We start from the raw sequence: 71,907 nt of genomic DNA, 5'->3' as shown, positions 1-71,907 counted from the left end.
TGGGACTGAGAAAGCCCAGTGATCACTCACAGTGTGTTGGGGTCACTCCACCAGGGACTCAGCCCATGGCTGTGTGACAGAGACAGTGACTGGGGAGCTGCAGAGACCAGCTGGGCTCTCAGGTCTCTGGGCCATGGGGAGGTGTGTGCCTGTGACCAGCAGGGGGCGATGGGGGACTGCCCCGTGGTCCCTACACAGCGGCTCAGTGAGGACCAGTCACTTCAAGGAGCCTGGGCCTCTGGGCAGGGCCCTGTGCTCACTGATGGGGACTCAGCAGCTGTGTCCTCTCTGGCCTGGCACAGTCCCCTGAGCAGGGCCCTTTGTGTGGTCTCAGCAGCTGCTTCCTCCCAGGGCTCCCCCAAGGGGCAAAGCAAAGCTGCCTCCTCCTCAGTGTGCAAGGAGAGCTGAGCTCCAGCCCAGGGCTCAGGGAGGGGCTGGGCAGTCCCTGGATGGAAACACATTTGCATGAGCAGCCCCTCCTCTGCAGAGGGTGGGCACAAAAGGAGGCCTGGGGCAGCCCAGCCCCACTCTGGGGACCAGGGGCTGTGTCCACCATGGCCTGGGCTCCTCTCCTCCTCGTGCTCCTCTCTCACTGCACAGGTAGGGACAGGCCTTATGTGGTATGAACAGCCCCTACCCTGACTCTGGATCATCTGCCAAAGATCCCTGAGAAATTTTATCCTGGATACTGCCTTAGTAAGCACTTGTATCTGTGTTTCTAGGTTCCCTGTCCCAGCCTGTGCTGACTCAGCCGCCCTCCCTCTCTGCATCTCCTGGAGCATCAGCCAGACTCACCTGCACCCTGAGCAGTGACATCAGTGTTGGTGGTAAAAGTTTGTACTGGTACCAGCAAAAGCCAGGGAGCCCTCCCCGGTACCTCCTGAGCTACTACTCAGACTCAGATAAGCACCAGGGCTCCGGGGTCCCCAGCCGCTTCTCTGGCTCCAAAGATGCCTCGGCCAATGCAGGGATTCTGCACATCTCTGGGCTGCAGCCTGAGGACGAGGCTGACTATTTCTGTGCCATATGGCACAACGATGCTTCTCACAGTGACACAGGCAGATGGGGAAGTGGGACAAAAACTGTCTGTTACTCTTACTTAGTTTATGTTAAATTCTATCCATGCTACTATTATTTAAACAAATTAGAATTTTTATTCTAGGTTTTTTGCCAAATAGTTACGCAGACTCCAACCAATCAAAGAACAGCCAAGACAATTGTTAAAGCTGCACAATTACATCACAGACATAACTCAAGATGAATTAGTTCTGCTCCTTTACACCTGTGTCTGAAATTCAGCCACATCCAGAGGGCAGCAGACAGTGAGGGACTGTGTCCAGTTAGGGAGAGAGCAGCCCTGACTTCTCCCCCCAGCGCTGCCCTCCCAGCTCTGAGGATCCGCTTTGGCCCCAGTGAGACCCCTCCCCTCCTTCCAGCACCCAGTGACAGCCCCAGGGCTGGCCTTGTTCATTGCACTCTGGGAAATGCAATACTAGGGACAAGAGTCCAGTTGGTTGGGGATGAGCGACCAACTGAAAACAAACTATAACTGTGAGGGATGAAATTTAAAGATTTTGTCACCCACCGTGTTTACAAAGTCAGACAGAGGGGACACGAGGAGATCATCCCCCACTTCTGATGCCCACTCCACATGGGAGTGTTAACCCCCCGCTGTGCTTGGATGACACAAAGACAAGCACCCCTCTGAATCCAAATTCCACGCTCCCGCCTGTTATCAGAAGCTGATGAACTATCTTATATGTTGAACACTTAGATTAAGTATATCAAGTAAAAGAGATAAATACACTTTGTTTACAAAGTAACATCAATTATGCATTAATGACTGTGGAAATGTTTTGCAGGTCACTGACCATTATTGACCCTTGTGTTTAGTTAAGAGATAGACGACCTTGAAAGAGCAGGTTGTTGTTCACACCAAGTTCATCTCTCACTTTGTTGTTGAACAAGTAACGGGCATGGGGATCCTTTTGCACACAGATTGTGATTTTACAAAATCTGTATTTATCTGTAGCACTTGCATAACCAGTGGTTGATATGATTGAAGTTGAATTTTAGGTTATTGTTATTTCAATCTAAAATCTTAGAAGAAATGAAACTTTTATGTTTGTAATTTATTTTATTTTTTTCAAATAAATGACACAAATGGTGCCACCCTTGGTGTCGGCATCTAATTAAACAAGACATATTTCAAGTAAACATTTATTTGGTCAATCACCTGTCAGAATGGACGGTCACTGTGAGACGTGACTGTCTTTCCTCCACTCCTGGAAACATCCTTTCTTCAGTGCAAGGAAGGTTGCGGGGCTGTCCTCTATTGACATGGTTTGTAAATAGACCATGTGCTGCTTAAACATAGAGCACATTTATCCCCAAACTGGAAGGGTCATCCCGTGTCAGTAAAGACACACCAGTTATCACATGCACTCTCTGCTTCTATGGCGTGTCCACTTTCTCAGTCACAGGTATAGGATGTGTTGGAGTTTGATTGGATCCTGCCTCTCAAATATATCACAGACATGTTTGGCCCCAAAGCTGGAGAGTAAAATCCTCTGCAGCCGTCAGATCTGTCCTCTCACTCTCTGCAGCTGTCCTGTTGCATCAGACCTGTGCTGTCCCTCCTCGTGTGACGTCTGACCTACGCCCGACCTGTAGCCTGTGAAAGCTATCTGAACAGAAGCCTGGTAGTTCTACGATCTCTCTCTTTCTATTTACTTATCATAAAATATGTCGCTAGCTAGCTAGCTAGATCCAGATATGAATGTCCCCAAATCTGGGGAGGAGAAAGTGCCTGGTCCTCACATGGTGACCAAGCCCCATCCTCTGTCCTGGACCGTCCAGCCCCAGACACTGCCCTACACACAGCAGTATCTCCTCCTGCATGTGTCACTCAATACACATGTATTTGTCACCTACGTGATCCAGTTTGTAGTAACTTGTCACAGTGGCAACAAAAAATGAATGGAGAGGAATGTACGAGGAGCACTGCTGTAAAGAAATATCAAAAAAAAAATATGGAATCAGCTCGGGAATTAAATAAGAAGTAGAGGTTGGGAGAATTTTGAGAAACCTGGTAGAAAAGCCTGGATTGCTTGAACTGCTGTTAGTAGGAATGTGGGTGCTAAAGGCTCTCTGGGGCTCAGCAGGGAGTGAGGAGCGCGCAGAGGACAGCTGTGCTGTCTCAGGGAGCACCCAGTGCCGCATCAACAGACGGATGGTGGAAATACGGCTGCTAAACGTGCTGCTGGTCTACTGGAGAGAGCTCATGGGGAACTAAGGAGCACAGTTTTGGAGACTGGCAGAGAGGGGACCATTGTCACACAGTGGGAAGGAGGCAAGCTTCATTGTGTGGTCCAGTCGTGTGGGAAGCAGAACTGGCAAGCCATGAATTTGGATATTTAGCTAAGATTTCCAAGAAAACTACTGAATGTGAAACCTGATTTATTCTTGTTACCTGTAGCAAAATTTTGTGAAGAAACATATGAATTGAGGAAGGAAGTATTAAACAGAATAAAACCAGGACATAATAATTTGGAAATTAGCAGCATGTGCTTCCAGTTACTTGCTTGCTCTCCTTTTCCCGGACACCCAAAGGAAACCATCATGCACAGCCTTCCATCCAGGTCCTTCGTTGTCTAGAATATGGACCAGGACTCCCACATGAAGTGTGGACACGTCAGAAGGTCCTGTCCTTTGCAGGGATGCAGGTGTCCACCCCACCACACTGATGTCTCTAGATGCCAACTCGTGACCCTCACTCACCTGAAGCATACACAGGAGGGACACACCTAACACCCCTTAGCTCTGTGATTTCACCCCCAAACTTATTTCACTCCCCGTTCTGCAAACATTGCCCATGCCCTGCCCACTGGTGATGAAGTTCAAATGACGATCTGATGTGACACCTTTGCGAGGAGTTGCAGAGCTCACGGTGCTCACCAAGAGCGAATTCTCCCAGCAGACAAGGCTCACAGCTAACCCCTGTGCTGTTGTGGCTGCCAGTCCAGGCACCCCCGTGCTTTTCGATGCGGCATCACCTCTGCACCCTTCGCTCACCCACTGTGGGGCCCAGGAAGCAGGACGTTAACTCCCCACCACCTGGCTCCAATGTCACTGTAGTCTGTGGGTCACACGTGCAGACGCCTGCCTGGATGTCCTTCCCAAACCAGCTTCACACCCTGCACTGCGTGTCCCTTCCGTCCCGCCAGTCATAGGATTCAACTATTGGCCAAACACACTTTGCAAGGGGGGGCAGGGATAAAGGTAGTCCATGTAGAAAAAGACTCTAGAAATATTCCTCCTGTATCCTGTGAGCCATGGTGTTTTTTGAATCAATTCTAATGTGTAAACAAAAATTACAACCTGGGAATGCTGATAATACAAGGAGAAAAAGGGAGATTTGGACACGAGGACTGAGAAGGATCCCAAGTTTTTGCCCATCAGAAAACAACAATGTGGGGGACAGGTGGGATGTCTAATGCTCCTGCTGCCCATGGGGTTTGCTCCACTCTGTGTCAACATCAGGCCTTGGGGACCTCAGATCCCTGTTTTCTGAGAATTTACCATGAAAGGCATCTGGTCTTTAAGATGCTCTTAATCCTCTCTGACTTCAGTACTCAAGCTTTTTTGTCATTGTTTGTTTGTTTGTTTGTTTTTACATACTGAGAAGGGATCTCTCCTGTGATTAACAGGATATTGAGGATCTGATTTCTCATGCCAGGCTGTAGTAGCCTCTCTGCTTTGCAGCCGCTCTCTCAGATCCCTTGCTCCGGGGAAAGCCATTGTCCTGTGATGAGGACACTCATGTAGCATGACGAAGAGGCTCCTGTGTGAAGGATGAGGACTCCTGCCACTTGCCTTGCAACCAGCGAATGTAAAAGTTGATTCTCCAACCCCTGTGAGCTTTCTTCTGTGTGTAGCCCCCACTGAAATCCCGCTCTCACCTCATGAGCAAATGTGAGCCTGCTAAGCTGCTCCCCAACTCCTGACACAGAAACTGTGGGGTCAGACCTGTGTGCAGTTTTAAGCTGCCGCATTCTGGAGTGCTGGATGTGCAGCAGGAGACACTGACTGTAGCCAGAGAGGTGGGTGGGATGTGTGGGGGAGGGGCTGCCTTGCGTCTGCCCTCAGGGAAATGTGAGGAACCACAGGGGAAGCCCAGCCCGCTTGTGATTCCAGGGGACTTCGGTTGCACCTGACCCTTCCCTTTAACCCAGGACTCACACGCCAACATCCCACAGGAATTCTGCACATTTCTTACGTTTTGTCAAGGTGCCGTGGGTAAATGTTTGAATACAAAGTAATCAAGGGGTGACATGCGTCATGTCTTCCAAATCCTGGTTTTTCAAAATTGAATTCCCCAGACTGAGGGGCCTGATCCTGTCTGCTGTCTTTGTTGTCACCTGCCGGTTTCCATCCAGGGTAGAATCACACGAGCAGTCGTTCAGCTGTTCCTTTCAGCAGTGACGCCCCCACGACCCTTTGCCTGAATGACCAAACTGGTGATGCATGAAGAGTGTTGTCCGTTGGAAATGACCTGGGTGAAAAAGGTCTAAATGCTGTAGAGCTGATGGCTGGAGAGAACTCTGCCCACCCCCAGTCAGAAGAGAAGCTCGTCTCTCGTTTCGCCCCGCGAGGTGGGTCGGGTGGGGACGGTTAACACGAGGAGGAAAAGGCAGCGCTTTCACACTCCTCAGTGAACGCGGCACTGGAAACCCTCTCAGAGCTGGCAAAGCAAAGAGAGAGGCAGAAAGAGAGAGCCCAGGCTGTTAGCAAGTCCCACCCCAAACACACCGTGAGTCCCCACATGAGGTCCAGGGAACTAAGGGGAAGTAATGACGTTAATTTCATATCCCCCATGACAAACCTGGTGTCCACGATGGGGCATCTGCCTTCCTCCCCCGCCCCTTATCCTTTCTCTCTTCCCCTGGGGCACCCGCAGTTGCCTTCCGTGTTTCCACCCCTCTTGTCCACACGCCTGGAACTCTGTTGACTTGTGTGACACATTTCATAAACATTTGTCCAAAGTACCGTCAGATTAGATATCACACATATTTCAGGGTCCTGTGCCCCAGCTGTGCTGACCCATCTGTGCACAGTGCTGGGGTGGCAGGAGCAAGGTCATCTGCATGAGGGACAACAGAAGAATAAGACACACGGTGTCTTCTTGCCACAAAATCGTCCAAGAAATGGGAGGCCCATGAAGGTGAGACGCTCTGCCCTTGCCCAGCACCCGCACTATGTGGTGTCTAAACATCTGTTCATACTACTGTGTCTTCTAGAAGGTGACCTGCTGTAGAGACAGTGGTTGCTACATTTGACCCTCAGCAGAGCTCCACTCTCCATTCAGTGCCAGGGCACTGTCCCCTCCTTCCCTGGTCCCCATGGAAGGAGCTCTTCAGGCCTTTGCTCCCAGGTCCCTCTGCATCCTCCCCTCACTGCAGCCTCCTCACGCTGAACGGCATCATGCTCCCCACACGGCCTCTGCTAGTAACCCAGGCGTCCTCCCTGGAAAGGCTGTTTGTTGTCATCAGTTCCTCTGGCCAGAGCAGGGTGTGGCCCATGAACGCTGGGGACTGACAGTGGCCAGGCTCTCAGGTGACCCCACTCACATGATTCCCACTGAGAGACTGCAGCCTGCACAGTGAGCAGCAGGTGGCGCCGTGGGTCTTTCCAGGGTCCCCACAGGGGACACACACACACACACACACACACGCACCTGCCAGACCCCAAACTCCCCAGGGCTGGGGTAGCAGGGCCTGACACAGACTCAGCAGCTGTGTCCACTCTGGGTGAGGTCCCAGCACCTGCCTCCTCCCAGGTCCTGCCTGCCTGACTCCTTCTCTACCAGCCACCAGGTCCTGGGCAAGTGCATGGGGCTGGGAGGGGGTAGGCAGTTGGGGGACATTTGCATCCATGGCCCCTCCCCTGTGAGGCCACTAGAGGGATAAAAGAGACCTGGGGCAGCCATTCCAGCTCTGGACCTCACAGGGCTGTGTCCACCATGGCCTGGGCCTCTCTCCTCCTCCTGGTCCTCTGCCACTTCTCAGGTAGGGACAGGCCCACCATGTCCTGGGGAAGCTCCCTGGCCTGAGTGAGGCCCCTCTGTCTCAGCTCTCCCAGCAGCTCGACTTTTGCCCGTGATTCCTCACTCCCGGATGTCTGTGTTTGCAGGTTCCCTGTCCCAGCCTGTGCTGACCCAGCCGCCCTCCCTCTCTGCGTCTCCCGGAGCATCGACCAGACTCACCTGCACCCTGAGCAGTGGCACTGTCGTTGGTGGCTATCACATATCCTGGTATCAGCAGAAGCCAGGGAGCCCTCCCCGCTATCTCCTGAGGTACAAGTCTGACTCAGATAAGCACCAGGGCTCCGGGGTCCCCAGCCGCTTCTCTGGCTCCAAAGATGCCTCAGCCAATGCAGGGATCCTGCACATCTCTGGGCTGCAGCCTGAGGACGAGGCTGACTATTACTGTAGTACGCTGCATACCAACAGTGGCACTTACACAGTGCTCCAGAGCCAGGGGGAAGTGACACTAAAACCTCCCCTGTGCTCTCCCTGGTGCAGTCACTGCTGCCCTGCCTGAGGCCACATCAAGCTAAGGGTTGACTTCTTTGTTGCTTTTCAACCAGCGCCTAATTTTCCTAGTAATTATGTATGTAAAAATGTGGGGTTTTTATGTTCCTGTCATGAGTTAAAGTGTCAATTTGATCTATTGCTAATATCTTCTCAAATTTATCGCGTCTATAGTTGAGTAAGTCAGTTCTTACCCTCCAGGGAGATTACGGGTGAGGAAGCAGATGGCTGAGCGCACACGCGCTGTCTCGCTGTACTTTCCTCTCTTATAACAGAATACCCCAAAGTGGGTCATTTATAAAGAATAGAAGTTTATTTGGCTCAGAGTTCTGCAGTCTGGAAGTGCAAGTGCACGGTGCTGAGGGCCTTCCTGTTACTTTATCCCGTGGTGAATGGACAACGCAGAGTGTGACGAGGAGAGAGTAAGTCAGGCTGAGCTCACCCCTTCTCAGGATCCTACTCCTGCCATCGCCATCCCGCTGCAACAATGAGGCGCTCATCCATTCATGAACGCAGAGCCCTCACGGCCTAGTCACCGTTAAAGGCCCCACCCCTTGATACTGTTACATTGACCATTCAATTTCACCATGGCTTTTGGAGGGGACATTCAAACCACAGCACGTGCCCAGCCTTGGATATAGGCATGACTTAGAGATGTGTGGGGGCTGAGAGCCTCTGGTTGGCCACTGGGTCCAGCACCCCAAGACCAGCTCCGCTCACCAGCTCCAGTGAGGCCACCTCCCCCTGCTACTGCTCATGCCAGCCTGTCTCTGGGGCTGCCCCTCCCTCCTGAGGCTCGGAGGAAGCAGGTCTCTGGGGCTCCTGGGGTGCTGGGCAAACTGTCTTCTCCACAGTGAGAGGCGACTGTGTCTGTGACCTCCCGGTGTGCACAGGACACCCGGCATCAGTTCTCCTTTACCACTGAGTCAGGGCCTGTCACAACCACCCCCTCGGCATCCCAAAGTCACCTACAGCTCATGCTGTCTTTAGTGCTGTGGGGGACACCCAGGGATTAAAGATATTAAAATAAAAAAGATGCCCTCCCCAGAGAGCACTGAAGAATGAGCATGTTACATAGGACAGCTGTGTCCCTCCTGTGGTGTTTCAGTAAGTGACTCTGGGGACACCTGCCCGGGCCTGGCCTCCCCGCCTCACCCCCCTCTATGCACATGGACAGACTGAAGGGGTGCTGGCAACGGCTGAGCAGGAGTGATTCCACTGTCCCTCTGTCACCCCCAGTGCAGGCTGGGGCCTCTGTGCTGGCTTCAAATAATAATGATTGTCACCAAGAGTCTGGGGCTGACTCCAAAGTCCCTCTCAGGATGGCCTGAGCTGGGCTAGCCTGGACCGTCCACTGCTCCTCCCACAGTGACCCCAACTCCCCCCAAGTCCCCAGGTTTCCTGAGCACCGATTCTGGGCTTGGCTTCTCGTCTCCCCTGAGCAGCTGCAGATTCTTCCTCCCGTCACCCCTCTGTGCACAGCCCCTCAGCCACTGAGTTCATTAAACACGGGGAACCTGAGGACCCTTCTCCCAGGGCACACCCTGGCCCCACCCGCTGCCCTGGCCCAGCCCCCTCTGCTCATACTGGGCTCACAAGAGCTAAAGGAGCTGTGACCCTCACTGAGCCCATTCTTGGAAATGTCCCCAGTGAAGCTGGGTTGGCACCAACAGCACAGCACCCGCAGTGTTTGCGTTTCCAGGTGGTGCTCGATGAGGACAATTGTCCCTCCTCAATGTGGACTTTTTGGGGTATGGCCCAGCTGGGATGATCTGAGGAGGGGATACCCCTTTATGCTGTGGACACCTTGCTTGGCTGAGACTGTCACTGACCACGTGTTGATGAGCTCTGCTGAGCATCCCAGAAGCCCTGGATCCTCAGGTGTGCTGGGGACCTTTGGTTAGACATCAGATATGAACTCTTTGGTCCTCAAAGCTGTCCATTTTATTCAGAAAATACGGCCTTACAGAAGTTCAGATTGTCTCTTGCTGGATGAAACATGCATGAAACTGACAGAGCCAGCACTGACCCAGGCACAGGTCACCTGTCATGCACGAGGGAGCCCTGCCCTGCAAGAGCTCCAGCCTGGGTGTTTTCTTACCATCTTTGTGGAAAATTCTCTGAGAGGAAGAAGGACCAGAGGTGACTGTGGTTCTGCTTCAGACCTGTAAGGTCACATTTGGCTCTAACATTTGGCCTTTGCTGTCAGGAAGCTGAGTGGCCACTTTTTAGAAGAACCAGCAGCCAGGGGTGATGGATGCTGCCTGGTTCTCTGAGGCTCTCTGTCCCTCCTCTGTGAGTACCTGGTGCCCAGGCTGAATTCCCACGTGGGGACAAGATGCCTCTGTGTGCCCAACAACAGAGCCACACGCTAAACCCCCATAATGACAGAGATCTGCCCTCCTGTCCCATGACCAGGAACCCCCGGCATTCAGGACGACTGGACCAGATCACTCCACCGTCTCCCACGACACTGTCATGGTGACCAGGGGTAGTTTTTCCCACTGGTTTCGGCAACACAGGGTCCATCGCTGGAGTCGCAGCTGGGGTCAGTGCCCTGGTCCCCACACGGCCAGGGGATGTGGGGCCCAGACAGGAGAGAGTAAGGACAGGAGGTTTGTCTAAGTGGCCCCCCACGTGCACTACTTTGTCCTCCACCCCCGTCATGAGTCCTTGCTGGGTCATGTCCTGTGGACGTTGGGAGCTGAGCAGGGACACTGTCCAGGCTGTCCCCATCTCACAAAGCTACAGCACTGGCCCTCTGTCCTTTCTCATGTCCCCACAACTGACCAGTCCCAGGCCAAGTCCCACCCACTCTCGCCCGCGAGACATTGACCTGCAATTCAGTGATCTCAGGAGACGCAGAAAGGAGCCAACAGCGCTCACGGCGGCCTCGTCTTCCCAGAGCAGGTGAGGAGGACGGAGAAGGCCCAGTGATGGAACCCGAGGCTCAAATACCCGCCACCCCCGGGTGCCTCTCCTCCACCTGCCCCTCCTCAGGTGGGGACCATCCCAGGGACTCAGCACCTGCAGCCTCCCCGGAACACACAGCCATGTGAGGTCCCCTTCTGCTCCCAGCCCAGCCCAGCTGTCTCCAGGTCACCCCTGGGCACTGCTGAGGGTCCCCCTCATGGGGTCCTCTGCACAGGGGTGCTACCTCTGCCCCCTCCTCTTCCGTGTCCTGGGGGCTGGGCTCAGAGTCACCTCGCCCTGAGTCAGCTGTGACTTTGCCCCGTCAGGACACAAAGCCACCTCTTAGGGCCCTGACTGCCCCCTCCTGTATCGCCTGACCTTGGACTCTCCTTCTCAGCTTCCTATTGGGGCTGCTCAGTGACTGCCCGACTCTGTGGCGTGTCCTCAGGCCTGGGGCCACTTCATGTCTCACAAAATACACTCTTAGCGTCCCGTCCCCTTTCCCTGCCCAGTCCTCACCTGCAGGCTGATGACCCCAAACCTTCATCCACGGCCACTGTCCTGGGAAGGGCAGGGTCCCTAGGAAACAGCAGGGGCAGCTACAGTGAGCACGTGGTGCCTCTGGGGAGCCCAAGCTGAGACCCCTGAGCCTAAAGATAGTAAAATCTCTGCTGCAGTAGTTTAAGGAGACAGGGCAGGTGGATCTCTCTGGAACTCTCAATGGATCACTTAACAGGGGTAAGAGTGTAATTTTCAAAATAATGGACATATTACTTAGTAATATACGGAATGAACATGTGTCAATATTTTGTTCAGCTGGTATGTTACCGAGGAGACCGGCGAGATGGTGAAACTTGGCCAATGAGGGTTTTTAAATCACTGCATCTAAACCAAAAGGAAAGGACCTTGGAAGCAAACTGCCTGTGTTGGAGATGAGCTAGTTGACATCCTGCTTGTTAATAAAACCAGAAACTTTATGTTCATCTTCTCCTCTGACAGATTCTGCAAATTAGCAAGATTCCATGTGCACGAAGTTTCCCGAGAAGGATGCGTGGGTTTTGGACGTTGTCTGTGTGAACCTTCCCAGCCAGTCTCCCCTGAATGGGCATCTGCGTCCCTTCTTCAATGTGTCCTGCGTCGTTCCCGCCACTCCCTCTAAGGCAGGGCTTCCACCCTCCCACCCTGCAGCCCCACGACCTCTGCAGATCACGACACCCCGAAAGCAAGCTCCTTGGCCTGACAAATCCAACCTCCCGGATGGCTGGGACCCTGGTCCTGCCAGCTCCTTCTCCTCCTGAACCCCACTCTGCGGTCCCTGGTGGCCCCTTCACCTGGGTCTCCCCATCATCCCCGAGCTGCTCCTCCTAGATCTACTTTGCCAACTTCTCTTCATCTTCACTGAAACCCAGAAATGGTCCCTCAGCTCACGTTTGCTCTGATTCCCTCCTCCCCTGTGATGTCAGGAGCCTCCGTCCCGCTCAGAACCCGGAGTGCAGCCGCGGCCCCTAGTCTCTGCCTGCTGTGGTGACATGAGGAAGGGAGGCCCCCGTGAGCATCACACCTTGTCATTCCATCAGGGGCAGCTCCCTGAGGAGGGACAAGGCTGTTCACTGCACAGTGACACACCCAGCGCTGAAAAGCACCCAACACAAGGCAGGTGCCCGATATCTATTTACCAAACGCAGCCCCGCCTCTCCCCACACCGCACACACTGTGCCCAGACACAGTGGGGCTGACCTGGGGACTCAGCTGTGGCCCTGCTCCTCTCTCTGTCCTCAGCCTGAGGCTTGGGGACAGCCCCCAGGGAGAAAGTTCAGGGGCAGGGAGGGGACACGGGCTGCCTTGTCCTCTCTACAAGAGACACTGCCCAGCCTGGGTGAGTCCCTGCTCATTCAGGTGGGAGAAAAAGGGAATCACAATTCACTGTGACGGTCACGGCACCATCAGAGAGGAGACGGTACTGGCACAGCACAGATCACGGCACAGTTGCTCAGATTAGTGTCTATAACGTAATAACAGAAAAATTTAAACACTGCAAGGTAAAAAACAAACATTATTTAAAACAATAATTAAAATAAGTTATGCTTATAAAAGCAAAATTAAAATGCACTGTAGATTTTCTTTCACAAAAACTTACAGACCTGTGTTATTTAGGTGACTATATATTCACTGTTTTTTTTAGAAATATAAATCTTGGTGCATTTAAAATCTCACAGTCCTAGAATCACATTGTGACACATTCACTGGCACAGAGGCCAAGCTGACGGTCCTGGTGTTCCCCAGTAACTCCACACCCCACGCACACTGGCACACACACACACACACACACACACCACACACACACACACACACACACACGCCAGGCTCGGGCACATACAATACTTGCCCGAGAGTCTAGTCAGACACAAACTCTTGTTTCTTGTTTTGTGGCTTAAGTAGTTTGAATTATCTTTTCTGCTAAGCTTTATTCTTTTTATGACAAAATAATATATACTGCATATTCTTTTTGGTGAGAAACTTTTAGAATGTATTCATTTTTAAGAAGATTGACAGCGCTCATCATTCAGTACAAACCCTGTTTTCTCCTAGCCTCGTGTATTGAAGGGTCGTTCCTAACGGCTCTCACAAGTCAGTGTCATATGAGATTAGGGCTGTGGACAGGGCAGTGGGGAGAGTACAGGGCTGGCTCTGGGACACTCTGGTCACCATGTCACACTATGGTGTGTCTGGCCTAGACACCAGGGAGTGCTCGGGGCCTGCTCCTGAGAGCTGTGGGGTGATCAGAGCTGGGACCAGCCACCTGCCCTGCCTGGTGGCCTCTGCTCAGGGCACAGCTGTGACCTCCGCACCCCCTGGGACCACACAGCCCCGCCCCTGCCCACCCCTGACACCCTCAGGCACAGGGGCCTGACCAGGGCCCAGGGTGGGGGCAGAAAGCTGGGGCTCATTTGCATGGAGGGAGCCTCCCCTCTCAGGGTATGAAGAGGAGGACAGACCTGGGGAAGCTGCTTCAGCTGCGGGCACAGAAGGCAGCACTCGGGACAGTCTCCACCATGGCCTGGGCCCCTCTCCTCCTCACCCTCCTGGCTCACTGCACAGGTGACCTGACTCGGGCAGGGGAAGGGCCCTGGGAACACCATGGGACCCTGCTCTCTGCTCTTGTCCCCAGACCGAGAATCACCCTGTCTGTGTCTCTCCCCCTTCCAGGGTCCTGGGCCCAGTCTCCGCTGACTCAGCCGCCCTCGGTGTCTGGAACCCCGGGGCAGACGGTCACCATCTCCTGCACAGGCAGCAGCAGCAACATCGGAAGTTGGAATGTGCACTGGTACCAGCAGCTCCCAGGAACGGCCCCCAAACGCCTCATCTATGATAATAGCAAGAGACCCTCGGGAGTCCCTGCCCGGTTCTCTGGCTCCAAGTCTGGCATCTCCGGCTCCCTGACCATCACGGGGCTCCAGGCTGACGACGAGGCTGATTATTACTGTTCAGCCTGGGACAGTAGCCTGGATGGTCCCACAGTGCTGCAGACACAGGGAGAACTGAGACAAAAACCTGCCCCTGGTTTTTTTGTGATCACTGTCATGACTGCCTGTGACAAGCACCAGGCAAAGGATCGATTGTGGCCAAGCCCCGGGCATTCACATCTGAAGATCTACCTCTCAGAGCACAGACCTGCTTTAAATGGTCAGGGACCTTCCAAAGCCAGTGACCTTGCCCGTTTTCATATTGTGTTTTGAAACATATTTATTAAGATATATTATAATGTGTATGTCGTAAATTGCTCCCATTTAAAATATACACTTCAAATTTTCTTTAGTATTTATTGAATTGTGCATCCATCACTGTAACATGAATTAGGAATATTTTCAACACTCTACAAATAAACAATTATTAGTCTAGTAACTAGTATTACTATAATTTTGGCTTGTAAATCCAATTTTTGTTTTCTACATACCTTAGGATATTAATGCATGCAAATGTTTATTAGGTTAATTTTCATACATGAAATATATCAACACATAATTCAATACTTCATTCATTTTTATTGACAAAAAGTACTCTACTGTATGTATGTACTGCAGGTTGTTAAATCATTGATGAATTGTTGGACATTTAGTTTGCTTAAGACTTTTGATTTTATGAGTAACGCTGCTGTAATCATTGGTATACAAGTTTCAGATTTCCCTGTGGAATTATGTATTTTTGTTGGATTTGTTAGGAGTGGACATTCATAGTGATATAATTACTGTTTTTGAGGAAATATCTAAGTGCTTTCCAAAGGGGTTGCACCACTTTACATTTCCATGAATAATATATAAGAGTTCTAATTTCTCCACATTCTCATCAACATTTGTCATTACCTGTCATTTTGTTTATAGCCACCCCAGTGGGTCTGCACTGGTCTATCTCTCTAGACTTGACTGCATTTCCCTAGTGGCTGGTGGTGTTGGGGATCTATGCAAACGCCATCCTGCTTCCAGTCACACAGGAGCAGCAGAAGGTCTGAGGCCCTTCTTGAGTCACTGACTTCATGCCACTTGGGACTGGGGCCGTGTTGAGTCCCACACTCAGCCTGCTCCCCTCCATGAAGCAGAACATGTGTGTTCAAGAGCAGAGCTCCTCCCACACACAGTGGAATGGGCAGAGTGAGGTGAAACCTCCATCCCAGGCCCAGAAGATAAAGCATCTTGCAGACTCCACCTACGCTGGGCTCTGCAGCTTCAGGGCTCCAGGCCTGTTCTAGAGCCTGCTCCTGAGCATGGCACTCTGTCACTCACCACGGGGGACACACAGGGGTTCCAGTGAGTGTCCCCTGAGGCCTCAGCAGGGGGTGTTCCACTGGGAACCGGGACTTGGGTTGGGACGTGACTGCAGTAACTTCTCTCTGTGCTCACACGGTGTCAGCATCACTAACCACACTCCATGCAAGGTCAAACCTGAGGTGTCCTGGGATTGGGAGCCTTGGGCACCCACAGGCCCTGAAGCCACTGGGTACCCTGTCTACACAAGCTGCATGTATGCCAGGGGGAGGGGTCGGTGGAAGACCTGACTCACAGCAGTCAACTATTCTTAAGTCAAACTGAAGTCTTCAGGCCTGAGGTGTCCTCTGGAGCCATCCTTATCCTACTCAAGAGCTGGCTCCTCCTGCTCCAGTGACCTGGGTCCTGTCCCTAAACTCCTGTTCCATTCCCAGCACCTAATACATGGCCGGCCTTCCTTGAATACTCTCTCTCTCTCTGTTTTTTTTTTTTTAAACATTAAACCTCTGTCAAAAATGTATTTCTTATTTTAGGGTACAGGATTAAAGGACAAGATGATACTTACAAGTAAAGAAAATTTACAAGAAAAAACTTGACAAAGTTTTTCAATAAAAGTAGCGTAACATTCAAACTTGACTTAAAACATAACAAAAGAAACAAGATTGCAAACAAAAATGTTTATGGATTTTCCAAACATAAATAAATGAAATAGTGTTTAAGCAGTAGGGCTCATGCTGATGGCTAGCAGGAAGTAACAGAGTGTAATCTACTTGGAAAAAAATCTTTAATGTACAAATAACAAGCCCAAATTAGGGACTGCAGCAATTTAATCATTACCGCCATTTTTCTTACTTCCAAAATAAAGCCTCGATTAAATCATTCATACCCTATATTATTCATACCTTTACTTCAGAGATTGAGGAACTGTATACAACAAATGAATTTATTTTCACCATAGGGATAACATATTGTACCTCTCTGCCAATGTTACTTGAAAACCCTCCATGTCAAAACAATTTGACAGCAGATATAAACAATTAAATAAATATGCAATGATCTTTCATTACAGTCCTTTAAAGACGCATGTTAATTCATGCTGTTAACTGTTATAGCCTAAGATGTGAGAAATGACCACCTAAAGACCGAATTGAGCCAAATTAGGAGTCTTTATTAGCTGGCCAGCGACCACCCCCTGTTCTGGGAAAGTCCAGAGACAGAGAATGGCCCCGATATTAAAGTGAGCAGGGGTTATATACCTTCACCACTAACAATACTAGCAATACACATACGGCTAAAAACATGTTGATTACAATAATTCATAAGCAAGCAAACTTACAGAAGCAAATAGCATCCGTTAGATCAAGGAACATTTCCTTGAGGAACATCCAAGGAACATTTTTCCAAGGAACTGCCAAGTGTAGTACAATGTAACTATACACCTAATGATTTTAAACAATCACTTACAAGTTAATCACTGTATAAATTTTTTTTCTGTTATTTATGTATTTTTTAACTTTATACAACAGTGAGTCCGTACACAAGATGGCTGCACTGTGGCTCACAGAGCTATACTGATTACTGCGCCTCATCACATTAACCGTAGGATCACAGTGCATAGAATCCAAATATAAACAGCTGGGGTGACTTTCAAAGTAATGTTGGACCCCTCACTTTATTTAGAATCCCACTGTAACCGATAAATTCATTTCATAGGCCCTATCATGCATGAATCGTTGAGTGGCAGGAGTTAATGAAAACTTTTCCTATTGCAACGTCCATTGCCGGCAATGAACGTCCCCAAACCGCCAAGGAAGTCATTGTTATTGCACAATACATGAGGACCTGGAACTTTTCCGAAAGCTTAAAAAAATAAAAATTAAAAATGGAATTATATTTGACATTTCCTGACACCTGCATTAATACTGTATGACTAACAAAAGCATGTCAGTTGCCTGGACTGAACCAGCGATCAACATGCGCCCAGGATGCACACGAGTAAAAATGCAGTAAAAGGAAGTAGTCTTCATTGCCTAGAGGTCACTTCCAGTCAAAGGTTAAAGTTCAAAGACTGAATGATCAAAGTGCTCATTTTCCCAGTAGGACTATCTTCTGCTAGGAGGATGATAACAGTGGCATCAACAAGTATCATCATGATACCACCATTTTGTTTTCTTTGGATTCTTGTTACATGTTCGCACATAAAAAGAATTATCTGGTGGTCGTCTCTTTTCTTTGCAGCTGGACAGTATGCTAATAATGCTAAGACAAACTGACTGGACTGAGAGCGCTGGGGACCAGTCTTCTGTTAGAATGGATAAACAGATATGACCATTGCTATAAACATGAGGATGAACAGGAATATTTTCACCAGTAAACATGACCTGAGGAGAGTCAAAAGGATATCGACTCCTAAACTTAAACAGAAGTTGAAATTTTTCCCTTTCATATAAGGTACCTGGTGCACCTTCCATGTCTACAATCCACTGTGTAATTGAATTTTGAACACTCTTTTCATTGAAAGTCATCCCAGGAGGTGGGTCATTTTGTAAAGCCAACAGTTCCTTTTGTAGTCATTTCTGCATTGACGCCATGATGGAACCATCCCCCCAACTGAATACTCTCTTAAAGAATGAATGAATGAATAACTCAGCCTAACTTCCCTGCTAGATGATTATTTCAACACCCCCATTATTCCTACGAAGAAGTAAATGAGTTCCTTGGCCCTGAATATCTCTAAATTGTGCTGACCTCTTTCCACATTGTCACTCCGGGTGACAACTGCACAACCAGCCCTACTGTGGCCCTCAGAACTGCTCTTCCCTGTGGCCTTCCCTGCTTCAGCTGTAGCATCATGGCCTCTCTGGAGTCACCCTCCCCCACTGCATGCTCTGGGCTGTCACCTCCTCTCCCACAGCCTGGGCTTCAGTCTTCTGTCCCCATGTCCCACCTCAGAGGCACATGCCATTCCACCCCTTCCCTATTTCCTCTGCTGTCATCTCCGTCCGGCCTCCCAGGAATGTTTCCTGCCAGGTCTGAGCTTCAGGGTCCCCTAAAATTCCTGTCCTAGAGCTGAGTCTCTACTAGGGTAACTGAGGACAGGCGCAGCTATGGCTAAACATCTCCCCTTAAATGAAGGAGAATCAGCCTCATGGCCCTGGGCCTTGTCCCCACTGGATGCCTCAGCCCCACCCCCACCCCTCTGCCCCCACACCAGTGTCTGCCATCCCCTCTCTGAGCCTTGCTCTGGAAAGGGCTGAGTATCCCCACAGTCTGTGTTCCCTCTGTGAACCCCATTTCCCCCTCGGTGACCTCCTAGTCACACCCAGCATCCCGAGCAAGTGCCCCTCCTCTGAGTCATCGTCCCGGAGAGATCCTGTCTGTGCTCTGCCCCAGAGCAGGTGACCTGCTCTCCTGGACCAGGAGTCCACACGGGCCACCTCTGATGGACTCTGTCCCACTTTTGCCCACGATGCCCATAGAGTCTCTGAAAAGTTAAAACCAAAACACAAAAAATTTACAAGTACTAAAAAATACTAACATTGCTATCCAATTCCCACTAGTAAAAGAAACGTGCAACAGAAGGTGAAATCCATCCAGATGCCAATGCATGATATCACTAAATATAAAGTAAAAATTCATAAAATTGTGCATGGTGCATATAACATATATAAGACTATTTCAAAATGTCACTTCCACCCTGACCTCCAGCTGGAGCCTGTCTCTCCCACAGACAGAGCAGGAGCTGGCTGCAGCCATGGCAGGTGCAGGAGCTCAGGGTATCCCAGGACAGAGTAGTGGGTGTGGCTGGAGCCCCAGAGGCAGGAAGGGGCTGCAGGGGGGCTGTGGGGTGGGCGGGGCCAGAACAGGAAGGGGCTGAGGAGGTGCTGACTGTGGGTTTTATGCAAACAGCCCTGGGGAGTCACTGATGGAGTTCATCCAGGGCGTGACCTGCCTGACCTGAGTGCAAAGGGTCTCTCCTGGTGTCTTGAGGAGAGAGGCCCGAGGGAATCAGAGGATCCTGGTCATAGTTATTTACCAAAAGAAACTCAGAATCTAGGAGTTTGGACACCATTTGCACAGTTAAGCAGATTTGCATCTGGGATACGGAGTGGAAGGGATGGTGTCTGCATTCATTTGTCCAGGTGTCAACGTTCCTGCGGAAACATTAAAATGTCACACCTATCTTCATAGTAAACTATAACAAATGTGAGTAAGAAAATAAAAATAGGGAAATTATGTTTAGAGTGGATAGAGATGGAGCCCATTCTACTAAGTGAAGTATCACAAGAATGGCCAAAGAAGCAGCACACGTACTCACCATCAACCTGTGTATAAATTGATCAATACTTATGTGCACATGTAGTACTAACAATCACCGGGTGTTGTGCAGGTGGGAGGCAGTGGGGGATGGGTATATTCACACCTAATGGGTGCAGTTCACACCCTCTGGGAGAGGGAGACCCTTGCAGCTCTGACTAAGGCCAGGCAAAGAAAATATATATATACTAAACATTTGTACCCCTGTAATATGCAGAAATAAAATAATAGAGAAATAAAATAAAGAAACACATTGCATTCTCTCTAAGACAAAATACTAATAAGAAATATGAGACACAGATAATCAGAAAAATACAAATTTAGAAAGTTAAAACTCACTTCAAAAACTTAAGAAATGTGTTAGACTGTGAACAAGCAAATGTAATTTCTACCAAACTATTAATTTTCCATAAATTATATCTAGTCAGTAACCTCATTGTGTGAGTTTCAAAATGTTTTTTGACTTGCTGAATTTTAAACCCATCACTAAGCCAATTCCTGGAACGTTGTTCTTCCATCCCACTCCCCAGCACAGCCTGTCCCTGCCGTTCCCACCAGCTCAATGTTCCAGCATCTGTGGGGCCTACAATGATGACATGTGAGAGACATTTAGGTTTCTATAGAATATAGAAAATTATGGGGGGCTGGTACCTAAAAAAGTTATATATGCACGTGATTGCAACCCTCATAGTCCAGGGCTCCTTCTGGGAGTGAGAAACCCCAGTGATCACTCACAGTGTGTTGGGGTCACTCCACCAGGGACTCAGCCCATGGCTGTGTGACCAGAGACAGTGATTGGGGAGCTGCAGGGACCAGCTGGGCTCTCAGGTCTCTGGGCCATGGGGAGGTGTGTGCCTGTGACCAGCAGGGGGCGATGGGGGACTGCCCTGTGGTCCCTGCACAGCTGCTCACTGAGGACCTGTCACTCCAAGAAGCCTGGGCCTCAGGGCTGGGCCCTGTGCTCACTGATGGGGACTCAGCAGCTGTGTCCTCTCTGGCCTGGCACAGTCCCCTGAGCAGGGCCCTTTGTGTGGTCTCAGCAGCTGCTTCCTCCCAGGGCTCCCCCAAGGGGCAAAGCAAAGCTGCCTCCTCCTCAGTGTGCAGGGAGAGCTGAGCTCCAGCCCAGGGCTCAGGGAGGGGCTGGGCAGTCCCTGGATGGAAACACATTTGCATGAGCAGCCCCTCCTCTGCAGAGGGTGGGCACAAAAGGAGGCCTGGGGCAGCCCAGCCCCACTGTGGGGACCAGGGTCTGTGTCCACCATGGCCTGGGCTCCTCTCCTCCTCGTGCTCCTCTCTCACTGCACAGGTGGGGACAGGCCTTGTAAACTGAGTCTTAGTTTCCATCCTGTGTAACCCCTTTGTCTAAGACTCATGAAGAACTTCACCTTGGATTCTGGCCCAGCACCCACGAGTGTCTCTCTTTGCAGGTTCCCTGTCCCAGCCTGTGCTGACTCAGCCGCCCTCCGTCTCTGCATCCCTGGGATCATCGGCCAGACTCACCTGCACCCTGAGCAGTGGCTTCAGTGTTGGCAGCTATGGTATATCTTGGCAGCAGCAGAAGCCAGGGAGCCCTCCCCAGTACCTGCTGTACTACTACACAGACTCAAGTAAGCACCAGGGCTCCGGGGTCCCCAGCCGCTTCTCTGGCTCCAAAGATGCCTCGGCCAATGCAGGGATTCTGCACATCTCTGGGCTGCAGCCTGAGGACGAGGCTGACTATTACTGTGTGACTGGGCACAGCGGTGCTTCTCACAGTGACACACACATATGGGGAAGTGGAACAAAATCTGCCTGTTACTCTTACTTAGTTTGTGTTATAATGTATCCACACTACTGTTATTTAAGCAAATCAGACATATTTGCTAGGTATTTTACCAAATAATTTTGAAGATTCTAAACGATCATAGAATAGCTAAAATAATTGTTCAACCAGCACAATTACACCACAGACATAATTCTAGAGGATTTTCCTCTGCCAACATACACTTGTAACTAAATTCCAGCCTCACCCAGACGGCAGCCTAATGTACGGAATCTGTCTATTTAGCCAGTGAGCAGCCCTGTCGTCCTTCTCACAGGGCCTCCTTCCGGCTCTGAGAATCCACTTTGTCCCCAGTGAGACTCCATCTCCTCCTTCCTGCACCCATGGCAGGGACAATACCAGGGTGGCCTTGTCCCTCACACGCTGGGAACTGCAATACTTCCTAAGGACAAGGGCTCACTTCCATGGGAGAAACAAAGTAGAACGAAAATATAACTGTAAGGGATCCAATGTACACATTTTGTCAGCCGTCAGTGTGCAAATTCAAATGGAGCGGTAAAAACCTTTATTCTCAATTCGGATGCCAACTCCACATGGCAGTTTTGCATGTCTACTAGGCTCGCATCACACAAAAATGTGTACCCCTCTGAATCCCAAATTACACACTGCTGCCTGTTATCACAAACTGATTTAGTACGTTATATATTAAAATTTAGATTAATACATACCATGTAAAAGGGAGAAATACAATTTGTTTCCGTAGTGATGTCAGTTATGCATTAAATTAATCACTGTGAAAATGTTTTGCAGCTCAGTGAACATATTAATATCACTGACCTTGTGTTTAATTAAGGGGTGAATGACCTCGAAATAGGAGGATGTTGGTCATGTCAAATTCATCCTTCACTTTTTTGCTAAACATATAAAAGAGGTGATGATCCTTTTGCACAAAAATTATAATTTTTTGAAAGACTTATTTATATTTAGAACTTACTTAGCCAGTGGTGGATATGAATGGAGTTTAATTTTAAGTTGTTTTTATTTCAATTTAAAATATTAGATGAAAGGAAAGTTGTATGTTTCTATTTCATTTTATTTTTTCCAATCAAATCGCCCTTGTTGTTGGCATCTAATTGAACAAGACACGTTTCAGGTAAATATTTATTTGGTCAATCACCTGTCAGAATGCACGGTCACTGTACATGTGACCGTCTTGCATCTACTCCTTGAAACAATGCTTTATTCAAGTCAAGGGAGGTTGGCCAGCCGTCTGCTCTTTACGTGGTTTGGTAAACACAGTACAGCGTCATTGCAGCAGACACCATCTGCGTCTCCAGACTGGAAGGCTTATCTGTCGTCCCCCCAAGCACTCACCCTCATATTATGCCTTGTCTGCTTTTATGTTGGGTCCACTCTCTCAGTCACAGCAATTGTAAGCTTTACAGTTGCATTTGACCCTGTCTTTCCAGCACACGGCAAACGTAGCTGGCCGCTGGAGCCGGGGATGGGAATCCTGCACATCCTCAGTTCCATCCTCTGGTTTCCCACAGCTGCCCTGTTCCATCCGACCTACACTGTCACTCCTCATGTGCCACCCAACCCAAGTCCACTCTCTACTCTGTGAAAGCTGTCTGAACAGAAGCCTGGCATCCTACCTCTCTCTTTCTCTTTCTTTTGTTTATTCTTACAAAACACGGAGCTATCTACCTAGGTCTATCTACATCTAGATATGAATAGCCCCAAATCTCTAGAGGATGAAGGGCCTGGCCCTCAGGTGCTGACCAAGCCCCATGCTCTGTCCTGGACCATCCAGCTCAACACTGCCCTGCAGTCATCTCCATGTCCTCCTCCACGTCCACTAAACACGCATAGACAGATAGATAGATAGACAGATAGATGGATAGATAGATAGATGGACAGATAGATAGATATTCCTAAGGCACACACTTTGTGGCAATTTGTCACAGTGGCAAAAGGAAATGTCTGTAAATGTATGAAAGAGGATTGCTGCTCTAAAATATACCCCAAAATCTGCAAGCATTTTGGAACTAGGTAAGAGGTAGAGTTGGGGAGAATTTTGGGAAACCTGGTGGAAAAGCCAAGCTTGTTTGAACTGCTGTTAGTAGAAATGCGGACTCAGTAGGAAGTGAGGAGCATGACAGAGGACAGCTGTGCTGTCTCAGGGAGCACCCAGTGCCACATCAACAGACTGATGGTGGAAATACAGCTGCTAAAGGTGTTCCTGGTGTACTGGTGAGAGCTCAGGAGAAACTAAGGAAAGCATTTATGGAGACTGGCCAAAAGGGGATCATTGTTACAGAGTGGAAGGAAGCCAAGCTTTATTGTATGGTGTAGTTTTGTGGAAAGCAAAACCAGTAAGCCATGAACTTGGATATTTAGCTAAGATTTCCAATCAAAGTACTGAACATGCAACCTGGTTTATTCTTGCAAACTGAAGCAAATTTTTTCAAAGGAAGATATAAAGTGAGGAAGGAAGTCTTAAACAGAATGAAACCAGGGCCTGATAATTTTGAAATTAACAGCTTATTCTGCCAATTACCTGCTTGTTCCCTCTTTCCCTGGAGACTCAAAGGTGACCGCCATCCACTCCCTTCCCTCCAGGTCCCCCCTCACCCAGGATGTGGGCCAGGCCCCCACATGAGGGATGGAAACATCAGAAGCTCCTGTCCTTTGTGGGGATGCAGGTGTCCACCCCTCACTCTGCTGTCTCTAGATGCAAACTGTGGATGCTCACTCACCTGGGGCCCACACTGGGGACGCGGGGACAGACCTAACACTCCTTAGCTCTGTGATTTTACCCCCAACCTCTGAGAGCCTCATTTCACTCCCCATCCTGCAAAGATTGCAGGTGCCCTGCCCACCGGTGATGAAGTTCAAACGATGAACAGATGTGACATCTTAGCAAAGAGCTGTACACTTCATGGTGCTCACAGGGTGAATTATCCCAGCAGACAAGGCCCACAGCTAAATCACTGTGCTATCCTGGCTGCCATTCTATGCACCCCTGTGATTTTCAACAGAGTGTCACCTTCATAGCATTCTCGCATGCACAGTGGGGCGCGGGAACAGGACAGCTACTCCCCCACCACCTGGCTCCTCTCCTGCTGGAGTCTGGAGGTAACACGTACAGGTGTCTATGCCGACTCCTGCCTCCTCCTGTCCCTCCCGAACCCAGGACTGACACCCCTCACTGCATGTCCCTTCCCTGCAGTCAGTGACAGGAGGCAGCTATTGGCCCAGCACACTTTGCAAGGGGGTCAGTTATGAAGGTTGTGCATTTGCTAAAAATACTCCCGAGATACCCTCCTGTATCCTGTGAGCCATGATGCCTTTGGACCCAACTCTACTGTGTAATTTGTGTGCACTGAGGGTGAAAATCTGGGCATGATGATAATGAAAGGAGGAAAAGGGAGAGCTGGACGTGCAGGCTCAGAAGGATCCCAAGTCGCTGCCCATCAGACAACTGCACTGTGGGGACAGGTGGGATTCTATCTCTCCTGCTGCCTGTCGGGTTTGCTCCACTCTGTGTCAACATCAGACCTTTTGAACCTAAGATCTCTTTTGCTGAGAATTTACCACGAATTGCAGCTGGTCCTCAACGTGCTGTTAATGACCTCTGGCTCCGTGTACTCCTGCCTTTGTGAATGTTGAGTAGGGATCCCTCCTGTGACTCCTAGGGTACTGAGGGATGAGCAAGTCTGATTGCTCATGCCAGGCCATAATGGCCTTTGATCCTTGCATCCCAATTTCTCTGATCACTTCTCCGGGAAAAGCCAGTTGCCCTGTCAAGGGGACTCTCAGGGAGCCCCAGGGAGAGATGCGGGTGTCAAGGAACTGCATCCTCCTGCCACCCGCCCTGTGACCCAGAACATGTGAAAGTCGATTCTCCAGCCCCAGTTGAGTCTTCCTATGCCTGTAGCCCCACTCAGGTCCTGCTGTCACCTCCTGAGCAAATCCGAGCCAGAGCCACCCTGCTAAGCTGCTCCCAAACTCCTGACACAGAGAACTTATGGGACCACGCCTGATTGCAGTTTTAAGCTGCTACATTTTGGAGTATTAGGTGTGAAGCTGTAGCCACTGAATACTTGCAGAGAGGGGAGTGGTGATGTGTGTGGGGAGGGGTTAGGCCTTGGTGTCTGCCTTTAGTGAAATGGGAAGGGACCTCGAAGGCAGCCCACCCCCCACCCCCGTATCATTCCAGTGGACTGTGTAATGCTCCTGACCTTTAATTCTAATCCATGACTCAAATATAAACATCCTACAGGAATTCTGCACATTTATTATGTTTTATCAACGTTCCTGGGGTAAATGATTGAACACAAATTAACGGAAGGCTGCAATGGGCACCTTCTTCCAAATGCTGATTTTTCAAAATTGAATTCCTCAAATTGAGGGGCCTGATGCTCTTGGTTGTTTTTGTTGCTCACCTGCCAGCATCAAACAAGGGTAGGATGACAGGAGCAGCCCCCCTCCTGTTCCTTTGAACAGGGAGGGGCACCTCCGTGCACTCCTGACGTTGAAACAACAGACGGAGCTGGCGTTGTAAAAACAGCCTTGTCCACTGGAAATGAGAGGATTAAAAAGTCAGCAGGTGCAAATTCTGTAGCGCTGATGACTGAAATGAACTTCTCAACCAAGACGTAGAAGAGATGTTCGTCTTTCATTCACTTCACGAGGTGAATTAGATGGAGAATGTCTGAACGAGGAGGACAAAGTAGCACTTTCACGCTCCTTGGTGAGGGTCACTTTGGAAACCCTGGTAAAGCTGGGGCAGCAAAGAGAGAAAGGGAGAGAGAGCCCCGGCTGTTAGGAAGCCCCAAACATATCATGAGTCCCCACATGAAGTCCAGGGGACTAAGGGAAACTAATAACGTTAATTTCACATTCTCCATGGCAAAACCTGTCACCACCACTGGGACATCTCCCTTCTTCCCCATCCCCCATGCACTCTCGTCCCCTGCTGTACCCACAGTGGCCTTCCCTGTTTCCCCTGAACTAGTCCCGTGTCTGGAACTCCGCTTCCGTGGACGACTCATTTCATAAATATTTTGTGAGTGGATGGATGCATTCCCCAAAGTCCCATGAGAGCAGATGTCACACATCTTTCAGGGTCCTTTGCCCCTGCTGTGCTGTCCCATCCACGCACGGTGGTGGGCGGCAAGGGAAAGAGCGTCTGCAGCAGGGGAAGCAGCAGCTCGGACATGCCCAGAGCGGGCAATTAATGGGAGGCCCAGGAAGGTGAGAGGCTCTGCCCTTCCCCGGCACCCACGCACTGTGGCGTCTGAACGTTTGCACGTTCTACTCTGTCTTCTAGACGGTGCATCTCGTCTAGACACAGTGTCTGCTGCGTTTGTCCCTCAGCGGGAGCCCACTCTCCTCTCAGACCCAGGGCACAGTCACCTCCTTCCCTGGTCACCATGGAAGGGGCTACTCGGGCCTTTGCCCCCAGAGCCCTCGGCATCCTCCGCTCCCTGCAGCTTCCTCACCCCAGACGCAACATGCTGCCCACACGGCCTCACCTAGCGATCCAGGCGTCCTCCCTGCAAAGGCTGTTTATTCCCACCAGTGTTTAGTGTTTAGGACAGAGTGTTTCGTTTTCAGTAGGGGGGACAGAGCAGGGTGTGGCCTGTGGACGCTGTGAACTGACAGGGACCAGGCTCTCAGGTGACTCCACTCACATGATTCCCGCTGAGAGACTGCAGTCTGCCCAGTGAGCAGTAGATGGCGCTGTGGGTCTTCTCAGGGTCCCCACAGGGGCACTCACAGCTGTGCCACACCTCAAACTCCCCAAGGCTGGGACAGTGGAGCCTGACACAGACTCAGCAGCTGTGTCCTCTCTGGGTGAGGTCCCAGCACCTGCCTCCTCCCAGGTCCTGCCTGCCAGACTTCCCCCTCCACCAGCCCCCAGGTCCTGGGCAAGTGCATGGGGCTGGGAGGGGGTAGGCATTAGGGGGACATTTGCATCCACGGCCCCTCCCCTGTGAGGCCAGTGGAGGGATAAGAGAGACCTGGGGCAGCCACTCCAGCGCTGGACCTCAGGAGGGCTGTGTCCACCATGGCCTGGGCCCCTCTCCTCCTCCTGTTCCTCTGTCACTTCTCAGGTAGGGACAGGCCCACCATGTCCTGGGGAAGCTCCCGGGCCTGAGTGAGGCCCCTCTGTCTCAGCTCTCCCAGCAGCTCGACTTTTGCCCGTGATTCCTCACTCATGGATGTCTGTGTTTGCAGGTTCCCTGTCCCAGCCTGTGCTGACCCAGCCGCCCTCCCTCTCTGCGTCTCCCGGAGCATCAGCCAGACTCACCTGCACCCTGAGCAGTGGCACTGTCGTTGGTGGCTATCACATATCCTGGTATCAGCAGAAGCCAGGGAGCCCTCCCCGCTATCTCCTGAGGTTCAAGTCTGACTCAGATAAGCACCAGGGCTCCGGGGTCCCCAGCCGCTTCTCTGGCTCCAAAGATGCCTCGGCCAATGCAGGGATTCTGCACATCTCTGGGCTGCAGCCTGAGGACGAGGCTGACTATTACTGTGCCATATGGCACAACAGTGCTTCTCACAGTGACAGACACAGATGTGGGAGTAGAGGAAAACGTCAGCCTGCTCAGGGACTCATCCTATGACAATTTTCAAATTTGAAACTAACTAGGATACATGCACACTCTACTTGGAAGCACCTTTGGGTTCAAAAAGGCTCTACTATAAATTTTCTATTCAATGTTTCTAAATTCTCACAAAGGAAAAAAGAATCTTCATGATGATATTGAAATGTTGCCTTTTTATCCAAGTGTGCTAAATCCAGAACCTGTGTCGCTGATCTCTCTGTTTTGAAACAAGAAAAATTAGCTCTTTCTAGCTGACATCTTGGTCAGAGCCCGAGAACAATCCCATGAGGTCATGGGGCCCTCACTGCTGTGTCAACAGCCAGAATCAATGGTGGAAACCTCAAGCATTTTTGCCCCGTTGTGAGCGGCCACAGCCCTTCCATGGAACCTTCATTCACTTGGAGGATGTCTGCACCGTGGCTTATAGGACATTCTGAGTCTGGTCACCTGTATGTAGACAGCTGTTCTTTGCTCAGGACACAGAATCTTTCCAATGGAAACAAGTGCGTTGACAATTATGACTCTCACATGGTACAGTTAATTTATTTAGACAAATTACTCTATTTGTGATGCAAACATGATTGGGAGTGTTAATTAGGGGTCCTGCAGGAAAGGCCGGCCTACTCAAAATGAGGTCAACAGACACAAATTCAATAAAGAGGGACATTATGAAGGTGTGAGCAGAGTGTGTGGAAAGCCTAATTGAGAGTAGACACCATGGCCTGCCACCCTGGGGTCACTGGTGTCCCTGCAGGGCATGGTGAGTGCAAGGGTGGGGATGCAGAAGGCCAAGCGTGGATCCCTGCGGTCCATGGTGACGCCACACGAGGGCCCCCGGGGAGCAAAGGCTCCAGCACCGGCACTACCTCTCCCCAGGTGGGAAAAGTGTCAGAAGCAGCTTCATCTGCCAGGAGGGCTCAGCTGTGCAGTGCGCATGAGCAGAGGGTTGTGAGTCTGTGGCCAGCAGGGGGCGCCGTGGGTCTGATGTGTGTGTGTGTGTGTGTGTGTGTGTGTGTGTCTGTGTGTGTGTCTGTCTGTGTGTGTGAGAGAGAGAGATGAGAGAGAGAGAGAGAGAGAGAGAGAGAGGAGGAGGAGGAGCCCATTAGGTCCTCACTAGAGAAATGGCTGAGCCTCCTCTTATGGGACTAGGTGTGATGACCCCATGGGTGTGGGACTCTCCTGCAGGAGGGACAGCGCCACCCCAGGGAGACACTGGGTGCATGGGCTTTCCTCAGTCTGTTGGGGTGACTCAGGTCATCTCTTCCTTCTCCACCCAAAGGGACCCTCTGTCCTGGCCAGCGTCCCACCAGACAGTGGAGAGGAGCATGGCAGGGTCATATCTGCATGAGGTCACTCCACCCACCAAGAAGGACAGGACAGACTCAGGTGTCCCCTGTCAACAGTGTGGAGCCCAGGAGGCTGTGCTGAGTGTCCCCACAGGGCTCCATGGACATTCACATGTCATATCCACTCCACATGACAACACTGTGAGCTATGCAAGTGCAGCTCAGAGGCAGGTTCCTGTCCCCACCACCAATGAGGTGACCCCCTTCCCCACCCCCAGCCCGTGTGCAATTCCTGAGCTGCCACCTGCTCCCACTGTGAAGACCTGAGCAGCAGCAGCAAAGTCAGTCAGCACAGTCAGGTCCCTGCCCAGAGTGACCAGAGAACCAGGGAGGGCAGGTGGGGACAGGGACCTTTTGAGGGAAAGGGGATCTTTAGGTTACTGAGAGGATGAAGGGCGTGGGACTTTCCCACATTGTAAGTCACAGAGTAGGTGACAGAAGGAGGCGTGTGAGCCCCAAGGCTTCACTGAACTGATATCAGACTGTGCTGTGACCAGGTCGATCTTCCCACAGGTTCTCTGTGCCTGTAGCTGCCTCCCACCCCCAGCCATTCACTCCATCCCCTTCTGCAGGTCCCTGAGGCTCCCCTGGAGGGCAGGGCTCTCTGTGCACATCCCATGGTGGCTTCCTCTCGGCCAGGGATGCTCCTCCCTCCCCTGGTCCTCCCCATGTTGCCTTTTCTGCCTCCCCCGGGGACCCCAAAACTCTGAGCTCCTGTCCCTCAGGATTATCCACCAGCTCCTCCCAGCTCTAACACACCTGTCACTCTCAGGCACAGGAAGAGCGTCCTGACTTCCCCTGGGGCCCTGGCGGAGCCCGCTCTCCTTGGTCAGTTTCCCCAGACACAGCCCTGCCAGGACCACATTCCTCCCCGCCCCTCTGAACGCGTCTCCTGCTCTTTTCTGTCTTTGCTTCTCGTCTCATAGCAACCTCAGTGCCACACTGACTGTCCAGGACAGGAGACAGAGGCTGGCTCTGCTCTGTGGAGTAGATACAGGGAGTGGACATCCACCGCACACAGAGAAGGTGCCCCTCCCACAGAGAAGGAATCAATGTCATGGGGGTTACCAAGTGTCTTCCCAAGTGTCCTTATTTCTCTCCTCCCTCATCCAAGGAGGGTGGAGGTGGGGCAGACACACACATGACCATGGCCACCTTCACACCTGAGCATTCACTGACATGGTCCCATTTCCTCTGAGCATGAATCACTCTGGAATAAATCCGTGCACTTTCGTCTTTGCAAACGTCCTCACTTATGGACACAATATGTGCCTTTCCGGACATTAACCCATGTTGCAAATGTCCTTCCTTTATTTTAAAACTTACACACATTTGGAGCCTGTGACCCTGTCAGAAGGTAAATACTCAATCTTTCCTAAAAACATGTAAAAACATAATTGAAAGCGATTTATTACAGGAACAGATGAATGAATAAATAAATCTATAAATATATTGGAGTGAACATATAGATATTAAAGTACAGGAAGACATCTCGGAGTAAACTTGTAGATATTAAATTATAGGGAAATCATGGCAAATCCAGGTGTAACATGCATTCAAAATCACGAACAAGTGACATTGGATAAAGTCTGCCTTCCCACCTCCACATAATCCCACACTGCAAGGTACATACGAAACTTTATGAAAATTATCGATTTATGTCCTCAACTTTGTCAAACAAAAGATGAACCAGCGTCAAATACAAGGTGGATAATCTGGGTGATGTCAGAGGTTGGAGGGGAAAGTGTGACACAGTCACCTGGCAGAGGGACCTGAGAGGGACGAGGACGCTGACGCTGCCTCCAGGGCCCAAATCCTCCAGCCGTGGCGAGCTGGCAGCAGGTTCTCCGTCCTCAGCCCCGACAGACCCCGGCGTGAGCGCAGCACAGCGTCGGGTCCCCCAGCTCCGCTGGCGCCGGGCAGAGGAGAGGACGTGCCTCGTGAGTGTCTGTTTCACACGTGCTCGCGTAGCTTCTCTCATAAATAAATGACAGTTTTTCTCGAACACAAAAGCAGCTTCAGGGTCTTTCTGTCCCCACGGAGGCAGTGGAGGCCCCCGAGGTTCCGTCTCCGTCCTCCAACTCACTGTCCACACACAGCGCGCCCTTGACACAGAACAGCCCACGGCGAGGGACTGCAGAGCTTTGCTTTCACATTGTCGCCTGCTCCACTGCCTGTTACCCGGTTGTCACCACTGGAAGAAGCAAACTTTCATCCCAGGACCCAAAACAGGCTCAACGTACTGTGTCCTAGGGCGGCAGCCGTGACACCCGCCTGACCTTCACACGAGAGCCTCACACTGACATCGACCCTGACCTTCCCCTCGCCCAGACAGCCATCCATCGCCAGCCCTGCAGAGTCTCTCTCCAGACCCCTTTGCACCGACCTGGTCCACCGACGCCCCCTGCTGCCTTCATGGCACTCGCCGGCGAAGGGCTCTGGTGAAACTGTCCCTGACTCGCACCTGGCCCTCCCCTCCCTGCCCTCAGGGTCCTTCTGCTCTCAGGGTGTCTCTGACGGTGGAATCTGGTCCCTGATCAGAGCGCTGCTCCCTCGTTCTCAGGCCTTTCCGTGCTGGGCTCGCAGCCCCGGTCATGAGGTCCCTCCTGGAGAAGGCGGAGCCCTCCCCTCCCTTTCCTTCCACACAGCCCACTCTGCTGTGACAGTCACACCTCCAAGGACAGAAGGGGAATCAGGATGTCTTCACCAGAGTAGTGGCCCTTGGACCAACTGGACAGATTTGGAGGTTTAAGTGCAGGGAGCACAGGATGCTGAGCAGAGACCCTAGGACAGTGGCTGGAATTGTGAGGGGTGGGGGTGGGGAGGGCGGGAGCCCTGAGCACCGGCCCCTTCCCAGGGACGCTGTGCCTCCCGCGTCCAGCAGAGGGCGCTGTGGTCTCAGCTCCTGCTCAGGCTCCCCAGGGCCTCAGCTGTCTCCCCTGCCCCACCTGCAGGTGTCCCTGAGTCCTCTGTGTGGTGTAGACCTCCCCCTGGGACAATGTCTCCATCTCTCCGCCAGAGCTAGGGTGAAGTCTAAGGTGTGGCTTTTTCAGCTTCCAGAAAGGAAGAAATTTGCATGGAGACCGCCCTCCTTGAGGTTCTGAATGACAGATAAAGAGGGGTTGGTGGGCTCAGTCCTGGCTGTCAGGTTAGGAAGCAGAGCCTGGGGTGTCCCCACCATGGCCTGGGCTCTAATCCTCCTCACCCTCCTCGCTCACTGCACAAGTGGCTGCCCGCAGGGAACTCAGGGAAGGCTCTGGATGTCACCTGGGAAGATGGTCTCTCCCTCCTCTTTGGAAATAGAGACTGGTCTGTTCTCACTGATCTCTGTGTCTCTCCCGCTATGCAGGGTCTTTGGCCAACTTTGTCCTGACTCAGCCCAGCTCTGTGTCAGGGTCTCCAGGACAGAAGGTCACCATCTCCTGCACCCGCAGCAGTGGCAGCATTGAGAGCAGATATGTACACTGGTACCAGCAGCGCCCGGGCAGTGCCCCCACCACTGTGATCTACGAGGATAACAAAAGACGCTCCGGAGTCCCCGATCGGTTCTCTGGCTCCATTGACAGCTCCTCCAACTCTGCCTCCCTGACCATCTCTGGGCTGCAGTCTGAGGACGAGGCCGACTACTACTGCCAGTCTTATGATAGCAGCTATAGTTACGCAGTTCTCCAGACCATGGGGAAGTGAGACAAGAACCCCCAGAGCATCCTCGCCCTGGCTCTGCCCTCAGCCTGTCCCCATCAGCTGTGCAGCTCTTCCCTGTCCCTCCTGGATGCCTGAGTTGCGTGTGTGTGCTCACAGCTCCCTCTATTTTCTTTTCTAGATACCAGTTTGTATTTCCATATCTTGATGTCTGATCATATAATAAATTCACAATCAACCCGTAAAGTAGATGTATTTAAAACAGTTTCTGAACCACAACACTAATAGCATTTTGTGGTCGGGGGCGTGTTGTTCATTGTAATATGTTTAGTAGCATCTCTGGCCTCTACTCATTAGCTTCTGTTCACAGGTTCCCCTCATTGATGAGAAGAAAAATGTCTTCAGACACTAACAAATCAATGTCCCCTGCATGGAGGCAACGTCAGCCGTGGGTGAGGCCACTCAGTTGCAGGGCATGTCCTCAGCCTTTAGCCCGTGACTCTGAATCACGTCTATGCCATTCAGCTGCACACAAGGCTAGATATTTTTATATCTGTAGTTCTGGTTCCCCTCTGATAATGAAAATAACAGCACAGAGCACACGTGATTGTCTCGTGTCCGAATGGTGTTCTAAGCACCGTGAGGTCAGCCCCTGTGTTACCTAACGCTGCAGAAGCCCCAGGCAGAGTCTGTGATGCAGTGTGCAGCCGGGACTAGGAGAGCAGGCAATTGCTCATGTTGCTGTACCGTGTGCATGGAGACGTCCCAGATCATCACCCATGCGGGGTTGTGTGACTCGGCCATCAGCAGGTGTGACGTTCTGACACACGCTGCGCGTAGGTGCCCCTTGAGAAATGCTCAGTGAGGGAACCAAACAAAAACAGCCAGATAGTGCGTGGCTGTATTTATAAGAAATATCCATAATGGGTAAATTCATAGAGGCAGAAAGGAAAGGAATTATCCTCACTGTCCGTCATAGTTGAGGTGAGAGTGGTGGCATTGAGAATGGGAAACAGGGAACCACTTTAAAAATTATGTGAAGACACTTCTCTGAACAAAGGCAATAGTTTGCCAACTGCTTAGTACAATGCAAAAATCTACTAGGGGCAATGAGGTCTGTAAGTTACCTTTTGTCTTTTAAAATTAAGTATTAATTAGAACAATGTGCTCACTGGTGTGACCGTCACACGCCTCCTGCAGCTCTAATCACAGCCCCACTGGTGTCCCCTGCTCCTCCCTGAGCACCTGTGTCTGGTGGGCTGAGCAGCACAACCAAGGACACCTGTGCATCCTCAGGGGCCCCAGCAGGTGTGTGTCCTGAGGCTGTCAAGGGATGTGGGTCCAGCAGGGGCCATGGGGCAATGTCAGAGGGTGAGTGTGTCTGGCCCTGCCAGCTGGGAACACTCAGAAGGTTGGGGGGGTCCTGAGCATCAGGGTGTTCCCTGAGCTGTGATGGGAAGTGACTACAGCTGTCCCGACCTCCCAGGACTGTGTGGGAATCTGAGACTAAGGTGTGTTGGGGCAGGGACACGGCCCAGCTCCATGATTTTGGGGAGGACAAAGTGCCCAGTGGAGCAGACAGGACACATGGATGTGTCTGGGTCCCGGACAGAACAGGGCACTGTGGCCTGTCCCTCAGGCCTGTGCTGCGGGTCCCAGCTGGGAGCCCCACCTGGCCCAGGTCTGGAGCCCTCTGTCCCCTGCTCACTGGGCCAGCAGCTGTGTCCTCACTGGTCCCTGGGGAGCCACAGAACAGCCCTGCCCAGACCAGCCCCTCCCAGGGTCAGCTTTCCAGGCAGGGGTCAGGGTGGAGCTGGGAGAGCCCAGGGGTGGCTGGTTTCCACAAAGGGTCTCTCTCTACCCCTGGACTGCTGGAGGGGTAAGAGGGACTTGGGGTTCCAGGCCTTGCTGAGTCCTCAGGACACAGCTGTGTGTGGGGGGTGTCTCACCATGGCCTGGGCTCCTCTTCTCCCCCTTCTCACTCACTGTACAGGGGACTGGGGAGGCCCAAGGTCACTGTCAGGATGGAAAAGTCCACAGCAGCCTCCCAGCCTCGTTCAGAGGAGTCACAGGGGCTTTTCCTGTCCAGATAACAAGGGGGGAATCCCAATCTGAGATGTATTTGAGATGTCCCTTCTCCATGACCTGTGTTCTCCCCAGGGTGAATCCCCACATGGTGACAAAATATCCCTCCATTCCAGGCTTCCCTTCTGGACACAAACCCTCCAGAATGAGTGAGTCCTCCCCTCCCTGACCCATGACCAGGAATCCCAGCCTCAGGACACCTGGACCAGATCCCTCCACCATCTCTCTGATACCATCGTGGTGACCGTGGGGGACCGTCTGATTGGTTTGGGCAACACATGCCCATCCTCAGAGGTGCAGCTGGTGTCAGTCACATCCTGACCTCATGGCTGGGGGATCTGGGGTCCTGACAGGAGAGGAGGAGGACAGCAGGTTTTCCCAACTGTCCGCACCATGTGCATCACTGTGCCTTCCACATTCACCCTTAGTCCATGTTGGGTGTCGTCCCATAGATGCTGGGACCTGGGCAGGGACACAGACCAGGCTGTTCCGATCTCACAATTTTGCTGTTCAGGCTCCCTGACCTTTCTGCTATTCCTTCAGCAGGTCAATACCAGACCCAGACACACCTACTCCCACGCAGGAGCCATCAGTCTGAATTTCAGGTGGCCTCAGGAGGGGTGGAGAGCAGACACACAGCCTCCTGATGGCCTCCTCTGCCCAGAGGGAGTCAGAAGGGAAAGAAGCTCAAGAAGCCACACTAGTGGTCACTGCCCACCCTCACCTCACACCTGTCCTCCACCTGGCCTCCCTCAGGTGAGGACCAGACTCAGGGGCCAGCACGGACACCTCTCCCTCTGTCCACACCCTCCAGATGGGGCCTCCTTCTGCTCCCATCCTGGGCCACTGCTGCCCAGGTCACCTCTGTGTCACTGCTGAGAGTCCCTATCTCATGGGGTCCTGGTCACAGGGATCTGGGGTCAGCGTCAGTGTGGCATGGAGTCAGCTGTGGCTCTGCCCCTTCGGCACACAAACGCCACTATTAGGGCCCTAATTGATCTGTCCTAGTTCCCCAACCCTGGTCTCTCCTTCTCAGTCTGCTTCTAGAATGTACTGTCTCTACCCAGTAACATCATGTAATATTCTCAGACCTAGATCCACTTTTTCCAAAATTCTAAACTCTCTCTCGTGTTCTCACCTCTGTCCATGGCTCATTTCCCACCAATCAGCCAGTGACCCCAACATTCCTCCACAGCCATTGTCACAGGGGAGAGGAGTCACTGTAGAAATATGGAGTCAGCAAGGCAGAGTTCCAGTACATTTTGGCAATCACTCCAGGATCCAAGAAAATAAATCCCTTATTTCAAAGAATTCACTTCTCAGGCACGACAGTGTACACAGTTCAGGAAGGAAGAATGTTCTTGAACATATTAGTGAATAACCTCCAATGGGTCAGAGCATAATTCTTAAAAAGTTAAATATATGCCTCTCATGCAAATATAGCATTACCATATGTCAGAATAATTACTCAATTCATATGTTATTAAGTAGACGAGTTGGAAGGTAAATAATTTACATATGCATTCTACAAGTTTAAGTGTGCATATATGTAGTTATAGATAGCTGATAGATACGGAACCACAGGACAGGAAATTGGAAGGTATTATTTACTGTTGTTGGACATGAACTGTCCTAAAGGATCAGGAATCTGTAAGCTTTGGATTTGTCTTCTGCTCTGACAAAAAGTTACAAATTATCACGATCTTGTCTATAGGAAATGTATGGAGTGTGACATGTGGATTTTGGACATTTCCATCTCCCCCCAGGCTCTCCTAAAGTGGATTCCACTCTCCCTTCCCATCTCCCCACCCTCCATGACTCACCCTGGGGACATGTGGCCTGTCCCCGCCTTCCTCCCCAGTAGCCTGAGCAGATCAGGCCCAGCCAGTGAGGCAGCTCCTTGCCCTGGTGAACCAGAGCAGCTCCCCTGGAAGTGCTGAGGCCACAGGTGCTGGAGCCAGGGTGGGCTGGACCGGGGGGTCAGCTGTGGCTGCTCCTCCCTCTGCCTCAGCCTGAGAGCTCAGGGGGCGCCACAGAGGGAGCAGCCCTGGGCCTGGAGGGGACGTGGGTAGCCTTGTCCTGTGCGAGACACCTCAGCCTGGGGGAATCCCTGTCCACTCAGTGGCAGAAACCGGGAAACAAAATTCACCGTGAACATGAGCTGCGCCATCGCAGAGGACACAACGACAAGACAACAGGGGCTGCGAGCACAGTAGTGATGTTTCCACTTGGTAAAAACATAGAACTTGATTTTGCCTGGTATTTTTCAACACAGTAAATATTTTAAAAACTGAATATAAAATGCAGTTTGAAAAACTCACAGCTGAAAAAGAAAAAAAAATTCAAATAATGACACACTTGAGTTGCAAACCCAAAATGCGGTGTACTTGTACATTTCGTTAAATACACAGACTGGTTTCATTTACATGGTTCCAGTAGATCTCACTCTTCCGTATTAAATAGCACATTTAACGTTTTAGGGAACTGCCACTGCCTAGTGACACGCTCCCCACTATAAACATCCACGAGCAGTCCTGCTGTTCCTCTCCACACCCCAAGTCCTCCCAGAAACACATTTGTTAAGAGTGCAAGGCCTGCAATGCCGGAAATCTTACAGCCATAGAGTTTATTTCATGTTTTAGTTTTATAGCTCAGAGCATCTTTTTCCTTTATTTTTTTATGCTGCTTGTTTTTAAATATATTTCACACTAGATGTCATCATACATGAGAGATTAACAATTTCTCTCAGTTTTAAACCATCCCCAGAGCACTCATTACTGAACATGAACCATTTACCTTTATTCTCGAAACATCCTGCTCGGACTGGCTGATCTAAGAACCAAACGCACATCAGGCTCACCTGGGACCACACACTGGTCCAAGCAATTTAAACCCTTAACTCTTCCCATCTTTCAAATACTGAGCGTGTCATCATTTTTGCTCTTAGCAAAATGCTGCACAGGCAGCTGCCGTGGCCCCTGCTCCCCGCTTTGGTGGCTTGGAGGGAGGATTCCTGGGAGAGACACCTGGACAAGCATCCAGGTGACTGTTGTTTCAAGTCTGTGGAGATTAGACACAGAACAGAGATTTTCCCAGAATAACATTCTAGGAACACCCCCGAGGGCTCCTCCCCACCCTCTCCCCATCCCTAGGGACAAGAGCTCCTTTGTCCTCAGCACTGCTAGATCATAAGGAAGGACAGCTCTGGCCACCAGGGAGGGACCACATATGAGGAAAAAACTGGAGCCCCCACGGCTGGGGAGGTGAGTCCATGGGGGCCGGTCCCTGCTGTCCACTTGATCCCGACCTACGAGGACTGTGCAGAGAGACCCCACCTCAGTCCTGAGCAAGGGACAGCCTGGGGAAATGGGGACAGGGTCACACCGAGGAGCCCAGTAGGGCATGAAGACTGCACTGAGGGACTGGGGAGGACACAGGAGTGGCTGCCTGGCCTAGCCTGAGTCAGGGGCAGTGGACAGAGCAGTGGGGAGGCAGGACTGGCTCTGGGGGGCCCAGTCACAATGTCACAGGATTGTGTGTCTGGGACTGGACACCAGGGGGCACTCAGGGCCTGTTGCTCAGGGCCTGGGAGTGATCAGAGCTGGGACCAGCCACCTGCCCTGCCTGGTGCCCTCTGCTCAGGGCACAGCTGTGACTTCCCCACCCCCTGGGACCGAACAGTCCCGCCGCTGCCCACCCCTGACACCCTCAGGCACAGGGACCTGACCAGGGCCCAGGGTGGGGGAAGAAAGCTGGGGCTCATTTGCATGGAGGGAGCCTCCCCTCTCAGGGTATGAAGAGGGGAAGGACAGACCTGGGGAAGCTGCTTCAGCTGCGGGCACAGAAGGCAGCACTCGGGACAGTCTCCACCATGGCCTGGGCCCCTCTCCTCCTCACCCTCCTGGCTCACTGCACAGGTGACCTGACTTGGGCAGGGGAAGGGCCCTGGGAAGACCCTGGGGCCCTACTGTGTCTTCTTGTCTCCAGACCCAGAATCACCCTGTCCGTGTCTCTCCCCCTTCCAGGGTCCTGGGCCCAGTCTGTGCTGACTCAGCCGCCCTCGGTGTCTGGAGCCCTGGGGCAGATGGTCACCATCTCCTGCACGGGCAGCAGCAGCAACATCGGGGGTGGGTATCTTGTAAACTGGTACCAGCAGCTCCCAGGAACGGCCCCCAAACTCCTCATCTATGATACTAGCAACAGGCCCTCAGGGGTCCCTGCCCGATTCTCTGGCACCAAGTCTGGCAGCTCCGGCTCCCTGACCATCACGGGGCTCCAGGCTGAGGACGAGGCTGATTATTACTGCCAGTCCTATGACAGCAGCCTGGGTGCTCCACAGTGCTGCAGACACAGGGAAACTGAGACAAAAACCTGCCCATGCTTTCTTGTGATCACTGTCATGACTGCCTGTGACAAACAACAGGCAAAAGGTCAACTGTGGCCAACCCCTGGGCATTCACATCTGAAGATCTACCTCTCAGAGCACAGACCTGCTTTAAATGATCAGGGACCTTCCAAAGCCAGTGACCTTGCCCGCTTTCATATTGTGTTTTGAATCATCTTTATTAAGATATATTATAACGTGTATACCATATATTTCTCCCATTTAGAATATACACTTCAAATTTTCTTTAGTATTTATTGAGTTGTGCAACCATTACCGTAACATGAATTTAGAGTATTTCCATCATCCTACAAATAAACAGTTATTAGTCTAATAACCAGTATTACTATAATTTTGGCTTGTAGATCCAATTTTCATTTTCTACGTACCTTAGGATATTAATGCATGCAAATGTTTATTACGTTAATTTTCATATATGAAATATATCAACACATAGTTTAGTACTTCATTCATTTTTATGGACAAAAACTACTCTACTGTATCTATGTACTACAGGTTGCTAAACCATTGATGAGTTGTTGGACATTTAGTTTGATTAAGACTTTTGATTTTATGAGTAACGCTGCTGTAATCATTGGTACACAAGTTTCAAATTTCCCTGTGGACTTATGTATTTTTGTTGGATTTGGTAGGAGTGGACATTCATGGTGATATAATTACTGTTTTTGAGGAAATGTCTGATTGCTTTCCAAAGAGGTTGCATCAGTTTACATTTCCATGAATAATACATAAGAGTTCCAATTTCTCCATATTCTCATCAACATTTGTCATTACCTGTCATTTTGTTTATAGCCACCCCAGTGGGTCTGCACTGGTCTATCTCTCTAGACTTGACTGCATTTCCCTAGTGGCTGGTGGTGTTGGGGATCTATGCAAAAGCCATCCTGCTTCCAGTCACAGAGGAGCAATGAAGGTCTCAGGCCCTTCATGAGTCACTGACTTCAGGCCACTTGGGACTGAGGCCGTGTTGAGTCCCACACTCAGCCTGCTCACCTCCATGAAGCAGAACATGTGTGTTCAAGAGCAGAGCTCCTCCCACAGACAGTGGATGGGCAGAGTGAGGTGAAACCTCCATCTCAGGCCCAGGAGATAAAGCATCTTGCAGACTCCACCTACGCTGGGCTCTGCAGCTTCAGGGCTCTAGGCCTATTCTAGAGCCTGCTCCTGAGCAAGTCACTCTGTCACTCACCATGGGGGACACACAGCAGATCCAGTGAGTGTCCCCTGAGGCCTCAGCAGGGGATGTTCCACTGGGAACCGGGACTTGGATGGGGACGTGACTGCGGTAACTTCTCTCTGTGCTCACACGGTGCCAGCATCAGTGGCCAAACAGCCCATCAGCATCTAGACACCCTCACGACAGAGAATGCAAAACAGTGTTCTATGAAAAAATAAAAATCCCTTTAGATGGAATAAAATGAGACTTAAGTAAGGGTAGAGGTGGACTACATCGATGGGAAGGATGGAGTTTAATCCCAGGGTGACCTGCCAGACCTGAATGGAAGGATCTCTCTGGGTACCTTGAGGAGAGAGGCCTGAGGGAATCAGAGGATCCTGGACATAGTTATTTACCAAAAGATCCTCCGAGTCTGGGAGTCTGGGACCATTTGTGTACAGATTTGCATCTGGGATACAGAGAGGAAGGGATGGTGTTTCCATTCATGTGTCCAGGCATCAACATTTCTGCAGAAACATTAAAATGTCACACTGACCTTCTTAGTAAACTATAAAAAATATGAGTAAGAAAATAAAAATAAGGAAAATTATGTTTGGAATAGAAACACATTGCATTCTCTCTAAAACAAAATACTAACCAGGACTATAAGACACAGATGATCAAAAAAGTACATATTTAGGAAGAAAAAACTCACTTCAAAAACTTAAGAAATGTGTTAGAGTATGAACAAGCAAAGGTCATTTATACCCTGTTACTAATTTTTCACAAATCATGGCTAGTCAGTATCCTCATTTTGTGAATTTTGAAATCTTTTCTGAGGTGCTGAATGTTAACCACATCACTGAGCCAATTCCCGGAACTTGTCCTTCCATCCCACTCCCCTGCACAGCCTGTCCCTGCCGTTCACATCAGCTCAATGTTCCAGCATCTGAGGTGCCTAAAACGATGGTACATGAGGGACATTTAGGTTTTTCTAGAATGTAGAAAATGTTGGAGGGCTGATACTTAAAAAAGCTATATATGCACATGATTGCACCTCTCATAGTCCAGGGCTCCTTCTGGGAGTGAGAAACCCCAGTGATCACTCACAGTGTGTTGGGGACACTCCCCCAGGAGTCAGCCCACCGATGTGTGACCAGAGACAGTGACTGGGAAGCTGCTAGACCAGCTGGGCTCTCAGGTCTCTGGGCCATGGGGAGGTGTGTGCCTGGGACCAGCAGGGGGCGCTGGGGGACTGCCCTGTGGTCCCTACACAGCTGCTCACTGAGGACCACTCACTCACTACCAGGAGCCTGGGCTTTGGGGCTGGGCCCTGTGCTCACTGATGGGGACTCAGCAGCTGTGTCCTCCTGCTCACAGGTCTGTGGAAGGTTCCAGCTGCTGCTTCCTCCATGGTTCCTCCCATGTGGCCAACTCTGAGTCTCACCCATTTGTCCTCTCTGTGTAATGAACCAAGCCCAGGCTGCTGCTGCTTCTCAGGGTGGGGCAGAGATCCCCAGGAAAAGAAACGACTGTGTGGGGCCAGCCCCTCCCCTTCCAGGCCCTTGAGTTAGATAAAGCCGCCCCGGGTAACAGCTCAGACTGGGTGTCAGCAGGGCAGTGTCCACCATGGCCTGGACACCTCTCCTTCTTGTTCTCCTGTCTCACTGCACAGGTGAGGCCGGTCCTCAGAGACCTGGGACAACCCCAGCATGTGTCAGCCCCTCTGGCACACACCCTCAAGCAGCCTAACTTTTAACTGCTCCAATGCCTGTGTGTCTGTGTTTGCAGGTTCCCTCTCCCAGCCTGTGCTGACTCAGCCTCCCTCCCTCTCTGCATCTCCTGGAGCATCAGCCAGACTCACCTGCACCCTCAAAAGTGGCATCAGTGTTGGTAGTTACAGGATATACTGGTTTCAGCAGAAGTCAGGGAGCCCTCCCAGCTATCTACTGAACTACTACACAGACTCAGATAAGCACCAGGGCTCCGGGGTCCCCAGCCGTTTCTCTGGCTCCAAAGACGCCTCGGCCAATGCAGGGATTCTGTACATCTCTGGGCTGCAGCCTGAGGACGAGGCTAACTATTACTGTGATATATGGCACGGCAGCACTAATGCTTACACAGTGCTCCAGACCCAAAGGGAAGTGAGACAAAAACCTCCTTTCCACTCTCCTGGCATGGTGCAGTCACCCCTCCTGGTGGCTCTGAGCAAGTCTAGCTCAGGGAGTGACTTCTGTTGTCACATCTTCAACCAACATGCCATTTTCTATGAACTGTTAGATCTCAAAGTGTCATAATCATTCAACTTTTAGACAGGTAATACATTCTTATCCTACTCAGGTTTTCATAGGCAAAAAAGAAAGAAAGAAAGACAGAAAAAAGCTTCATTAGAGTTAAAAAAGATCTCAGTAGAGACATTGGAAGAGACAAAAATACATTGGTTCCACCCATGCCCTGCTCAGGGTCTAGGAGGAATTGAGAGATGCTACTGGTTCAAATGCTTCCATCTGGGTTTTGTGACACAATATCCGCAAACAGAAATAATTTTTGTTCTATGCACTAGTAATGAACCATCAAACATTATTAAGCAAAATCAATAATATTTATAGTGTATGAATGTGAAATATTAAAGATAAATTTGAGAAAATTTAAAGTCTCATACACTGAAAACTACAAATTATTGAAAGAGAAATGAGGAGAAATCAATAAATAAATAGATATTTTCACTTTGTGATTCACACACCGAATGTGGTTAGGATAACAATTTTTGCCAAATGGAGCAATCTACTGCTGGTACCAACATTCTCCTGGTAGTAAAATAAATAAACAAAGCAGATGTCACTTAGAAACACATCAATTATTCAGAAAAGGTTACCAAATGTACTTAAGTAACAGATGTCAAGAAGGGCACACCATGCCAAATGGAGGTCATTACAAGTTGGTTCACTATGCAAAGGTCAGTCAATACAATCCACCATATTTATAGGCCAAAGGACAACCATATGACCTCATCAATCAATACAGAAACAGCATTTGATAAAATTCAATGTCCATTCATGACCAACAAAATGTTCAGATTTGGATAAATAGAGGGATAAACCCTTAAACTTGATAAACAAACCACATACCAGCTGTCTCACAGTGCAGATGAAGAGGGGATACTGACAGCATTGCCCTGAGCTGGGGCACGAGGTAAGCAGGTCCACTCTCAGCACTGCAGGTGAGCACAGCTCCAGTACAGACCCACATCCCTGATAAATGCAGATGCAAAATACTCAACAAAATGCCAGCAAACAGAATCCAAGAGCACATAAAAAAATAATAATTCACCATGATAAAGTAGGTTCCAGCACAGAGATGCAAGGATGTTTCAGCATGTGTGAGGCCATAAATGTGATTCACCGTATAAACAGAACCAAAAACAAAAGCCATATTATAATCTCAATAGATGCATTCGATCCAGCAACTTCATTATTGGGCATCCACACAAAGGGAAAAAATAATTACATCAAAAAGACACCTGCCTTTGTGTGTTTATTGCAGCACAGTTCACAATCACAAAGGTACAGAGTCAACTTAAGTGCCCATCAACCAGGACTGGATAAACAAAATGTGACACACACACACACACACACACACACACTCTATGGAATACTATTCACCCATAAAGAAGAATGAAATAATGCCATTTGCAACAACTTGGTTAGACTTGGAGGCCATTATTCTAAGTTAAGAGACTCAGAAACAAACAAACAAAAACAGATACTGCATGTTCTCACGTATAGGTAGGAGCTAAGCTATGGGTATGCATGGCCATACACAGTGACACAAGGGTCACTGGACACTCAGAAGGGAGGAGAGTAGCCATACACAGTGACACAAGGGTCACTGGACACTCAGAAGGGAGGAGAGTAGCCATACACAGTGACACAAGGGTCACTGGACACTCAGAAGGATGGAGAGTGGAATGAGGTTCAGGATAAAAAGTTACCTATTAGGTATAATGTACACAATTCAGGTGATGGGTCTACCTGAACCTCATATTTCACTACTACACAACAAATCCACATAATAAAACACCACTTGTATCCCCTAAATCTATTTAAATAATAAATATATATATGAAACAAGTATAAATTTTAAACAAAATGCCCATGACACAATAAAAAAAATTGCCAAGAACCATAAAATTCACAACTTGAAAAGGAAAAGACAATCCACAGACACCAACACTGAGACAACTTAGTGTTGAAATTATATGACAGAGACATTGAAATCAGCATCACGGAATCATTTTGATGAGCAATTTCAGATATTCTTGAAACAAATGGAAAAGAAGCAAATCTCAGAAAAAAGTAGAAGTCATTAAAACAAACCAATGGAAATTATAGAACTAAAAAAATAAAACTTAAAAAAATATATATAAAACTCTCTGGATGAACCCGAGAACAAGTAACAAGGAAAACATCAGGCCTTAGGGAAGATGTTCAACACTAGAGAAAGTACAGACAATGGTTATCACAGCCCAGCAGGGGGAGCTGTGGATCTTCTCAGCGCTCAGCAAGGCCTGATAAACCCCCATGGTTCACATGCATGGTCCCTGGGCCCCTGCTCAGCAGCCTGAGTTAGTGGTGACCCCAGGTGCTTCCTCCCAAGGGGCAAGCTCAGAGCTCACGCCAGCCCAGCCTCCCAGACCGAGGAGCTGCCCTCTGAGCTGAGCGTTCAGAATCGGTGGTGCAGGTGGTGTTGGTAAAGGGCTCATGTTCTCAGAAGGCACCGCTCACACACAGGCCCTACTACCAGGGAGCTGAGGAGGAAATAAAAGAACATTCCAAGTCCAGCAGCAGCTGTGGGTCCTGGGGATCTTTGGAAAGTCCACACCATGGCCTGGACTCTTCTCCTCCTCTTCCTCCTCTTCCTCCCTGCCCCCTGCCCAGTTTCATCTCCAGGAAACCATCCTCTCCAGGGATTTCTCTGCTTTTGTTTCTCATTCCTAACATGGGTCTATTTTTCTCTCATACATCATCCCTCAGGTTTTGGTGACTCAGGAGTCCTCACTGACAGTATCCCCCCAAGGGACAGTCATTCTCGCCTGTGGCTCCACAAATGGCAACTATCCATGCTGGGCCCAGCAGAAGCATGGCGAAGTCCCCAGGACTTCGATTTATGATACAAACAGCAAACACTCCTGGACGCCCACCCCGTCGCCAGTCTCCCTCCCTGCAGGCAAAGCCACCCTGACAGGACTGAGGACGCTGCATGCCACACTACAGTGGAGCTCAGCACAGTGACAGACAGAGATAAGAAACCAAGACACAACCTGCTTTTGACTGAGCCTGGTACAAATATGATCATGTAATATCAAGATCACATGACCAGAAACCTGAGCCCCCAGGGCAGCCTAAATGTTGACTCTACTTAGAAAGGTGAATGGCAGTGTCTGAAATGATTCACATGCACATTTTCGCCTTATAGTGGAGCATATTTGTGGAAGACTTGGAATATATTGGTCCACAGAAAGTAGAGTTGAATAATTCTGCCTTCCACAAAAGAACAGTAACAGTAGGATCAGATGTAAAGGCTAAGGTCTAACAAATCTCCAATGATGTTCTTATTGCAAACTAATGGTGAAGGGAAGAAACCCTCTTTTTGAATATTAAAAAAAAAGTTTATATTATTAGGCTTTATTGTCATGCAGTACAAGTGCATTGCATAATTTTAAATTTAAAAATTATAATTTATTTAAAAAAGGATTCTTCTCTAATGTAATGTGAAAGTATTTCACCCCAAGAAGATACATTGAAGTCCTAACTCCCAGTACTGTGGAATGGTATCTAATTTTGAGAAATAATGCCAGTGTAGAATTAATTATTACCAGATAAAAAGAGGTCATATTCGGTTAGGGTGGTCTCCTCATGCAATGTGCTTGGTCTCCTTATAAGAATATGGCCTTGTGAATACAGGGGACACAGAGATGACAACATGTGAAGATGAGGGCAGACACTGGACTTACGCAGCTGCAAGCCAAGGGACACGGAAGGTTGGAGGTGAACCATCAGCAGCCAGGGAGAGGAAGAAAGTTTCCCCTAGAGGTGTCCGAGGGACATGGCTGTCCCTGTGATTTTGGAGGAGCAGCCTGCAGAGCTGTGGGACCACACATTCCTGTTGGGTTAGACCCCCAGGCTGTGGTGCACTGTGACAGCAGTCCTGGGAAGTCAATGCACCAAACAGCATAACAATATTCCTCATTTGAATGCATTTCCTTCACCTTTGCCCTCCATTGTCCGCAATCACAGTTTTCAAAGTTAGAAACATGAACACAAATAATGAAATAAAATTTGTACTCATATTTCTAACTTTTAAAACTGTGATTGTCACCTAAGGTTAACATAAGGAACTCCCGTTCTTAAAAATACATAAATACACAAACACTGCTTAATATTATTAAGATTATAAGTACTAACGCAAAATTATAGCTTTTATATAATTCCACTTGTTCACTGGTATAACATGTGAAGAGGGGAAGATAATCTGTTATTACTAAAACACTTGCAGTTGTCTCTGTGAATTTGTGAGCTCAGGGCGAGATGCCCGCTATTTTCAAAAGCCCCGAGTGCACCATGCCTGGTGCATCACTCACAGAATGGGACACAGGAGGGCAGTTTGTTGGGCACACTGGCAGGTAGCAGAGCAGACTGAGGCCTGAGGAACATCCATCACCAAACCCTCCAGCACCTTCCTGCCTGTGTCAGATCAGAGGTCCTCAGACGTGCACGTGCACAGGGATCATCTGGGATCCTGTAACATGTGGACTCAGGAGTGTGGAGTGAGAAAGAGTTTGGCTCTGCCACCCCAGCTAGAGTGCAGTGGCGTCATCATAACTCACTGGAACCTCAAACTCCTGGGCTCTAGTGATCCTCCTGCCTCAGCCTCCTGAGTAGCTGGGACTATAGGCGCCACCATGGCCTGCTATTGTTTTCCATTTTTGGTAGAGATGAAGTCTCACTCTTGCTCAAGGTGGTCTCAAACACCTGAGCTCAAGCTATCCTCCCTCCTAAGCCTCCCAGAGTGCTAGGATTACAGACATGAGCCACTGCATCTGGTCTCCTATGTGTTTTAATATGACAAAATTCATAAGAATGATGGCAAGTTAAGAAGGGAAGGCATTAGCTGACAAACACCAAGGAGAAATCTCGCTCAGAGGGAACTGAAAAATTTTGATCAAAGAGGCACTCCTCCACCCAGGCAGGGAGAGGACCAGACAAAATAGTTGAAAAGCTGGAAGAGGCTCCACTTTCTATAAGAAATGAAACAGAGGCCGGGCGCGGTGGCTCACGCCTGTAATCCTAGCACTCTGGGAGGCCGAGGCGGGTGGATCGCTCGAGGTCAGGAGTTCGAGACCAGCCTGAGCAAGAGCGAGACCCCGTCTCTACTAAAAATAGAAAGACATTATATGGACAACTAAAAATCTATATAGAAAAAATTAGCCGGGCATAGTGGCGCATGCCTGTAGTCCCAGCTACTCGGGAGGCTGAGGCAGTAGGATCCCTTAAGCCCAGGAGTTTGAGGTTGCTGTGAGCTAAGCTGATGCCACGGCACTCACTCTAGCCTGGGCAACAAAGTGAGACTCTGTCTCAACAAAAAAAAAAAAAAAAAAAAAAAAGAAATGAAACAGAAATGAAAGCAAAGATACCCCAAATATCCTTCCACCTGACCCCCTGTCTGGATCCTGCCCAATGTCCCCACCGGATTCTCCTCCAGTCCCTTCTACAGTGTGGACCATCCTCACCCTCCCCTTCCCATATCTGATTCCTGACTTCTCTTCTCAGATAATTGGTCTCCCTACCTTTCCTACAGCCCCCTTCTGCCCTGTTACCTTCTCCATTAATCAGCAAGGTCTTTATCTCAGAGGAGTTGTGGATATTTTTTCATATCTTTCGTTGGAAGTTGTCATTCACATCTTTTCTTCTTTCTTTGACCTCCATAGCCTGTTATGTCTGAAGAAGCTCTAAGTCCACATCTTCCCTTTTTTAACCACATTGATATCTTTCTCTTACACTTCCTGGGCCTCTTCTCATTTGTGGCAAATCCAGTGAGTGACCCAGCCTCCTCACTTACCCTCCCAGACACTCCCCACCCTGTCCCTGGGCATGACCTCCTTGGGAACCAAGGAGGGAGAGAGAACGTGGCTTTGAGAGCAGCCTGGGAAGTGGGTTCCTAGTTGATCTGCCCTTGTTCTCAGCTCAGGACTTTGTATTTCAGGCTCAGTTTGTAGATGAGTCGTCCCTTCCCCTGAGGCCACCTTGTTAATGGGGTGAGTTGTGTGTCCTGTTCCCACTGAGGAGGAAGAGAAAACTAAGGACTGAGACAAGGTGGGAGCTTCCCAGAGAAGGGGCCTCACTCTGCCCTTGTGCAGGGAGGGGGCAGTGGTGAAGGCCCTGGTGGGGGCAGGAGCCTCTGTCAGGACCCCCTGGCATCTGGTCACAGACACACTGCACCTGGTCCTGGGCAGCAGGAGGTGCTGTGGACTAACACTGAGGGCTCTGTGGGGCTCAGCTGGGAAGTCAGACACTAGACCTTGGTCTCTGCTCAGAGCTCATTGGTGCCAGCAGGTGAGTCCTCTCTGGGCCCCTGGGGAGACTTGCACCAGGCCCAGCCCAGGCCCCCCTCCCAGTAATGACACCCTGTCACTGGGGCTGCACACAGGCCCAGGGCGGGCTTGGTGGTCAGGGGAGGAGCAGCACATTTGCATGCAGGGCCCCCTCCCTCCTCTGGGGCTGGAGGGTGGATAAGAGACACCTGCAGCGTGGCAGCCTCAGCACAGCTCTGGGGTGTCTGCACCATGGCCTGGGCCCCACTCCTCCTCCTCACCCTCCTCCTTCACTGCACAGGTCAGGACGGTCCTCAGCATCCTGACCCCCAGCTCACTGACACCACCTCCCAGACCCATGCCACACTGTCCTTCCCTCTTGTCCTTCCTCCAGGACATAATGTGTGTCTGTGTTTCCAGGGTCCCTCTCCCAGCCTGTGCTGACTCAGTCACCCTCTGCATCTGCCTCCCTGGGAGCCTCGGCCAAGCTCACCTGCACCCTGAGCAGTGGACACAGCAGCTACACCATTGAATGGCATCAGCAGCAGCCGGGGAAGGCCCCTCGGTACTTGATGTATGTTAAGAGTGATGGAAGTCACAGCAAAGGGGACGGGATTCCCGATCGCTTCTCGGGCTCCAGCTCCGGGGCTGACCGCTACTTAACCATCTCCAACATCCAGTCTGAGGACGAGGCTGACTATATCTGTGGTGCAGATTATAAAATTGGTGGTTCATATGGTTAAAACACAGTGATTCAGATGATGGGGAAGTGGGACAAAAACTGTTTTCTCCACTCTGCTACCAAGGCTGCCACCTGGCTCCCAGAAACAGTGTCTGGTGGACTGAACCCTCAAAAATATTGACTTTTTTTGTTAGAAATTTTTCCGTGAGAGAACTAGATGCATTCAGATTCCTTTGAAGGGTTCCCTGGGAACCAGGCTGCTAGGCCAGGCTCCTACAGAGGGAACAGATCTGCAGCAATGATGGAAATGTAGCAACTGATCCTGTCACCCCTGCTGCTTGCTACATTGTCACTATATGGGGATGCAGGGTCTTTCTCCTTTCCAGACTCAAACACTGAGACCCGACTACATACCTCACCCCTGCCTTTTTGAGGATATTTTAAATGACCACCTTTAAAAATAATTTTATTTACTCCTAAGAAACTTTGAAATTCTATCTATATGGTAGGAAGCACCCTCTGAATAAATGCAGAGAGAGAATAAAAATTTGTGGCTGGTGTGAAAACAAACCTTAAGTCCTTTGGCTGTTTCCGAAGGTTTTCTTTAGTGTTCAGTGTTTGGATTTTGGGAGTAGGGGACAAGGTTGAGGAATTGATCCCAACGTATAGAAGATGACAATTGATATGCAAGAATGTAAGAAATAAAAGGAAACTAAATGGCCAGTTAGTAAACTTTGACAGCTTTGAGCCTGAAAAGGTTTCTTTTTCCAAACACATGGAGTCAAGAAACACTTATGCAATGATGGAATGGGGCCCTCTGAAAACCTTTTCCACCATATAAGATTATAAGAACAGTGGGAAAAATTGTCTAAATCAACCTTTTCAGAACTCTGGACATTTAGTAAAGGTTTGCAACAATTTGAGGTCCATTTAAGAACAAGATCTCTGTTGTTTTTATTTCATATCTCCCCAGACCCATGGAAGCCCTGAAAATTAACAGCCTCAAAACCACTGTAGCTGTGAAAACCAGAAGAATAATATTAATTGGAAAAACAAAATAATAGGCTTGGAGTTTCCCAAAAAGCCCTATCCACAGACTACAGTCATTACTTGAACTTTCTGGATGCTCTAAGAAAAGCCTCCTTCTCAGCACTTTTCTGAATTTGAATTGACTCAGAGCTTGTTTGGTTTAAGCTGCTCCATCCTCAATGTGCTGTGGAATAAGGGCTGGCGTTTGTTCACACTGAGAGCGCCTGAGACAGTGCGTGGGGTGGAATAAGCACAAAGCTGATCAAAATGCTTCTATGGGAAAACAAGTGCCAGGTGTGGGATGTCCACAGGTGGTGTCGATGAGCCCTGACATATTCCTGTGGGTACAGAAGGCCACTTACATGCCCTGGGGTATGTTTATGTTCAGGTGAGAACTAAGATTCCCCTAATCGTTCTCCACTGGCTGAAAGTGGAGATCCCTGCAAGATGAATTAGAGGCCAAGGCAGAGTTATGAACTGACAGAGTGTTGAAATTGTGCCCCAACACGCGCAGAGAGCCTTTGGGGAAGGTTGAGAGATATATTTCTTCAAGGCACCAATAAGTAACCATTAATGTATTTAAACTGAAACTTCAGTGTCAACACATGCAGAGAATACAGTCTTAGGCCAGAAAACCATGAAACAATAAACCATCAACAACAATAACAACTACTACAAAAAATAATAATAAGAAGAAGGACAACAACAGAAATCAGCAGGGAATGGGTCTGATTTCCAGAGTTGTCACATCATATTACTTAAAATCTTCATTTTTCAAAATGAAATAATGAGTCAATTAAACAAACAAGAAATTATTGTCCCCATAGACTACAAAAGAGAAAACATTACAGCAACAACAAAATATAAAGGAAATAAATACTAAAATGTTGGTGAAAACTATCCCCAAATAATCACAGACATTGGAACTAGTAGACGAGTGTGACTTTTGAAATGTTTTCTGAATTGGTGAATTTTAAACATATCACTGAGTCATTTCCTTGAACATTTCTCTTCTACACCATTGCCCTAAACACACATTAACACCATACAAACCAGCTCAGATGTTCCAGCACATATGATGCCCACCATGATGGTACATGAGGGTCATTTAGAATTGTCTAGAATGTATTCTGGGGCTGCTACATCTTAAAAAGTTATATATGCACATGATTGCACCTCTCATAGTCCAGGGCTCCTTCTGGGAGTGAGAAACTCCAGTGATCACTCACAGTGTGTTGGGGTCACTCCACCAGGGACTCAGCCCATGGCTATGTGACCAGAGACAGTGACTGGGAGCTGCAGAGACCAGCTGGGCCCTCAGGTCTCTGGGCCATGGGGAGGTGTGTGCCTGTGACCAGAAGGGGGCGCTGGGGGACAGCCCTGTGGTCCCTACACAGCTGCTTCTTGAGGACCAGTCACTGCAAGGAGCTTGGCCCTGGGAGATGAGCCTGTGCTCACTGATGGGGTCTCAGCAGCTGTGTCCTCTCTGGCCTGTCACAGTCCCCTGAGCAGGACCCTTTGTGTGGTCTCAGCAGGTGCTTCCTCCCAGGGCTCCCCCAAGGGGCAAAGCAAAGCTCCCCCCTCCTCAGTGTGCAGGGAGAGCTGAGCTCCAGCCCAGGGCTCAGGGAGGGGCTGGGCGGTCCCTGGATGGAAACACATTTGCATGAGCAGCCCCTCCTCTGCGGAGGGTGGGCACAAAAGGAGGCCTGGGACAGTTCAGCCCCACTGTGGGGACCAGGGGCTCTGTCCACCAAGGCCTGGGCTCCTCTCCTCCTCGTGCTCCTCTCTCACTGCACAGGCAGGGACAGGCTTCAGAGACCTGGGAAAGCTCCCAGCTTCCTTTTGGCTCTTCTGGCACAGATGTCTGAAAAATGTAACCCTGGTTTGTCCCCCAGAACCCATGAGTGTCTGTGTTTGCAGGTTCCCTGTCCCAGCCTGTGCTGACTCAGCTGCCCTCCCTCTCTGCATCTCCTGGAGCATCAGCCAGACTCACCTGCACCCTGAGCAGCGACATCAGTGTCAGTGGCTATGGCACATACTGACACCAGCAGAAGCCAGGGAGCCCTCCCCGGTACCTCCTGAGCTACTACTCAGACTCATATAAGCACCAGGGCTCCGGGGTCCCCAGCCGCTTCTCTGGCTCCAAAGATGCCTCGGCCAATGCAGGGATTCTGCACATCTCTGGGCTGCAGCCTGAGGACGAGGCTGACTATTACTGTATGGTTGGGTACAGTGGTACTTCTCACAGTGACACTAGTATATGGGGAAATGGGACAAAAACTGTCTATTACTCTTATATAGTTCATGTTAAAATGTACCCACACTACTATCATTTAAACAAATGAGAAATAGCCCCCATTTTTTTTTTTTTTTTTTACCAAATAGTTATGAAGACTGAAAACAATGAAAGAAAACCCAGACACTGTCCCAGCAGCACAGTCACACCGCAGACACAGTTCAAGATGAATCATTCTGTGACATGACACCTGTATCTGTGTTGGCCACACCCATGGGTCATCCTGCAGTAAGACATTGTGTCCAATCAGTGAGTGAGCAGCACTGTCACCTCCACACGGCCGCCCTCCCAGGTGTGTGAGTCCACTTTGTCCCCAGTGAGATCCCTCCCCTCCTTCTGGCACCCACAGCAGTGGCAGTACCAGGGCTGGCCTTTCCCCTCACACTCTGGGAAATGTGTTGTGAGAACGAGAGTTCAGTTAGATGGCAACGGAAGACAAAATTCAAATCAACTATAAGGGTGAGGGATGGAATTTAAATATATTGTTGTCCACCAGTTTACAAAGTCCAACAGAGGGGGCACGAGGAGATCAGTCCTCAATTCTGATGCCCACCCACATGGAAGTTAGAAACCCCACTATGTTTGTATGACACACAAACACGCACGGCCCTTAATCCCAAATTACAAACGCCCACTTGTTTTCAGAAGCTGATGAAATATGTTATATATGGAACATTTAGATTTAAGTATATGAAGTAAAATAGAGAAATACAGTTTGTTTATACAGTAATATCCATTATGCATTAGTCACTATAAAAGTATTTTGCCCGTTAATGACCATTGTTGACCTTTTGTTTAACAGATAAATGACTTTGAAATAGCAGGTTGTTGTTCATATCAAACTCATCTCTCACTTTGTTTCTGGACATACAATAGGAATGATGATCCTTGTGCACACAATTTGTGATTTTACAAAATATGTAGTTATCTTTAGCATTTGCATACCCCGTGGTGGATATGATTGACATTGAATTTTAAGTTCAATTTGAAATCTTGCATAAAATGAAAGTTCTATGTTTGTATTTTACTTTATTTTTTTATCCAATCAAATCACCATTGTCATTGGCATGTAATTGAACAAAGTGTGCTTGAAGTAAACATTACTTTGGTCAATGGCCTGTCAGAGTGGACGGTCACTGTGAGATGTGACTGTCTTTCCTCCACTCCTTGAAACAATCCTTTCTTCAAGGGAAGGAAGGTTGGAGAGTTGTCTTCTATTGACATGCCTTTGATAAATACGGTACATTCTGATTAAGCAAATATCATGTTCATGTCCAGAGTGGAAGGGTCATCCCATGTCATTAAACACACGCCAGTTACCATATGCACTATCTGCTTTTATGACATGTCCACTTTCTAAGTCACAGATATTGGAAGCCTTGGAGTTTGATTTGATCGTCTCTTTCAAACACATTGCAAACATATTTGGCCATTGAATCTGGAGAACGAAATCCTGTGCAACCCACAGAAATGTCCTCTTATTCTGTGCTGCTGGCCTGTTGCAGGACACCTCCACTGTGTGCGCTCATGTGATGTCTGAGTTATGTCCAATCTCTAGTCTGCGAAAGCTTCCTAGAACAGAAGCCTGACACGTGTTGCGCACGTTGGGCGATGCATGCGGTATGCGTGGGTCACACGCGGGGCGTGGAGCGCGTGATATGCGCGTGTTTCGAGCGGTGCTCGGAGCGCGCGGTCTGTGCGTATCGTGCGTGGTGAATGGAGCACACTATATTCGCGTGTTGGGCGTGGTCCGCCGAGCGCGAGATATACGCGTGTTTCGTGCGATGCGCGAAGAGCGAGTTATGCGAGTGTGAGGCGCGGAGTGCGGCGCGAGGTATGCACGTGTAGTGCAGTGTGTGGAGCACACGATATGCATGTGTTTCACGCGGTGCAGGGTGCGCAGGCATATGCGTGTGGCGCGTGTGGCACGGAGTGCACGGCATGCGCGTGAAACACAGGTGGCGCGGAGCGCGCAGTATGCGCGTGTCAAGCGCGGTGCACAGGGTGTGGGGTATGCCTGTGTTGCCCGCAAGGCACTAGACATCCACCGGACGCGGAGAAGATGCCCCTCCCACAGGAGTCAATGTCATGGGGGATACCAAGTGTCCTGCCCAGTGTCCGTATTTCCCTCCTCCCTCATCCAAGGATGGTGGAGGTGGGGCAGACACACACATGACCATGGCCACCTTCACACCTGAGCATTCACTGACATGGCCCCATTTCCACTGAGCATGAAATCGCTCTGGAATAAATCCATGTACTTTTGTCTTTGCAAATGTCCTCACTTATGTAGAAAATATATGCCATTCCGGATATTAACCCGTGTTTTAAATGCCCTTCTTTATTTGAAAACTTAGGCACCTTTGGAGCCCGTGACCTGTCAGAAAGTAAATCCTCAATCCTTTCTCCAAACATGTAAAAACATAATTGAAAATGATTCACTAAAGGAGCAGATGAATGAATAAATATATACAAACATTGGAGTAAACAAATTATGGAACACATCTTGGAGTAAACTTGTAGATATTAAATTATGGAGAAATCATGGCAAATCCAGGTGTAACATGCATTTAAAAATCATGAACAAGTGATGTTGGATAAAGTCTGTCTTCCCACCTCCACATAATCCCACAGTGCAAGGTGCGTAGAAAAGTGTATGAAAATTGTCTTTTTATGTCATGAATTTTTCAGAAAAAAGGTGAACCAGCATCAAATACAGGGTGGATGTGCTGGGTGATGTCAGAGGTTGGAGGGGAAAGTGTGACACAGTCACCTGGCAGAAGGACCTGAGAGGGACCAGGACGCTGACGCTGCCTCCAGGGCCCAAATCCTCCAGCGGTGGCGAGCTGGCAGCAGGTTCTCCGTCCTCAGCCCCGACAGACCCCGGCGTGAGCGCAGCACAGCGTCGGGTCCCCCAGCTCCGCTGGCGCCGGGCAGAGGACAGGACGTGCCTCCTGAGTGTCTGTTTCACACGTGCTCGCGTAGCTTCTCTCATAAATAAATGACAGTTTTTCCCGAACACAAAAGCAGCTTCAGTGTCTTTCTGTCCCCACGGAGGCAGTGGAGGCCCCTGAGGTTCCGTCTCCGTCCTCCAACTCACTGTCCACACACAGCGCGCCCTTGACACAGCACAGCCCACGGCGAGGGACTGCAGAGCTTTGCTTTCACATTGTCGCCTGCTCCACTGCCTGTTACCCGGTTGTCCCCACTGGAAGAAGCAAACTTTCATCCCAGGACCCAAAACAGGCTCTACATACTGTGTCCTAGGGCGGCAGCCGTGACACCCGCCTGACCTTCACACGAGAACCTCACACTGACATCGACCCTGACCTTCCCCTCGCCCAGACAGCCATCCATCGCCAGCCCTGCAGAGTCTCTCTCCAGACCCCCTTGCACCCACCTGGTCTACCGACGCCCCCTGCTGCCTTCATGGCACTCGCTGGCGAAGGGCTCTGGGAAACTGTCCCCTGACTCGCACCTGGGCCCTCCCCTCCCTGCCCTCAGGGTCCTTCTGCTCTCAGGGTGTCTCTGACAGTGGAATCTGGTCCCTGATCAGAGCGCTGCTCCCTCGTTCTCAGGCCTTTCCGTGCTGGGCTCGCAGCCCCGGTCATGAGGTCCCTCCTGGAGAAGGCGGAGCCCTCCCCTCCCTTTCCTTCCACACAGCCCATTCTGCTGTGACATTCACACCTCCAAGGACAGAAAGGGAATCAGAATGTCTTCACCAGAGTAGTGGCCCTTGGACCAACTGGACAGATTTGGAGGTTTAAGTGCAGGGAGCACAGGATGCTGAGCAGAGACCCTGGGACAGTGGCTGGAATTGTGAGGGGTGGGGGTGGGGAGGGCGGGAGCCCTGAGCACCAACCCCTTCCCAGGGCCGCTGTGCCTCCCGCGTCCACCAGAGGGCGCTGTGGTCTCAGCACCCGCTCAGGTTCCCCAGGGCCTCAGCTGTCTCCCCCGCTCCACCTGCAGGTGTCCCTGTGTCCTCTGTGTGGTGTAGCCCTCCCCCTGGGACAGTGTCTCCATCTCTCAGCCACAGCTAGTGTGAAGTCTAAGGTGGGGCTTGTGCAGATTCCAGAAAGGAAGAAATTTGCATGGAGACCTCCCACCCTGAGGTTCAGAATGACAGATAAGGAGGGTTGGTGGGCTCAGTCCTGGCTGTCAGCTCAGGAAGCACAGCCTGGGGTGTCCCCACCATGGCCTGGGCTCCGCTGCTCCTCACCCTCCTCGCTCACTGCACAGGTGACTGCCCGCAGGGAACTCAGGGAGGGCTCTGGATGTCACCTGGGAAGATGGTCTCTCCCTCCTCTTTGGAAACAGGGTCTGGTCTGTTCTCACTGATCTCTGTGTCTCTCCCGCTATGCAGGGTCTTTGGCCAACTTTGTCCTGACTCAGCCCAGCTCTGTGTCGGGGTCTCCAGGGCAGAAGGTCACCATCTCCTGCACCCGCAGCAGCGGCAGCATTGGCAGCTACTATGTGAGCTGGTACCAGCAGCGCCCGGGCAGTGCCCCCACCACTGTGATCTACGGGAATGATAAAAGACCCTCCGGAGTCCCCGATCGGTTCTCTGGTTCCATTGACAGCTCCTCCAACTCTGCCTCCCTGACCATCTCTGGGCTGCAGTCTGAGGACGAGGCCGACTACTACTGCCAGTCTTATGAAAGCAGCGACAATCACACAGTGCTCCAGACCATGGGGAAGTGAGACAAGAACCCCCAGAGCATCCTCGCCCTGGCTCTGCCCTCAGCCTGTCCCCACCAGCTGTGCAGCTCTTCCCTGTCCCTCCTGGATGCCTGAGTTGCGTGTGTGTGCTCACAGCTCCCTCTATTTTCTTTTCTAGATACCAGTTTGTATTTCCATATCTTGATGTCTGATCATATAATAAATTCACAATCAACCCGTCAAGTAGATGTATTTAAAACAGTTTCTGAACCACAACACTGTTAGCATTTTGTGGTCAGGGGCGTGTTGTTCATTGTAATATGTTTAGTAGCATCTCTGGCCTCTACTCATTAGCTTCTGTTCACACGTTCCCCTCACTTATGAGAAGAAAAATGTCTTCAGACACTAACAAATCAATGTCCCCTGCATGGAGGCAACGTCAGCCGTGGGTGAGGCCACTCAGTTGCAGGGCATGTCCTCAGCCTTTAGCCCGTGACTCTGAATCACGTCTATGCCATTCAGCTGCACACAAGGCTAGATATTTTTATATCTGTAGTTCTGGTTCCCCTCTGATAATGAAAATAACAGCACAGAGCACACGTGATTGTCTCGTGTCCGAATGGCGTTCTAAGCACCGTGAGGTCAGCCCCTGTGTTACCTAACGCTGCAGAAGCCCCAGGCAGAGTCTGTGATGCAGTGTGCAGCCGGGGCTAGGAGAGCAGGCAATTGCTCATGTTGCTGTACCGTGTGCATGGAGACGTCCCAGATCATCACCCATGCGGGGTTGTGTGACTCGGCCATCAGCAGGTGTGATGTTCTGACACACGCTGCGTGTAGGTGCCCCTTGAGAAATGCTCAGTGAGGGAACCAAGCAAAAACAGCCAGATATTGCATGGCTGTATTTATAAGAAATATCCATAATGGGTAAATTCATAGAGACAGAAAAGAAAGGAATTATCCTCAATGTCCATCATAGTTGAGGCGAGAGGGGTGGCATTGAGAATGGGAAACAGGGAACCACTTGAAAAAATTATGTGAAGACACTTCTCTGAACAAAGGCGATAGTTTGCCAACTGCTTACTACAATGCAGAAATCTACTAGGGGCAAGGAGGTCTGTAAGTTACCTTTTGTCTTTTAAAATTAAGTATTAATAAGAGCAATGTGCTCACTGGTGTGACCATCACACGGCTCCTGCAGCTCTAATCACAGCCCCACTGGTGTCCCCTGCTCCTCCCTGAGCACCTGTGTCTGGTGGGCTGAGCAGCACAACCAAGGACACCTGTGCATCCTCAGGGGCCCCAGCAGGCGTATGTCCTGAGGCTGTCAAGGAATGTGGGTCCAGCAGGGGGCACCATGGGGCAATGTCAGAGGGTGAGTGTGTCTGGCCCTGCCAGCTGGGAACCCTCAGAACGTTGGGGTGGGGGGGGGCTGTTCTGAGCATCAGTGTGTTCCCTGAGCTGAGATGGGAAGTGACTACAGCTGTCCCGAACTCCCAGGAGTGTGTGGGAATCGGAGACTAAGGTGTGTTGGGGCAGGGACACGGCCCAGCTCCATGATTTTGGGGAGGACAAAGTGCCCAGTGGAGCAGACAGGACACATGGATGTGTCTGGGTCCCGGACAGAACAGGGCACTGTGGCCTGTCCCTGAGGCCTGTGCTGTGGGTCCCAGCTGGGAGCCCCACCTGGCCCAGGTCTGGAGCCCTCTGCCCCCTGCTCACTGGGCCAGCAGCTGTGTCCTCACAGGTTTCTGGGGAGCCACAGAACAGCCCTGCCCAGACCAGCCCCTCCCAGGGTCAGCTTTCCAGGCAGGGGTCAGGGGCAGGGCCCGGGGTGGAGCTGGGAGAGCCCAGGGGTGGCTGGTTTCCACAAAGGGTCTCTCTCTGCCCCTGGACTGCTGGAGGGGTAAGAGGGACTTGGGGACCCAGGCCTCGCTGAGTCCTCAGGACACAGCTCTGGGGGGTTCTCACCATGGCCTGGGCTCCTCTCCTCCCCCTTCTGACTCACTGCACAGGGGGCTGGGGAGGCCCAAGCTCATTGCCAGGATGGAAAAGTCCACAGCAGCCTCCCAGCCTCGTTCAGAGGAGTCACAGGGGCTTTTCCTGTCCAGATAACAAGGGGGGACTCCCAATCTGAGATGTATTCGAGATGTCCCTTCTCCATGACGGTGTTCTCCCCAGGGTGAATCCCCACATGGTGACAAAATATCCCTCCATTCCAGGCTTCCCTTCTGGACACAAACCCTCCAGAATGAGTGAGTCCTCCCCTCCCTGACCCATGACCTGGAATCCCGGCCTCAGGACACCTGGACCAGATCCCTCCACCATCTCTCTGATACCACCGAGGTGACCGTGGGGGACTGATTGGTTTGGGCAACACATGCCCATCCTCGGAGGTGCAGCTGGTGTCAGTCACATCCTGACCTCATGGCTGGGGATCTGGGGTTCTGACAGGAGAGGAGAAGGACAGCAGGTTTGCCCAAGTGGCCCCACCATGTGCATCACTGTGCCTTCCACATTCACCCTTAGTCCATGTTGGGTGTCGTCCCATAGATGCTGGGACCTGGGGAAGGACACAGGCCAGGCTGTTCCCATCACACAAAGCTGCAGCTCAGGCTCCCTGACCTTTCTGCTGCTCCTTCAGCAGGTCAATACCAGACCCAGACACACCCACTCCCACCCAGGAGCCATCGGTCTGAATTTCAGGTGGCCTCAGGAGGGGTGGAGAGCAGACACACAGCCTCCTGATGGCCTCCTCTGCCCAGAAGGAGTCAGAAGGGAAAGAAGCTCAAGAAGCCACACTAGTGGTCACTGCCCACCCTCACCTCACACCTGTCCTCCGCCTGGCCTCCCTCAGGTGAGGACCAGACTCAGGGGCCAGCACGGACACCTCTCCCTCTGTCCACACCCTCCAGGTGGGGCCTCCTTCTGCTCCCATCCTGGGCCACTGCTGCCCAGGTCACCTCTGTGTCACTGCTGAGAGTCTCCACCTCATGGGGTCCTGGTCACAGGGGTCTGGGGTCAGCGTCAGTGTGGCATGGAGTCAGCTGTGGCTCTGCCCCTTCGGGACACAAAGGCCACTATTAGGGCCGTGACTGATCACTCCTGGTCCCCCCACCTTTTTCTCTCCCTCACAGCCTGATTCTAGAATATACTGTCTCTACCCAGTAACATCGTGTAATATTCTCAGACCTAGATCCACTTTTTCCAAAATTCTAAACTCTCTCTCATGTTCTCACCTCTGTCCATGGCTCATTTCCCACCAGTCAGCCAACGACCCCAACATTCCTCCACAGCCATTGTCACAGGGAAGAGGAGTCACTATAGAAAGATGGAGTCAGCAAGGCAGAGTTCCAGTACATTTTAGCAATCACTCCAGGATCCAAGAAAATAAATCCCTTATTTCAAAGAATTCACTCCTCAGGCACAACAGTGTACACAGTTCAGGAAGGAAGAATGTTCTTGAGCATATTAGTGAATAGCCTCCAATGGGGCAGAGCATAATTCTTAAGAAGTTAAATATATGCCTCTCATGCAAATATAGCATTGCCATATGTCAGAATAATTACTCAGTTCATATGTTATTAAGTAGATGAGTCGGATGGTAAATAATTTACATATGCATTCTACAAGTTTAAGTGTGCATATATGTAGTTATAGATAGCTGATAGATACGGAACCACAGGACAGGAAATTGGAAGCTATTATTTACTGTTGTTGGACATGAACTGTCCTAAAGGATCATGAATCTGTAAGCTTTGGATTTGTCTTCTGCTCTGACAAAAAATTACAAATTATCACGATCCTGTCTATATGAAATGTATGGAGCGTGACATGTGGATTTTGGACATTTCTATCCCCCCCCAGGCTCTCCTAAAGTGGATTCCACTCTCCCTTTCCATCTCCCCACCCTCCATGACTCACCCTGGTGACATGTGGCCTGTCCCCGCCTTCCTTCCCAGTAGCCTGAGCAGATCAGGCCCAGCCAGTGAGGCAGCTCCTTGCCCTGGTGAACCAGAGCAGCTCCCCTGGAAGTGCTGAGGCCACAGGTGCTGGAGCCAGGGTGGGCTGGACCGGGGGGTCAGCTGTGGCCCTGCTCCTCCTTCTGCCCTCAGCCTGAGAGCTCAGGGGGCGCCACAGAGGGAGCAGCCCTGGGCCTGGAGGGGACGTGGGCAGCCTTGTCCTGTGCGAGACACACCTCAGCCTGGGGGAATCCCTGTCCACTCAGTGGGAGAAACCGGGAAACAAAATTCACCGTGAACATGAGCTGCGCCATCGCAGAGGACACAACGACAAGACGACAGGGGCTGCGAGCACAGTACTGATGTTTCCGCTTGATAAAAACATAGAACTTGATTTTGCCTGGTATTTTTCAACACAGTAAATATTTTAAAATCTGAATATAAAATATGGTTTAAAAAACAGCTGAAAAAGAAAAAAATTCAAGTAATGACATACTTGAGTTGCAAACCCAAAATGCGGTGTGCATGTATATTTTGTTACATACACGGACTGGTTTCATTTACATGGCTCCAGTAGATCTCACACTTTCATATTAAATAGCACATTTAACATTTTATGGAACTGCCACTGGCTAGTGACACGCTCCCCACTATAAACATCAAAAAGCAATCATTGTGTTCCTCTCCACACTCCAAAACGTCCCAAACAAACATTTGTTAAGAGGGCCTATAAGGCCAGAAATTTTGCAATCATATATACAGTTTGGTTCTTATTTTGTTTTTGTAGGGGAGATCATCTTTTATTTCTTTTTTTTTTTTTGTTACACTGATAGTTTTTAAATATATTGCACACTAGATGTCATTATTCATGAGAAATTAATAATTTCTCTCATTTTTAAACCATCCCCAGAGCACTCATTACCGAACATGAACCATGTACCTTTATTCTCGAAACATCCTGCTCAGACTGGCTGATCTAAGAACTAAAACACATCAGGCTCACCTGGGACCACACACTGGTCCAAACAATTTAAACTCTTAGTTCTTCCCGTCTTCAAATACTGAGCGTGTCATCATTTTTGCTCTTAGCAAAATGCTGCACAGGCAGCTGCCGTGGCCCCCGCTCCCCGCTTTGGGGGCTTGGAGGGAGGATTCCTGGGAGAGACACCTGGACAAGCATCCAGGTGACTATTGTTTCAAGTCTGTGGAAATTAGGCACAGAACAGAGATTTTCCCAGAATAACATTCTAGGAACACCCCCGAGGGCTTCTCCCCACCCCCTCCCCAACCCTAGGGACAAGAGCTTCTTTGTCCTCAGCACTGCGAGATCATGAGAAAGGACAGCTCTGGCCACCAGGGAGGGACCACATATGAGGAAAGAACCGGAGCCCCCACGGCTGGGGAAGTGAGTCCATGGGGGCCGGTCCCTGCTCTCCACTTGATCTTGACTTACGAGGACTGTTCAGAGAGACCCCACCCCAGTCCTGACCAAGGGACAGCCCGGGGAAGTGGGGACAGGGTCCCACTGAGGAGCCCAGTAGGGCGTGAGGACTGCACTGAGGGACTGGGGAGGACACAGGAGTGACCGTCTGGCCTGACCTGAAGCAGGGGCAGTGGACAGAGCAGTGGGGAGGCAGGACTGGCTCTGGGGGGCCCAGTCACAATGTCACAGGATTGTGTGTCTGGAATTGGACACCAGGGGGCGCTCAGGGCCTGTTCCTCAGGGCCAGGGGGTGATCAGAGCTGGGACAAGCCACCTGCCCTGCCTGGTGGCCTCTGTTCAGGGCACAGCTGTGACCACCCCACCCCCTGGGACCACACAGCCCTGCCCATGCCCACCCCTGACACCCTCAGGCACAGGAGCCTGACCAGGGCCCAGGGTGGGGGCAGAAAGCTGGGGCTCATTTGCATGGAGGGAGCCTCCCCTCTCAGGGTATGAAGAGGGGAAGGACAGACCTGGGGAAGCTGCTTCAGCTGCGGGCACAGAAGGCAGCACTCGGGACAGTCTCCACCATGGCCTGGGCCCCTCTCCTCCTCACCCTCCTGGCTCACTGCACAGGTGACCTGACTCGGGCAGGGGAAGGGCCCTGGGAAGACCCTGGGGCCCTGCTGTGTCCTCTTGTCTCCAGACCCAGAATCACCCTGTCTGTGTCTCTCCCTCTTCCAGGGTCCTGGGCCCAGTGTGCGCTGACTCAGCCGCCCTCGGTGTCTGGAGCCCTGGGGCAGACGGTCACCATCTCCTGCAGCAACATCAAGGGTGGTTATGTGCAGTGGTACCAGCAGCTCCCAGGAACGGCCCCCAAACTCCTCATCTATGATAATAGCTATAGACCCTCGGGGGTCCCTGCCCGGTTCTCTGGCTCCAAGTCTGGCAGCTCGGCCTCCCTGACCATCACGGGGCTCCAGGCTGAGGATGAGGCTGATTATTACTGTTCAGCCTGGGACAGTAGCCTGCGTGGTCCCACAGTGCTGCAGACACAGGGGGAACTGAGACAAAAACCTGCCCCTGCTTTCTTGTGATCACTGTCATGACTGCCTGTGACAAACGCCGGGCGAAAGATTAACTGGCCAACCTCAGGGCAGTCACATCTGAAGATCCAACTCTCAGAGCACAGACCTGCTTTAAATGGTCAGTGACCTTCCAAAGCCAGTGACCTTGCCCACTTTCATATTGTTTTTTGAAACATCTTTATTAAGATATATTATCATGTGTGTATCATAAATTGCTCCCATTTAAAATATACACTTCAAATTTTCTTTAGTACTTATTGAGTTGTGCAACCATTACCGTAACATGAATTTAGAATATTTTCATCACCCTACAAATAAACAATTATAAGTCTAATGGCTACTATTACTATAAGTTTGACTTGTAAATCCAATTTTTGTTTTCTACATAATTTAGCAAATGAATTCATGAAAATGTTTATTAGGCTACTTTCCATACATGAAATATATCAAGATGTAATTTAGTACTTCATTCATTTTTATTGCCAAAAATATTCCATGGTATGTATGTACTACAGGTTGTTAAACATTCATGAGTTATTGCACATTTAGTTTGCTTAAGACTTTTGATTTTATGAGTAACGCTGCTGTAATCATTGGTACATACATTCTAAATTTCCCTGTGGACTATGTGTGTATTTTTGTTGGGTTTGGTGGGAGTGGACATACAGGGTGATATAATTGCTGTTTCTGAGGAAATATCTGAGTGCTTTCCAAAGTGGTTGCACCACTTTACATTTCCATGAATAATATATAAGGGTTCTAATTTCTCCATATTCTCACCAACATTTGTCATAATCTGTCATTTTGTTTATAGCCACCGCAATGGGTCTGCAGAGGTCTCTCTCTCTAGAATTGACTGCATTTCCCCAGTGGCCGGTGGTGTTGGGGATCTATGCAAACGCCATCCTGCTTCCAGTCACACAGGAGCAGCTGAAGGTCTGAGGCCCTTCATGAGTCACTGACTTCAGACCACTTGGGACTGAGGCCGTGTTGAGTCCCACACTCAGCCTGCTCCCCTCCGTGAAGCAGAACATGTGTGTCCAAGAGCAGAGCTCCTCCCACAGACAGTGGAATGGGCAGAGTGAGGTGAAACCTCCATCCCAGGCCCAGAAGATAAAGCATCTTGCAGACTCCACCTACGCTGGGCTCTGCAGCTTCAGGGCTCCAGGCCTGTTCTAGAGCCTGCTCCTGAGCATGCCACTCTGTCACTCACCACGGGGGACACACAGCAGATCCAGTGAGTGTCCCCTGAGGCCTCAGCAGGGGATGTTCCACTGGGAACCGGGACTTGGATGGGGACGTGACTGCAGTCACTTCTCTCTGTGCTCACACGGTGCCAGCATCAGTGGCCAAACAGCCCATCAGCATCCAGACACCCTCACGACAGAGAATGCAAAACAGTGTTCTATGAAAAAATAAAAATCCCTTTAGATGGAATAAAATGAGACTTAAGCCTAGAGGTGGACTATATCGATGGGTAGGATTTTGTTAACAAAAATATAAAAAACGTTTATTTAATACACCAAGGGTGCAATCACATCTAACAGGTACAGTGTACTGTTGGGGATGTTCAGTGGACTCACACTTAGACTTTGAGACAGAGCTTAAAGCAAAATTATTTTAAACAGTCTAAAGATGTTGCTGGAACAGATACAGAACGTTTCATTAACAGTTGGGAAATAGACCTAGGGATGGAATGTATTAGAATAGATTTCAAGTACCATGTGGCAAACACAATGTTCTCAATGGCCAAACAGAGGCTTGAATCATTATAAAAACAGTACTTCTAAATTTTGAACAAAGTTGGATTCAGAATGATATATATAAAAAAGTCTTTTCTGTGAATTTAAAAGAACAGTCCCATCCCTGATGGAATAGCATAGAAAGCCTTTCACTAGTCAGGAACTACCTGAGAAAGGGACAATAGTGACTTCAAAATTTTCCATCCTAAGACAGCGAGTAGTGCAGGGCAGGGATCTTGAGAGAAAACACAATGAGGTGACGTCACTGATGTGGGCTCTGACACTTACTGGGCAGGCCAGGGAGCCGTCCCTGGGGTCTCCTGAGATCCTACTCAGACTCAAGTGGGCACCAGGGCTCAGGGTTCCAGCCACTTCTCTGGATCCAGGGAAATCTCCCCAGTGCTGGGCCTTCGCTCACCTCTGGGCTCCAGCTTGAGCTCCAGGCTACGAATGACACGATAGTATTTCTCACAACGTCATGGATGGGTCTTTCTCTGTAAATTAAAATTGTTTTGAGTTTGGAGCCTCTGACAATCATGTGACAAGAAAGTGATATATTGTGGGGGTGGGGCACTGCTGAAAAACACATGGGGAGGGGCCTGGGGAGGGAGGGGCTTCAGACACAGCTCTGACCCCTGTGAAAGCAGAGAGGGAGGAAGGGTGGGCAGGACGAGCCTCAGGCCACAGGCAGGTCTGAGGATGGCCCGACAGGCTGAGCGGGTCCTTGCCCATGGGGTGCCCATTGGAGGATCCTGCGTCCTGCAGGAAGACCTGGCTGCAGGGACCCTGGGCTCATCATTGCCTGAGCCAGCCCAGGGGCAGGGGCTCAGTCCCCCGTGCTCCTCCCTGCAGGTTCTCCTGGAGGGAGGTCTGAGTGGGCACTTCCATGGCCACAACAACTGCCCTCTGCTGCTGTGTCCACCCTCAGGACGGGGCTGTGTCCTGCTGCACCTACACCCCATGCACGGTCAAACCTGAGGTGTCCTGGGGTTGGGAGCCTTGGGCACCCACAGGCCCTGCAGCCACCGAGTCACCCCGTCTACACAAGCTGTATGCCAGGGACAGGGGTCGGTGGAGGACCCGACTCACAGCAGTCAACTCTTCCTAGGTCAAACTGAGGTCCTCAGGCCTGGGGTGTCCTCTGGAGCCACCTTATCCTACTCGAGGGCTGGCTCTTCCTGCTCCAGTGACCTCGGTTCTGTCCCTAAACTCCTTTTCCATTCCCAGCATCTAATACATGGCCGGCCTTCCATAAATATTAGTTTAAAGAATGAATGAATGAATAAGTCAGCCTAAGGTCCCTGCCAGATGATTATTTTAACACCCCCATTATTCCTATGAAGACGTAATTGAGTTCCCTGGACATGAATGTCTCTGAATTGTTCTGACCTCTTTCCACATTGTCACTCCATGGTGACAAATGCACAACCAGCCCTACTGTGGCCCTCAGACCTGCTCTTCCCTGTGGCCTTCCCTGCATCAGCTGCAGCATCATAGGGTCTCTGGAGTCACCCTCCCCCACTGCTCACTCTGGACTGTCACCTCCTCTCCCACAGCCTGGGCTTCAGTCTTCTGTCCCCATGTCCCACCTCAGAGGCACATGCCATTCCACCCCTTCCCTATTCCCTCTACTGTCATCTCCCTCCAACCACCCAGGAATGTTTCCTGCCAGGTCTGAGCTTCAAGGTCCCCTAAAATTCCTGTCCTAGAGCTGAGTCTCTACTAGGGTAACTGAGGACAGGCGCAGCTGTGGGTAAACATCTCCCCTTAAATGAAGGAGAATCAGCCTCATGACCCTGGGCCTTGTCCCCACTGGATGCCTCCGCCCCACCCCCAGCCCTCTGCCCCCACACCAGTGTCTGCCATCCCCTCTCTGAGCCTTGCTCTGGAAAGGGCTGAGCATCCCCACAGTCTGTGTTCCCTCTGTGAACCCCATTTCCCCCTCGGTGACCTCCTAGTCACACCCAGCATCCCGAGCAAGTGCCCCTCCTCTGAGCCATCGTCCCGGAGAGATCCTCTCTGTGCTCTGCCCCAGAGCAGGTGACACGCTCTCCTGGACCAGGAGTCCACACGGGCCACCTCTGATGGACTCTGTCCCATTTTTGCCCACGATGCCCACAGAGTCTCTTAAAACTTAAAAGGAAACACAACAATTTTACAAGTACAAAAAAATACTAACATTACTGTCCAATTCCCACTAGTAAAACAAACGTGCAACAGAAGGTGAAATCCATCCAGATGACAACACATAATATCACTATATATAAAGTAAAAATTCATAAAATTGTGCATGGTGCATATAACATATATAAGACCATTTCAAATTGTCAGTTTCACCCTGACCTCCAGCTGGAGCCCGTCCCTCCCACAGACAGAGCAGTAGCTGGCTGCAGCCATGGCAGGTGCAGGAGCTCAGGGTGTCCCAGGACAGAGCAGTGGGTGTGGCTGGAGCCCCAGAGCCAGGGGAGGGGCTGCAGGGGGGCTGTGGGGTGGGCGGTGTCAGACCAGGAAGTGGCTGAGGGGGTGAGGAGGTTAGGGTTCATGCAAACAGCCATTGGGAGTCACTGATGGACTTTAATCCAGGCGTGACCTGCCTGAAATAAGTGGGAAGGAACTCTGGGTACCTTGGGGAGAGAGGCCTGAGGAAATCACAGGATTCTGCTCATAAGTTATTTACTAAAACAGCTTCAGAGTCTAGGAGTCTGGGACCATTTGCACAGTAAAGGACATTTGCGTCTGGGATACAGAGAGGAAGGGAGGGTGTCTGTGTTCATGTGTCCAGGCATCAACATTTCTGTAGAAAAATTAAAATGTCACACTTACCTTACTAGCAAACTATAAAGACTATGAATAACAAAAATACAAATATGGAAAATTATGTTTAGAATAGAAACAAATTGTACTCTATCTAAAAGAAGACACCAATAATAAATGTAAGACCCAGATAATCAGAAAAGAGAAAATTTAGAAAGACAAAGCTGACCTCATAAAATTAAGAAATGTTTCACACTATGAACAAGTAAATGTTATGGCTACCCACTTGTTAATGTTTTACCAAATTGAGTCAGTTCCAACATTCTAAAATCATTGTGTGACTTTTGAAATGTTTTCTGAGTTGCTGAATTTTACACATATCACTGAGCCAATTCCTGAAACATTGTCCTTCCATCCCACTCCCCTGCACAGCCTGTCCCCGCCATTCAAATCGGCTGAATGTTCCAGCATCTGTGGTGCCTACAATGATGGCACATGAGGGTCATTTAGGTTTTTATAGAATATAGAAAATTATGGGGGCTGGTACCTAAAACAGCTATATATGCACATGATTGCACCCCTCATAGTCCAGGGCTCCTTCTGGGAGTGAGAAACCCCAGTGATCACTCACAGTGTGTTGGGGTCACTCCACCAGGGACTCAGCCCATGGCTGTGTGACCAGAGACAGTGACTGGGGATCTGCAGGGACCAGCTGGGCCCTCAGGTCTCTGGGCCATGGGGAGGTGTGTGCCTGTGACCAGCAGGGGGCGCTGGGGACTGCCCCGTGGTCCCTACACAACTGCTCACTGAGGACCAGTCACTGCAAGGAGCCTGGCCCTGTGGCCTGGGCCCTGTGCTCACTGATGGGCTCTCAGCAGCTGTGTCCACTCTGGCCTGGCACAGTCCCCTGAGCAGGGGCCTTTGTGTGGTCTCAGCAGGTGCTTCCTCCCAGGGCTCCCCCAAGGGGCAAAGCAAAGCTGCCTCCTCCTCAGTGTGCAGGGAGAGCTGAGCTCCAGCCTAGGGCTCAGGGAGGGGCTGGGCAGTCCCTGGATGGAAACACATTTGCATGAGCAGCCCCTCCTCTGCAGAGGGTGGGCACAAAAGGAGGCCGGGGGCAGCCCAGCCCCACTGTGGGGACCAGGGACTGTGTCCACCATGGCCTGGGCTCCTCTCCTCCTCGTGCTCCTCTCTCACTGCACAGGTAGGGACAGGCCTTGTAAACTGAGTCTCAGTTTCCATCCTGTGTCAGCCCCTTTATCTAAGGACTTCACCCTGGATTCTGCCCCAGCACCCACAAGTGTCTCTCTTGCAGGTTCCCTGTCCCAGCCTGTGCTGACTCAGCCGCCCTCCCTCTCTGCATCCCTGGGATCATCGGCCAGACTCACCTGCACCCTAAGCAGTGGCTTCAGTGTTGGTAACTACCGGATAAACTGGCACCAGCACAAGCCAGGGAGCCCTCCCCGGTACCTCCTGAGCTACTACTCAGGCTCAAACAAGCACCAGGGCTCCGGGGTCCCCAACCGCTTCTCTGGCTCCAAAGATGCCTCGGCCAATGCAGGGATTCTGCACATCTCTGGGCTGCAGCCTGAGGACGAGGCTGACTATTACTGTGTGACTGGGCACAGCGGTGCTTCTCACAGTGACACACACATATGGGGAAGTGGAACAAAATCTGCCCGTTACTCTTACTTAGTTTGTGTTATAATGTATCCACACTCCTGTTATTTAAGCAAATCAGACATATTTGCTAGTATTTTACCAAATAATTTTGAAGATTCAAAACGATCATAGAGTAGCTAAAATAATTGTTCAACCAGCACAATCACACCACAGACATAATTCTAGAGGAATTTCCTCTGCCAATATACACTTGTAACTAAATTCCAGCCTCACCCAGACGGCAGCCTAATGTACGGAATCTGTCTATTTAGCCAGTGAGCAGCCCTGTCGTCCTTCTCACAGGGCCTCCTTCTGGCTCTGAGAATCCACTTTGTCCCCAATGAGACTCCATCTCCTCCTTCCTGCACCCAGGGCAGGGACAATACCAGGGTGGCCTTGTCCCTCACACGCTGGGAACTGCAATACTTCCTAAGGAAAAGGGCTCACTTCCATGGGAGAAACAAAGTAGAACGAAAATGTAAGTGTAAAGGATCCAATGTACACATTTTGTCAGCCGTCAGTGTGCAAATTCAAATGGAGCAGTAAAAACCTTTATTCTCAATTCGGATGCCAGCTCCACATGGCAGTTTTGCATGTCTACTAGGCTCGCATAACACAAAAATGTGTACCCCTCTGAATCCCAAATTACACACTCCCGCCTGTTATCACAAACTGATTTAGTACGTTATATATTAAAATTTAGATTAATACATACCATGTAAAAGAGAGAAATACAATTTGTCTCCGTAGTGATGTCAGTTATGCATTAAATTAATCACTGTGAAAATGTTTTGCAACTCAGTGAACATATTAATATCACTGACCTTGTGTTTAATTAAGGGGTGAATGACCTTGAAATAGGAGGGTATTGGTCACATCAAATTCATCCTTCACTTTGTTGCTAAACATATAAAAGAGGTAATGATCCTTTTGCACAAAAATTATAATTTTTCGAAAGACTTATTTATATTTAGAACTTGCTTAGCCAGTGGTGGATATGAATGCAGTTTAATTTTAAGTTGTTCTTATTTCAATTTAAAATATTAGATGAAAGGAAAGTTGTATGTTTCTATTTCATTTCATTTTTTCCAATCAAATCGCCCTTGTTGTTGGCATCTAATTGAACAAGACAAGTTTCAGGTAAATATTTATTTGGTCAATCACCTGTCAGAATGCACGGTCACTGTACATGTGACCGTCTTGCATCTACTCCTTGAAACAATGCTTTATTCAAGTCAAGGGAGGTTGGCCAGCCGTCTGCTCTTTATGAGGTTTGGTAAACACAGTACAGCGTCATTGCAGCACACACCATCTGCGTCTCCAGACTGGAAGGTTTATCTGTCGTCCCCCCAAGCACTCACCCTCATATTATGCCTTATCTGCTTTTATGTCGGGTCCACTCTCTCAGTCACGGCAATTTTAAGCTTTACAG

General features: G+C 50.2%; 1 pseudogene and 4 gene segments (V, D, J or C); 4 read left to right on the top strand and 1 right to left on the bottom strand.

Annotated features, from left to right (window-relative positions):
• The first annotated feature begins 7,021 nt into the window (after positions 1-7,021).
• On the top strand, positions 7,022-7,601 carry LOC138401639 (probable non-functional immunoglobulin lambda variable 5-48). The segment is given in 2 exon segments: positions 7,022-7,067; positions 7,192-7,601. Coding segments are annotated over 2 exon segments (456 nt in total).
• A 5,956-nt stretch (positions 7,602-13,557) lies between these two features.
• On the top strand, positions 13,558-15,011 carry LOC138401638 (immunoglobulin lambda variable 1-40-like). The segment is given in 3 exon segments: positions 13,558-13,603; positions 13,712-14,109; positions 14,940-15,011. Coding segments are annotated over 3 exon segments (516 nt in total).
• Positions 15,012-17,399: 2,388 nt separating this feature from the next.
• Positions 17,400-17,867, bottom strand: LOC138401804 (ubiquitin-conjugating enzyme E2 W-like; annotated as a pseudogene).
• Positions 17,868-20,841: 2,974 nt separating this feature from the next.
• On the top strand, positions 20,842-32,993 carry LOC138401637 (immunoglobulin lambda variable 6-57-like). The segment is given in 3 exon segments: positions 20,842-20,887; positions 21,009-21,188; positions 32,656-32,993. Coding segments are annotated over 3 exon segments (564 nt in total).
• Positions 32,994-57,384: 24,391 nt separating this feature from the next.
• Positions 57,385-57,892, top strand: LOC138401636 (immunoglobulin lambda variable 6-57-like). The segment is given in 2 exon segments: positions 57,385-57,430; positions 57,555-57,892. Coding segments are annotated over 2 exon segments (384 nt in total).
• Positions 57,893-71,907: the final 14,015 nt, after the last annotated feature.

The sequence above is a fragment of the Eulemur rufifrons genome, chromosome 21, assembly GCF_041146395.1.
Source record: "Eulemur rufifrons isolate Redbay chromosome 21, OSU_ERuf_1, whole genome shotgun sequence".
NCBI classification, from domain to species: Eukaryota; Metazoa; Chordata; class Mammalia; order Primates; family Lemuridae; genus Eulemur; species Eulemur rufifrons.
This window is presented reverse-complemented; position numbering and strand designations above follow the sequence as displayed.